The sequence below is a fragment of the Prosopis cineraria genome, unplaced genomic scaffold (genome assembly GCF_029017545.1).
Source record: "Prosopis cineraria cultivar Desert tree isolate PC_DT_omini unplaced genomic scaffold, ASM2901754v1 PC10, whole genome shotgun sequence".
NCBI lineage: Eukaryota > Viridiplantae > Streptophyta > Magnoliopsida > Fabales > Fabaceae > Prosopis > Prosopis cineraria.
Window position 1 is genome coordinate 2,882,713 of NW_026555341.1, and position 72,089 is coordinate 2,954,801.

The 72,089-nt window shown below is 33.3% G+C and overlaps 5 protein-coding genes across 7 annotated transcripts; 1 reads left to right on the forward strand and 4 right to left on the reverse strand.

The window, feature by feature from the left end:
- Positions 1–15,539: 15,539 nt before the first annotated feature.
- On the reverse strand, positions 15,540–15,824 carry LOC129321979 (precursor of CEP3). The gene has a single exon (XM_054968007.1). The coding sequence runs from the start codon at positions 15,822–15,824 to the stop codon at positions 15,540–15,542; it is 285 nt and encodes a 94-aa protein (XP_054823982.1).
- Positions 15,825–18,414: 2,590 nt separating this feature from the next.
- Positions 18,415–22,649, reverse strand: LOC129322755 (uncharacterized). Of its 3 annotated transcripts, XM_054969123.1 has the most exons (7): positions 22,238–22,648; positions 21,845–22,020; positions 21,447–21,679; positions 21,111–21,369; positions 19,549–19,728; positions 19,305–19,460; positions 18,415–18,926 (listed from the first exon to the last, which is right to left on the reverse strand). In XM_054969123.1, the coding sequence occupies exons 2-7, from the start codon at positions 21,845–21,847 to the stop codon at positions 18,759–18,761; spliced, it is 999 nt and encodes a 332-aa protein (XP_054825098.1). In that variant the 5' UTR covers positions 21,848–22,020; positions 22,238–22,648; the 3' UTR covers positions 18,415–18,758. The 3 variants fall into 3 exon arrangements, with proteins under 3 accessions (XP_054825098.1, XP_054825096.1, XP_054825097.1); XM_054969121.1 differs by having other exon boundaries at positions 21,447–22,020; positions 22,238–22,649; XM_054969122.1 differs by lacking the exon at positions 21,845–22,020.
- A 9,364-nt stretch (positions 22,650–32,013) lies between these two features.
- On the reverse strand, positions 32,014–35,337 carry LOC129321813 (pentatricopeptide repeat-containing protein DOT4, chloroplastic-like). The gene is made up of 2 exons (XM_054967725.1): positions 32,860–35,337; positions 32,014–32,434 (listed from the first exon to the last, which is right to left on the reverse strand). The coding sequence occupies exon 1, from the start codon at positions 34,764–34,766 to the stop codon at positions 32,898–32,900; it is 1,869 nt and encodes a 622-aa protein (XP_054823700.1). The 5' UTR covers positions 34,767–35,337; the 3' UTR covers positions 32,014–32,434; positions 32,860–32,897.
- Positions 35,338–51,003: 15,666 nt separating this feature from the next.
- LOC129322817 (methionine aminopeptidase 1D, chloroplastic/mitochondrial) lies at positions 51,004–59,976 on the reverse strand. The gene is made up of 10 exons (XM_054969224.1): positions 59,790–59,976; positions 59,368–59,437; positions 58,595–58,823; positions 53,686–53,847; positions 53,563–53,604; positions 53,351–53,422; positions 52,413–52,492; positions 51,755–51,852; positions 51,564–51,611; positions 51,004–51,439 (listed from the first exon to the last, which is right to left on the reverse strand). Exons 1-10 carry the CDS (start codon positions 59,899–59,901, stop codon positions 51,300–51,302), a joined length of 1,053 nt encoding a protein of 350 aa, XP_054825199.1. The 5' UTR covers positions 59,902–59,976; the 3' UTR covers positions 51,004–51,299.
- Positions 59,977–69,892: 9,916 nt separating this feature from the next.
- On the forward strand, positions 69,893–71,772 carry LOC129321712 (cyclin-dependent kinase inhibitor 7-like). The gene is made up of 4 exons (XM_054967599.1): positions 69,893–70,625; positions 70,797–70,852; positions 71,096–71,290; positions 71,437–71,772. Exons 1-4 carry the CDS (start codon positions 70,266–70,268, stop codon positions 71,504–71,506), a joined length of 681 nt encoding a protein of 226 aa, XP_054823574.1. The 5' UTR covers positions 69,893–70,265; the 3' UTR covers positions 71,507–71,772.
- Positions 71,773–72,089: the final 317 nt, after the last annotated feature.

A 72,089-nucleotide genomic window follows, 5' to 3' on the forward strand; every position in this document is an offset into this window, starting at 1 on the left:
AGAGAATGCCGGTATAACATACATATATCTTTTTAAACATAATATTTATTATTCTTCACTTTTATTTTGCACGATAAAAAGAACCAGAGGGAAGGGAGAGCTAGAGAGAGACCTCTTAAATGACAGTTTCTGTCTTTTTATTTTGCATCACATACAGTCTGAAGATAGTAGATTCTGGGTTGCATGGTGTAAAATGCGATGATACATGCATACATATATTATGTATGTATGTATGTATGTATGATCTATGTATGTCGATATATCAAGTACAGATTGAAAGGTGCTAATTAAAGATTATTTTCAGACGACATGCATACCTGCACCCGTACGTATATAAACGCATGCAGGTGTGGACTCTTGCAGTCTGGGGCCAGACACAAACAAATCATCTACGCCATGAACGATAATTTAGTTTAGTTCCCGGAGATCATCCACTAATTGATCGGAACAAGTACGTCCAGTTGTTGCTCAGCGATCTCCGATTTTGTTTTGATAAGCATGGCCAACACCAGGGCTGTGACCAGGGACTGTAGGTCTGAAATCGTTCTGGTGTCCCTGAGTGGTCACGAAGTACCCGAACTCTGGACTGTGAACCGCCACCTTTGTCTTCATACGTTCATGTTGTCCTGCAAATTTCCGATGACCGAAGCCTGGACTGTTTCCCGGCGTCGTGGATCGATAAGCCTTTGCAGCTGTTGAAGATGCAGCATTTGGGAGAGGTGGAAGCCCAGGAGGACTATTCCGCATCCGGCTCTTTGTGCCGTCTGTGTCCAGCCACGAATACTGCCTTCCATGAGCTAAAACAGCTTCATGGCAAGCAAGCAGTGCCAGAAAGACGGCATAATATTTGTTTATACCCTGAAAGTCACCCATAATTAACTTGATAATTAGGAGTTTTGTGTTTGAGTTTAGAACAAGTATGGGGAAAATGCATGCGAATCTAGATGATATGCCAAGTCCCTGAGTCTCTGGTTATTTATACACTTGTTTGGTTTCCTATTCGTTTGCCTTTTTAATTTCCCACTGCTAAATGCGTCGTGGTCACTTTATATTGACCGAGTTTGTGGGTGGGCATGCACTTCAAAATGTTCATTGCTTAGAGACGACTTTCAACTCAAGTTAAAAACAAATTACACCAATTGGGGTTGGGTCGTATAATGAAAAGGATTAGTTTCTCACAAGTAATGAACCAAAGTTCAAATTTTTGTTGAGACATATACCTACATTTAATGTCCACTCGTATCTCAAATAAGGGCATCAAATTGGAGCGTATTTGTAAGCAATAAAAACAAATTACTGGGCACATTATTTATATTATTAAATGTTGACACGTATTTTTAATTATGCATTTATATTTTGTAAATCTATTCTGATTGATGATGTGTAGTCTTTTTTTTTTTTTTTGGCTACGAAGAAAACAAGATAATCTTAAATTTCTAGGAAGTGTATGGAGTGAAAAATTTCCAAGCGTAAGGAGAGAGAAAAAGTGCATGTTTAGTCTCACATTAAAACCATGATTTTAGTCATTCTCAAAATCGTTCAATGCCCACTTGTGTGTCTACGTACCTATTAGAAGTTGTCCTTGCCGCATGTTCAATTCACACCAAGCTCTCGGCCGGCTCTCATCCTTTTCATTTGAGTTCCTTTTTTTTTTTTGTGTTTTCTACTATATATTTCAGTTCTCTGTTTTTGCAGAAAGGGTTCATTTAGTTATCAGTAGTTGCTGCATTTGCTTCGTGAGCGTGGTGGAATAACTCTTGAGTCGTCTTGAACCAGATTTTCTGTGCCTAATTGCCAACAATTATCCTACACCTTCTCCACTACAGTATTGTATAATTAAGTGAAGTGAGATACATGGTTTCTTTTCAATCTAAAAAATCTTTTAATTCCGCGGACGAGTTCAAGTGAACTACATCTGTCTATGCTTTAATTTCTAGCAATATGTCTATTAAACAGCATCTTCCGTCTATTTGGGATGCTACACACAGCCTCATATATTCAATGCGTTGCATGATCGCACAGCCTCAAGCTCTCGACGCTAATAAAAAAATATTCTACTTTTCTTTACATTTGACTTTTTTTGCCAACTATTATATTTGACTTTAACCAGAGTGTGAGTGCAAATGCATTAATAATGGCCTAGAACAAGCCATACTAGATTATCATGTGCGTATGTTCATTTTCTTAAGTGCTTGATTAATCCCATTTATCCCAATTCCGGCCACAGCAACAACCCCATAGAAGTTTAATTTCATGGATCCCTGAGATTAAAGTCATCTTAACTTTAAATTTGAAAGCTATCAAAGACAAGAGAGAAAAACTAGAGAAGATTAAAAAATATCATATTTATTACTATTGTGAAAAAGTGCAATATATACTAGAAGGAAAAGACAACCTAATAATGACTATTGACAATAATATCATATCAAATAATATCTTTCAATAATGAAAACAGTACCTCTCAATAATGACATAATAAATAGTAAAATTTTCTTAAAATATTTTAGATAACATCCCCCCTCAAAATCAAAATGACTTAACAAAGAGTAAATTAAGTTTGTTTACCAAAAAATGGAAGCGACCTGGATGAAAAGACTTTATAAATAAGTTTTTCAACAAATGCTTGGTTTGAATTGGAACAAGTCAGATTGTGCTCCAAACAACATACTGCCGAGTAAAGAGATAGTCAATCTTAATGTGTTTAGTCAGTTCATGAAATATATCATTATGAGCAATCTTGATCGCAGTTTAACTATCACAATAAATGTCTATGGAGAAGCTATGAAATGCTCCTAGCTCATTAAGTAACCAATATAGCCAAATGTACGTACCTCAATGGTCATGTCTGCTAATGCACAGTATTCCAATTTAACACTGGAGCAAAGGCTAACATTTACATCTTACTTCTCTAAGAGAAAAGGGAGTGACCAAGAAGCTACAGAAACTAATTGTAGATCATTAATCATCATGATCACTGGCCCAATTGACATTAAAGTAAGCCCATAGCATAAGGAAGGAACTAGTAAAGAATGAAGCCCATGATATATTGAATGATCTGAATAATTATTGCATAATAAGTTTTTTGAGGCTTTGACATAAACTAGCTAACAATGTGGATCACATAAGCAATGTTAGAATGGGTCACTGTAAGATAGATGAGGGCCTTAACTAGTTGGCGGTAACGAGTGGGATTATCCAACAAGGTGCCATTAATGGAAGTATAGTGAACATTTGGCTAAATAGGATTATCTTCAACCTCCTTATCAAAAAGGTGAGCACGGGATATTAAAACAGTGGCATAATTGACTTGAGAGAGAGAGATATACCATCATTTCTACGATAGACCTCAAGCTCGAGAAAATAGTTTAGTCTACCAAGATCCTTCTTTTCAAATTGATGGCCTAAGTATATTTTGAGCTCCTGAACTCTTGTATCATCATTGCTTGTGATAATCAGGTCATCAACATATAATAGCAATAGAACAATACTACAAGCATTAGAGCGAACAAAAAGACTCGAGTCATATAACATCCTAACAATTTAACATCTAATTAATTAAGATAAATGAGGGTAATTAAGTAAATTAATATTTATGGTTGTAGCCTTAGGTTTTAGTCCATACCACAGTTAGGCCTTAAAGGGAAAAAAGCATGGAATACATAATTATGTGCCATGTGTCGTGGCCTATTAGAGGTCCGCCGTAGAACAAGGGTCACAATCACAAGGAGTTACTTTTTGTACCTCATGCCACGGTACATGGTCAAAATTTTACATAAATAAGGGCTGTGTTATTTCAAAAAATAAAAAATGAAAAGTGAGAAGGATGAAGGAGTTTTTCATTTTCTCTACTAGGGTTTGGATATTCAAGGCATTTGGAGTACTTTAAAGCTTGTAAACACCAAAGGTAAGTTACACAAGCTCCTCTCTTCCTTCCTCCTTCTCTTTTGAGATTTTTTGAGTTAGCTTTATGGTGGGGAGATGATTTTTGAATTTATAGGGCTATGGGCCCTAACCTATTAACTTGAATGGAATTAATGAAAATTGTCTAAGCTATTTAAACCTAAAATTTATGGTTTTATGCAACTTTAGTAGTTGGCTCTCATAAATGTTCGAAAATAACATTTATTATAGTGGTTGAAGGTTTTGTAATGCCATTGATGATTAATAAAGAGTTTAATGAAGTTAGTTGAGACTAATGGAAATTAATAAACTTAATGGGCACAATTGAATGCAATATATTGAGAACATTAGGGGTTCAAAGTGTTGAAATAGAGAATTTAAGTGGTGATAATGATGATATTTATGATTGTGAATATTTGCTGGTATCATTCGAGCTAGACAAAATTTTTAGAAGTATTTAGTATTAAAGGGTAAACCTTTCTCAGAGGTTCAAGATAATCAAGGGAAATATAATTTTGTGCATTTATTTGTTAATTGATTGTGATTTAAATATCTACGTTTTGAATATATGAATTTAAATTGTATAAGGGTTGTGATGATGTAATATTTAGCAAAATGAGATAGTGGTAGTTGCTTAAAATTACGTAGTAGCGGTAAAATGAATACAACCCCATGTATTATCATAGTAATGTAAAATTCATAAATGCAACATGATAGTTACAGGGAAAATGCTATATGCATGCTCATATGCTTATATGAGTTGAATTGATAAATGAGATATAAGATAATTGAAATATATGTGGTTGTAAATAAGCATAAGGTGATGATATATGAATAAATGTGATGAGATGATGTTTGAGATGTGTGAAATGATGCTTACATGATTACATCTTATTGTATTCTAGTTATCAATTAAGCACATTGAGATGATTTATAATGTGCTATATGTGTAAGCATAAGCCATTATATGACCATATTGGTGAGAGTTCACTTAAAGAGAGGAGTATGTAAATCCACATTGTATGGCTACCTTTCAGTAACTAAAGGCTAGCCCTTATCCAAAGTTTATCGAGGAATTTAAACCTAATTTGTCTCTATCTGTTTGTCGAGAAGACTAGCTTAGGGTTCACAACATCTTAAGAGTTCAAGAATAAGAGAGATCATGGTCAGAGAGTGAGTATAATGACCTTTTGACCAGGTTACTCTTCACAATAAATGAGTTTGGATAATCTATTAACATAAATGGAGCCTTATTTGATTAAATAGCTTATGGTTTTAGTCGAAGGTATTAGGAGGATATAAGATTGGAGTTAATCATACATAGCATTATAATGTCACAAGGCTGCTAAGTTTGTGACAAGTTTTGTTTGTTTGATATTGCCATTGTCGTATGATTGTTAGTATTAAGACAATAAGCATGGTAATAAGATCATGAGAGTTATGATTTCCTGTAATATTGTGACACAAGTTGTATGTGGTTGAGTTATGAATCATATGTTTATACACCCTATACGTGTTTTAATATCATTTGACATGCATTTATATAGAATAGATGCATCTTAGTTATTGAGTGATTGTTCTCACTTCTCTCTATTAACACTTTATAGGCTCCAACTCGGGTGCAAATAAATAGAAAGCTTTTGAGGCTTAGGAATTTATAATTCCTACTATAGAGCATCTTATCTTATTTTGTTTTATGTGTAAATGTAAGGATATTTGCCAATTAGGGATGCATTTTGATTATACTTGCACTATAATGAATTTCATGATTAAATTGTTATATTTTAGACTCTGGAATCTTTGTTATGTAAGTGAATTATTTTCAATAGGACCAAAATATATTAGTGCAAGTATAAGAATAATTATAAGAATGCAAATAATTAATTTTTGGATTAAATGCAATGTTGAACCTCCCTCTTCTATTTTTGTTATTAAGGGGTTGAAGGTTAGAAATAAGATGTTTGTGTTTTATCATGGCTAAGGTTTATTGCACATTTAATCTGAGGTCTATTAAGCATGGTTTAGGTGTTAATTGTAGCTTTTGGCATATAGATTGGGTTTTAGAAAAATGGTTTAAAAAATTTTGGATGTCCAACTTTTTAATGTAAAATTGGTTAAGGTTGAAACTTATGCCATTAACTAGTTCATGTAAAAAACTTTTTGTAAACACCTAAATAACTTTAATTAAAAATTGAATAAAGAAATGTGCAACACGCTGCAACTTGAGGCACAAAAAGGACAGGTTATCACCAAGACATACCCTATGTTTCTTTTGTCCTTTTTGTTTCCAACTAACTTTCAAAAAATTTAACTTTTGAAAGATATCGCATGCTTCTATACTTGATTTTACTCTGATTTAGACTTATTAAAGTTATATTTGAATTATTTCTACAATGATAAACTTGGAATCCTAAATCTTGAAAAATTTATATTTTGATTTTGTAATGTTTTCTAAATGGTCAACCATGTTTGAGTAATCAATTTAGGGTTAGTCCCAAGATTATCACAAAAATTGTGGTTAAGTTTTAGTTTAGTAAGGGAAATCTTACAAGTCATGAAGACTATAAGTGAAACCCATTTGACTGATAGTGTTATTGAATTTAGCAAACCATGCATAAGGAGTCTACTTAAGCCTATATAGAGCTCGATGAAGATGACATGCCTTTTTTTTTTATGTTGATACCCGGTTGGAGGCTTCATATACATTTTTCCTCTATATCTGCATTTAGAAAGGTATCTTTAACATCTATATAATGAAAAAACCAGTGCTTAACAACAATAATGGCTAGAAGACTGTGAGCAGAAATCATATAGGCAACAGGTGTAAAAGTTTGCTCATAATCGTTGGGCCACCAAGCAAGCCTTACATTGCTTCAAAGAGCTATTAGAATGAGTTTTGTGAGTTTTGTTATTATAAACCCATGGACAGCCAACTTAAGTTTTACTAGGAGGAAGATTAACAAGATCCTAAATGTGCATTTTCTCCATGGCCTACAATTCCTGATCCATGGCTTGCTGCCAAAAGGCATCATGAGAGGCTTCCTTAATGTTATGCTTAGTAGGAGAGAAAACTGAAGGGGAAGGAAAAGTGGGGGACAAATAGCATTTTCTCCTACTTGACTATGGAGAGAAAAGTAGGAGAAAAATAATATGTAGGACCCATATGTTTTTACCTCTAACTTTTCCCTCCAAATATGAAGAGATTTTGAAGAGAAAATTTCATTTGCAAATTTATCCACTAATTTTTTCATTACTGCCTCTTGCTTCCCTTTATTTTTATCATGATCGTTTTAGTATAGTTACATTTTGATCATGAACTTTTATTAAACTAGTAGTATATTTAATTTTTAAATTAAGTAGACAAATGCTTATTCTAAATTTTCAAATTAGTTTTCAGTTAAGTACCTTATATTTGTATTTGGTTGTAGTTTCAAATTTTAAAATTATTATATATTTAATAATTTAATAAATAAAATTTTATATTGTATAAAATAATTTTTAATTATGTTTTTTGTCAATAATATATAATAAAACTTATTTTATATAATATGTTAAATATTAAATTTTATTATATAAATATTTTTATAAAGAATAAGGTTATTATTGTCCATATAAAATTAACAACGTTTTTCTCTCCTCCTCATTTTCTCTCGTTTAGCCAAACATAATGAGATAAAATTATATCTCTCTAGTTTTCTCTTCTCTTCATTTTCTCTCATCTCATTTTCTCTCCTTCCTATTTTCCTCTGCAAGCCAAGCACAACATAAAGGATTTGGGTTCCTAAAACTGGAGAATAGTGGAAAAACAATAGTAATCATTTATCTAAGAGGGAGAATGTCTTACACAAATGGGTTGAGGGTTCATAGACAACATGGACTCAGTAGGTATGACTTGTGTGAAAGGAGTAGTAGGTGTAATAGTAGGCCTATCTAGAGAAGGCATAGCATCAATCGTGGAAATGATCTTAATAAAAGAGTCTATACCTGAGTTGCTAAAAAAAGGTTAGCAAAAATATCCATACAAATAAGAGGTGAAGAAAATGAGAGCGATGAGAGATTGGTTAAAGATAAAAACTTGATATTTTCCTAAAAGACAACATGCCTAGAAATGCAAATATGATGGAGAGAGAGGATCCCAATAACAATAACCTCTATGCTCAAAATCATAACTAAGGAAATAATAGACAAGAGCATGAGTTTAAAGTTTATTTGTCTCATGAAACAGAAGAAGAACAAAATAGGCACAAGAAAATACTTTTAAAAGAACTATAATTAAAAGGATAACTATAAAGACACCCAAAAGGATAAATGTTACTAATGATGGAAGATGAGAGTCAATTGATGCAAAAGATAAAGGTTAAGGCTACTTTACCCTAAAAACATTCAAGGCAAGAAGAGGAAATGAGCAATGCTCTAATAAAATCAAAAATATAATAGTGTTTATGCTCAATATAAACATTTTGTTGAGAAGTATAAGGACAAGAATGCTAATAAATAATTCCTTAAGAATTAAGAAAGTTGAGCAATCTAGAGTCACAACATTCTAAAGCATTTTCATGATGAAAATTTTTAATGACTTTAGAATACTGAGTGTAAATCATAATAGCAAATTTGATATAAAGTTCAAGTAACTCATATTGATATTTCATCATATAAATCTAGGTAAAACAAGAGAAGTCATCAACAAAAATCACAAAGTATCGAGATCTCTTATATAAGGAGTATGTACAAGATTATAAATATTAAAATGAATCAAATCAAATGAGAAAGTAGTAATAGAATTATTTTTATGAAAAAACAAAATAAGTTGTTTGGCAATCTAACAAGAAATACATTGCAAAAATTGATTATGAACATGACCTAAAAGACCATTAGAAATTAAAGGTCGTAATTTACTCAAAGAAGTAGGAGCAAGATGACAATGCAGTAAGTCAAGAGAGAAATTAGGAGAAGAGAATGTAGAGGCAACAAATAATGTAGGAGCAGTAACTTTAGGTAGGTGTATTGAGGTAAGCTTGAACATATAACCAATTTTATGCCCAGTCCCAACAACTTGTCTTGTCTAAGAATCCATCACAACACAACCACATTTGTTAAATAATATGTCATAAGCCATATCAACAAATTGTCTAACAAAAAGAAGGTTAAAGCTAATGGTAGGAATAGAATATGTATCATAAATGAATAGGGAAGGTAAGAAGACAATACCAATGTGACTAACAAGCATTTGAGAATTATCAACCGTGTGTATAAGATAAATAGTAGAATTAGGTGTTATATAGGAGAAGAAATTTGCTTGACCTGTCATATGATTGCAACAAGCAGAGTTAAAATATCACATGGATTTACTAATGAGAGTGGAAAAGGCAACAGATGGGCTAGATATATAAGAGATAAGTGTGTATAATAAAGTTTCAAGTTCAACCGAAGAGGATCCTAAGGTAGATTGAGCCTCAAGTACAATAGGAGAAGATCTTAAAGGAGACTAAGCAAGATCACATTTTTCCAACCAAAAATGATAATTGCAACCATTTAAAGTAGCTGAAATTAATTGAGCAACCTCTAACTTTGCCATTTTTAAGGAGAAGAACCAAAAAAACCACCAATAAAAATGCAAATGTCACGAAGTAGCACGAATCAGGGAATCAACTACAAGAGGCTTACAAGGTTGTTACGACAAGGATGAAGAACTAAACAATGGTGAAAAAGGAGGTCAGACGCTTGCTCATGTGCCAGTTAAAGTGGGCTAGATAGTCTGCTGTAGTCTTGCGTGTGAACATGTGGTGCAGAGGATGGTAGCCAAACTCGGGGTTAAAGCCAACCGGAGGGTGGCAAGATAGAGGAGCCAACACATGTCATCAAAAAATGAGGCAAGAGAGGTGGAGTTAAACTAGTGATGGAAGACAACAACACTGATGTTAAGAAATGCTGTTACTCTTCAAAAACTAACTTTTTCCATGGAAGGAAAAAATATTTTATAACTCTAGTGTCATGAAAGCTATTAGAGACAAGAGAGAGAAATTAAAGAAGATTGAAAAATGCCATATTTATTACTATTGTAAAGGGTACAATATTTATAAGGAAGAAGAGACAACTTATAATAACCTTTTATAATAATATCATATCAAATAATATCTCTTAACAATGGCAAATAATATCTTGTAATAATGATATAATAAATAGTAAAATATTTTTAAAATATTCTAGATGACAAATTTTATACATGCAAGGTTTACAATTTAATTCCGATTCATTGTAAATTCTCGATCGCCCATTCAACAGTTTAAAGCTCTGAAGCATTTGCACGTAACTCAATTCATCTCCACTCTATTGTTTCTGTGATTAATGATGGTAATCGACCTTATTTGATGTGAAAGATATAAAAAAGTTAAAAGCACTAACAAATTAAGTGCACGGCTGCAGGAAAGAAAATGGTGGCGTGCATGTATGTGTGATCACAAAAAGAACGTGGTTTCCATGAATGGAGTGTTCGAGTTTGACCCAGTCTTTACCATAATAATGCCGTATTCTTAAGGTATATTCACCTTTCTGTTAAAAAAAAAAAATTGAACCACCTGCAAATGTTTTGAGCCATTCATATATTCCGGATCTTCTTTTCATTCTTTCCCTTCTTTTCTTCTCCTTGTTCCATTTACATTCTTAGATTAAAAATTTAACAGCTAAGATTTAGTCAAATTCATTTACTCATTTTAATAATAGTCTGTGTACAGCGTGAACTTCTAAATCATATTTTTACAGTTTAAATTTATTTATGTTTTATTATAATATTTTAAATATTACATCTTAATTGTTCAATAAAAAGATACCTATGTATGATATAAAAAAATCATCCATTATCTTTATATTTAAAATATACTTTCAATATCAAATTATCTTATAATTTGAGACAAGTTTATGCATATTAGTAAAGTTTAATAATGACACTTCACACATTTATCTTTTAAAAATAAAAAAAAAATTCAAAAAATATTATTTATTTTAATTTTAAATTCATAATTAATAATAAATTCTATTTTTATTAAATTATCTTACATTTTGAAAAAACAAAATTTTTCAAATGTTATCTTGTAATTTAATTTTGGAAGATTTTCGGTTTCACAGTTTCATTGAGCCTGCCCATGTCCGCCGTCCGTGTCAATAGCTTGGCATTTTGTTTCAGAGGTATATCATGCATCAATATTCGCGAAATTACAGGTTAACCAGAAAGAACTCAGATTCAAATCAAGCAAATCAAAGGGAGGATGACACTTAAATCTCAATTAAACCATTTTATCCCAATAAAATCTCAACAAACTTTAAAATGTAAAAGAAGTCTCTTGATTCTTAATTAATCTTTTGACTAAATTTTAAACTTTCAAATGCATAACTTATTTTTTGAAATTTGCAACTCTTTCTACTTTGATTTGTTACTCAATTTTTAATTTAATTAAGAGCATAATTTTTTTAATAAAAAAAAAATTTTTAACATTAAATTTTATAAGATTATTTATTCAGTTCCAGAAATTTGCAACTAATCTCATATTTGCAACTTTATCTACTATAATTTGCAACTCTACATCCCAATTTTATTTATGAACATAATCTTAATATTTACTTTTCTCATAAAAAATTATTTGTTCAATTAAAAGAATTTGTAATCTACTTTACCTCATATGCAATTCCATTTACCTTAGTTTACAACTTGAATTTCAAATATTATTTAAAAATTCATAAATAAAACTTGTTAAATAAAATTAATATTAAAACTTTGTGTTCATGAATTAACTCAGAGTATAAATTGCAAATACGAGAAAGTAAGTTGTAAATACTTATAGCTCACAAAATAACATTATAAATTCAAGGTTGAAATCTTGAATTTTTAAATAAAATTTTGAACTTGAATTGCAAACTAAGGTAAGTAGAATTACAAATCATAGAGAGTATGTTAAAAAATCTTAAAATTGAATAAATAAGTTCTTGTGAGAAAAATAAATATCGAGATTATGTTTATAAATCATAGTAGATAAGGTTGCAAATGCAAGAGAGTAAGCTGCAAATTTTTGGGGCTGAATAAATGATTTTATAAAATTCAATATTAAAATGTTGTTTTTTTATTAAAAAATTGTGTTCTTAAATAAAAATAGGAAATTGTGGTGAAAATCAAAGTAGAAGGAGTTGCAAATTTCAAAAAATAGGTTATAAATTTATAAGTTTAAAATTTTGTCAAAAGATTAATTAAATACTAAGAAATTTTCTTTTGTATTTTGAAATTTGTTCAAACTTTATTGAGATAAAATAATTTTTGAGACTTAACTGTTATTCTTTTCAAATCAAAAAGGAAAAAGTGAAAAATGAATATGTATCTTCATTTTTTAGTCAGCGGATCAATCACCTTGATATTTCCATGCTAAAAGAAATAAAAAGGAAGAATTACTTTATAATCTTATTAAGATATTTAATTACTTTTTAATTTATTATGTTGTCATTCTTTAAATTCAGTTGTCAATAAATTTAAAAAAAATTATTTTTTTAAATAAAATTTGTATGTAATTTTTTCAAAAGTAAATTGAACCTTGACATCGCAAGAGTAAACTAAAGAAATGATTCCGACACCAGTGAGTGGTGCGGCAGGAGGTTACTCCATACAATTAGTAAAAGTAAGCATGAAATAAAACAAAAGTGAAGTCAAAACGCAAAATGGCCGCAGCCTTGGACCTGCTACCACTATAACCTGTCCCGCAACCACAATGGGTGCTTCTTGCTTGTTTACTCGACAATTGATGAGTCAAAAATAAAACGAAAGAGATCATCGATATCATCAAAATACAATGTAATGAACAGTATTATTTATGACATATGAACAATGTATACACGGCTCACTTGTCAAGTCTAATGCAACACCATATACAAGACACACATCAAATTGTACATTTCAAAGCAAAGTAAGTAGTTTTGCTTGTGGAGCCATGGACTTATATTTAGTCGAAATTCAGTTTTAAATTATTAATTTTTAAATGATACTCACATTTGAAAAAACAGAAAGTAGTTAGAAAATTAGTTTTATTCCAGATTATGAATAAAACTATTCAAAGCATATATAAAATAAAACAACATTAGATTAAAGTTGGGAATTTGGGTGAATAAGCCTAACCTGAAAAAGTTCAATTTCAAGATGGCTCGAATTCTAAGAATTTATTTTTAAAATTATTTTTAATAAATTTTTATTTTAAAAATTAATTATTTTATTTTATAAAAAATATAAAATATATTTTTTTATACTTAGACGATGTATGAAACTCAAATATATGATATTTTAATATAAAATAACTTAAAACATAAAAAATTAATTAGTATTTATTATATTTTAAATATTTTAAAAAAAATTATTTGGGCATTTATGATTGGGCTTGGCTTGACTTTTTTTGAACCTACTTAGGCAAACATTAAAAAAAAATCATATTTTTCTTAAGGTTGATTTTAAATTTTTTGAATGGGTTTAGCCTAGCCTGTCAACCTTGACTTGATTTACCAAATTTACGTTAAATACACATAAATTGTTTAATTTTAATCTAAATATAATTTGGGATGGTCTTGGTATGAAATTCACGTCCTGTCACGCAATGCCAAGGTTGGCCTGTGGCCACTTGATCAAGTGCTCCACTTGGAAATTGGAATGTGAAAATGGAGGATCTTGCAAAAAGGTAAGCTCCGTGGTCTGGGGAGGGAATCCTATTGTGACCGTCCGCCCACTCACCTGCTTATTGATTAATTAATTTAAGATTTTCTTAAAGAAAATTTACAACCAAAGTCCATAGATCGTGACTGATTTTTTTAATAAAAAATTAAGCACAAGTTGATTCTATGAAAATTAATTTAATTAATTCGTATATGGACAACTAAGAATATGCAGAGAACTAGAGCTTTGGACGAGAAGTTGAAATCGAAATATGCAGACATAAGAATAATTTGAGTCACTTCATGGAATCCCAAGTGCCAACGCCCCATATTACTTGAAAATCAATTACAGTCGTGCTCATTTATGCTTGTAATAAATGACATCACGTAATTAACGAGCCTGAGCACGGGACAGAATATTCTTACTGCATTTCAGCACGCATCCTCATCTCTTTTCTCATCATCAACCACATATTTCTTCTGATATTATTTATAAGATAGAAAAAAAAATTTTAATTTTATTTATAAATCATGATATTAAATTTTTATTATAAATTTTTTTTATCCTTCATTAAATGTTAAAAAAAATTATGTTATTAAAATGTGTGTATTCAATAGAGATAAAGTTGAGAACTTATTAAATTTTAAAATAGAGTTAATAAATTTTAAATTTTTTTTTTTGATATTGATAAAATAAATTGAAAATAACTTATAAATAAAATAAAAAGAATAACAACAAAGAAAGCATCACATTGATACATGTAGAACAACCGAAGTCGCCTCTTACCCCAAACATGCGCAATGCGACATGAGCGTGCGTATACTTTTGAATTTTAATCTAAAAAAATGTATGATTTACAAGTTATAAATTTCTGAACTCCATGGAATGCGCTACATCATTTAATCAACATGTACACTTTTAATTAGAGCGTTTTGTTTTTTTTGTTTTTAGTCTTTGACGTGGATTAGAGCGTTTTATTTAACATCATGCATCCTCCTTTCTTTTAAACATATGAAATTCACTTGCTGCCTTTGTATTTTTTAAATATTTTAAAACAATTAAATGAAGATTGATGTGCACATTTGCACACGTCAATTAAGTGTTAAGAAAAAATGTAATTCTACGAGGTCATAGATATTGAAAGCATTGAGGAATTAGTTGGGATGCTAACTTTTCTTAATAGAGAGAATGACAATTAAGGTTCTTCTAAGAAAGTTTACGCTAAATCAAACATTTTTTAAGGGATTTTCAGTGCCAAAATGTAGCAAGATGAGTACTGAATTTAAGAACCTAACTACCTAAGGTATAATGAGATCCTAATTTAACATTAATTTTGAGTTCCCTAGTTTCTTCCTTCTTAATAATCAACCGGGAAACATACAAATTCGTTGGTTAACTTCTTGTCAAATGAAACTATAAAATTAAAATCTTAATAACGAGGGAGGAGGCTGTTGATGCGTCCAGTGAGTCATTGTTCGTCTGGTGTTTGGATACGGGGCGGGCCAGGAGTACCAGCGAACCCATACGTCATTACCCGTTCCGGGCCGGATCGTAGCAAACCCAACTCCCGAGTTCGGTAGACCGTTAAAACTGGGCTCCTTAATTTTCACAACACCCATAGCCCGCAGACCCAAAAAGGACAATATTAACATCAAACACGTAATATTTCAAGCAACTGCCTTCGTTATATGGTAATTAATTCAACACATCTACATATTTCCTGATAATCAATTAATTCTAAAATCCACGACTTACAAAATCATAACCTGCTACTTTACTACAACACATGAATCATCACTTTTTTATATCTAATGAAAAGATTAAAAAAGTAATAATAAACAAGAAGTGTCCACAAATGGGTCAGCCGTGCCAGCATGTAATTTATCAAGTCCATACAGCACATTGAACTACCATTCCTTTCGTTACTATATCCCCCTCCGAGGAAAGTCCCATCAGCCTGGCCTTAGTTGTGAACGGAGTGTCCTACGCCGGGGCTGTGACCGGGGTTCGTGGGTCTGAAATCAGAGACGTGACGACCCTCAGAGGGCGGCGACGGTGGAGGCACGTCTATCACGGCGACAGCATTCGCAGTTGACAGTTCTTTTCCATGCCCAAGGTCGTCGACCTCACGCTTGGCAAACTTTTCGCTGCCTTCAGACTTCAAATGTCGTCCCTCAATGGATGAAAATTCTAGGAGCAAGGTCAGTGCAAGGATGACAAAGCACAGGACGAACTTGATTTGGGCCATCAAGACTAGAGAGATAAAGACTGGTTTTGGTCGGGTGGCTCAAGTTCCTATTGAGAAAATAAGAGAGTCGTATAGATGTTGAACCAAACTCAAGGTAATGATTATCTAAGCAATACAGGATGCGTAGATATCGGAGCTTCGAGCTAAGCTGCTTATTAAACCCTCCTTTCTCCTTTTATAGAGCTCAAGGGCCTTGCGTCACGCATGTGCGCGTGGGCCCAAGCCATACTTCCTGAGTAGTGGGAAATGCATAGTTTTTTGATTCTATGAAAACAGTGCAGAAGTGCGGCTGTGCCTACCTAATAATAATCGAAAGTGCAGAGAACAAGTGATTAGACATAGAAGATTTTGTAACCATTCAAACTGTTCGATGTCGATAGCATTACGATTGTCATAGGGGTACAGCTAGGAAACTTACTTTCTACGAACACTACATCGCCAACTTGGAGGGTGTGGCTTAGGTTTTTGAGCCTTTCAATATGTGTAATTATTTACATGATAAAGCGGCAAATTGGAAGACAATCTGACTCCATGTTTAGAACTCTACATTTTGATATGGAGCTGGAACTGGTGGTGGAGGGCAACTTGGTTTGCTTATTATTTAAGCATTAAATCTCCACTCTTGCCCGTTAGTTCATCAGTTGTTAGTTGTCGTTCTTCATCTGCCCCTTGGACAATAGATCTCAGCTTTCCAACTAGATTGCAACTGACCTTGTTGAGCTCTGTCTTTTCCTGCAGTTGGCTACCCGACCAGCTTTCTAGTTTCTACCATCGTCACATGCAACAGTCAAGTGGCCTTCCACAGATTTTAAAGGCTACAATTAAACAATGGTCCCTTTTGTTGATTCTTGAGAAGATGCTCTGCAGATGCTTTTGAAAAGAGTATATTCGTAAAGTTTTTTGTCTAAAAACATCAAAGTAGTTATAAAATTCGGACAAGATTCTTCACTTTCTGTATTCATATTATAAAATATTAATGAAGAGAAGAAAAGAATACAACTAAACAAGAGTACTGTATTGATTTGTAAATGATACTAGTGCAGTGATGGGCAGCCTTTACAGCAATTGACGAGCTCTTCCGTAACAATCTCAGCTAATATTTTAACATGTCGACTTCGAAACTGGGAGCTAGCATATGGGTGTAACTCGTTCAGTGCAGAGGTTATTTACCTTAAGACAATCAATGTTCCAGTTAACAACGACTTTTTCTCATACAATTGGACGAAGTATATAGGGGTTTGACTGGAGGGAAGTACTATCACAATATATGATTTGAGGATTCGTGGGAGTTTCGCCATTGCACCTTACTCTTGTGTTTGGAAGAATTTTTTTTAGGGGAAATGGAATGGAGTAAAATAGCTAAATAGTCTAGGCTATTGTTTGTAAGTTTTTTTTTTTAAGAAAGATGAAATGATAAAAAAAGGCCTTTAAAATCTTACTTTACAATCATTTTTTTTTTTCGTCCATCCTTGCAAAGTTAAGGAAGCATAATATAATTATTTCATTTCATTTACAAAATTACTTGCAACATTCTACACTAATAAAAACAAAAAATTTTATTTATTATTTTTATTATCCAGCCATCTTTCTCGCCTTTCGCCATCTCTCTCCCCCCTATCAACACTACAAGTTTGCTGCATTTTCCTCTTGTACAATAAGTATGTTTGCTTAAGTAGCTCTATTACGTTTTTTTTTATTCTTATTTCTTAAATATCTTATTTGACTGTTAATTTTAATTATTATTATTATTATTATTTTTTGTTGAAAAATTATAATAATTATTTAGCGGACATCATTATTTCCTTTAAATTTGGTCATATGAGTAATATTGAAAGAAAAAAAATTTTAATCCATTTTTTTTTTTTCATTTTATAATAACTCTCAAATAATGGTTACGTAAGCTATTCTTGTCTATCATAAAACTCCCAAAAATAAAAAAAAATTGTTCTATGCCACTTTAATCCACTCCATTCTATTAATAACCATTCCTTTTAATTCAATCCAGAACTCTCAAACACACTATAATTTTTTGGTAATAGAACGGGAGATGATATGTTTTTTTTTTTCTGGCCATTGCTTGTTAGAGTGTTGATGATGGGTTTGGCAGTAACCATTTTGGGTTTGCATAACCCTGACCACTTTGTTTTGGAAATTTGAATTGCATTGCCGAGACTATTTGTGTTTAGCCATTGCCTGTTCAAGACTTCTAGATCAACTTCTTGGAATTCTATCGGTCTCTCTCCTATAGAATCTCTTTTTCAAGCCTTTTACATGTCTTGTATCTCGTTAACACTTGACATAGTACAATCAGACCATCTTAATGATGTAAGTGCCAAGTCCATCATATTCTGCAGAAAGAAGCTCTGCCGGAGCCATGGGTGATCAAGCAGAAAGAAGCAAGTGCATCAACTAATCCTGAGAATTGTGGTTATCTCGTCAAATAATTTTGGCCAACACAGAGTGCTTTTTTAAACACTTGAAAAAATCAATTTGGACGAGTAATTTTCAAATAACACGGCAACGTTAGCCAATATGCCCCGAATATTCCGCTATTTATCCAACACAGCCTTGAGCCAAAGACGCTCCCCGCTCCCAAAACAAAATACTCATATTGACTCGAATAAATAAGCGAGTATATACAGGATCATTCTGATTGTTCAGAACTAATAACCAAAAATACAAAGGAACCGACGTATCTTTGATCAACGGAGTGTTGGCACAGATGGACGCATGGGTGAAAACAAATAGGGTGAGCTGAGGCTCGCAGGGGCAATATCAGTGAAACTATTATTTGACCCTTTTCAACAATTTGCTAGGGTTATCGCCAAAGATATGCCTCACATTATTCACGACTTGTGAATAACGCGACTTTCTATGCTTTTTATATTTTATAATGATAATGGCTAACTGACTGACGATATTGGTTGATTTCCACTAACAATCAGCCTCCAGAAAACTCTCGTATATAGTTCCATTCAGCGTTCTCTTAACATCATCCCAATTCTTAATGTATTCTGACAGCGGTCCTCTATGTATCTTAACCTGCCTGCTTCTTAAATCCATCCGCGGCAATCCTAAAAACTCTAGCACGTCTTTAAGCTTCTGCAACAAACAAAAACTTTAGATGTACCAAAAACTAAGAAAATACCAAATATATCAGCTTAGAGATTTAACCAAATTTAAACTTCAAGAAACATTTACTATCTTCTACATGTTATTTTTGACTGGTTAAAGCTTTGCCATTTATGATTTCAAATGTAATTTTCTTTATAATAGTCAAACACTAAATAAATTAGGGAAAAAAATAACACAACATTTTTCCATAAGAAAATATGCTAACTATGAAGGCAGAGGAAAGAGGAGGAAAGCATATCGCCGTATCAGATACCGTCGTATCAGATAGAAGCTAATATGCGCATTATATCAGGAAGAGGTGACCAAAATAACTTTAAAGGATTCAGAAATTTAAAAGACCCTTACAGTGCGATTACTCATAAGATCCTCATAGTACAGGAGCATGTGGCGAGTGCTATTGAAGTATTCCAAAGCCATTGCAGTTTTCATCTCCATTTCCTTCAAGTCAGCTAGCAGTGATGAAGAATTTAAGGTGGGCTTATACTTCGCAAGAGTATCAGCCTGTAAAAAAAAAAAAAAAAAAAGTTGCCAGTTAAGAGTTTCATTTAACGTATATGAGAGAGTCGAGGGGCAAAATGACTAGACAAACCTCTTCAGGAGAATGTACATGAGACTTGTGAGTTCCATTCAATAACTTCGCATAACGATCATAGGAATTGGCAAGCATTGAAACCATCCTGCGTAGCAAGTTTCTCCGAAATAGAAATATAACAGAGACACTTCTTCTGTTAAAGTAGTCTACTATATCTTTGTGGTGCTCCAATAATCCCTACATAAAAACAGATGTCTTGATTCTTCAATTACTAACCCTACCAAGCATAAATAGTAAGAAAAGACCACTCCAAGTCTTGACTCATAATAGAGCTCAGTTAGATCATATCAAATTATTGAACTGAATATCTATTCTGATAACAATTATAACAAATGCCAGATCCTTCGATGGTTCAAGAGTAAGTGCATCAACAACTAATCTGCCTTCTCATGTTGCATGACGTCATTCACCACAGAGGTAAGTCCAATAATTCGCAATTGGCCACTCACAGAAAATGAGCACTGCAAATAAATGCCCGTAACATTAAGTCCAGGCGAGGGAATTGACAAATTAGTTTCTATGGAACGACTGAGTCAACATCGGTGTGGTAGGTCCAGTAGCATTAAGTTTCATTTAAGATCTAGCATCAACTTAGATGTGTTAGAAGACAAAAGGGAATATAGAAAGAAAAGGGAGGGGGTGACAAGGCTGAGGTGAGGCCATAACTAGATTTTACTGCCCAAGTCTTCCACTGCGGGCGATTGCTTGCGTATCTGTGTCAGCCAAAGTAACTCCAGAAGCATTTCCAACAGATAGTGACTAATGAGTGAAGTAGAGCAAATATGGCGCCTTGAATATTAGCACCTCAGACACAGTTCCAGTAAATCTGTCATGAGAAGTCTCAAAACCAAAGTTCCCTACAATCTGCAGTTCTGACATGACAGAAACTCTCCGGAGGAAGTCATAGACTGATGAAAATGGCGACCATGATAGAATACCAAAGAGGCAGAGTTTCACCCAAAATATATTACAATAGACAATGCTTCTAGAGGCTTTTTCTGATAGAGACATACTTTCTAGAGTATTAAGTAGCCATATAGAGAAACTACAGTCTACAGTTGCCCAATATGCCTGCTAAAGTAAATAACAGAAGATGTATTTGATCGTTTTTCGCAACATTGGTAACAGAATTTTAAGCCCAAGAGAAGTTGATATCCATAATTCACATTCAATGTGTTAATAAAGTAGGACATATTCTAGGATAAGTATGTGTAGCGTATAGATTTCGGATGTGAGGAGGAATGGCTTCTGCACATATTTGTGAATAATCTAGAGGACCCTTCCTAGCACAATACGTCAACACTCATAGACTAAGAATAGACAAATTTCAATATTTGAAAAAGAAAAATGAAATTAAGATAAATTATGAATTCCATAGGCATAATCTGAATTTTGAAGTTTGAACAAAATGCAGTGAATGTGTGGGTAAATAGCATTGAAAGCCACCCCAAAACCACATTTTGGTCGAAGCAACCTGCGTGTTGCTTGCACCGAAACCACAACGTCCTATAAGCATGTTGAGTTGAAAACACTTGGCAGAAGAACAAGGGATATTTTACCTGATTGAACATCCACTTCAAGCCAACTGCAGCAGAGCACTCATTCTTGGAGGCACTACTGAACCAATCCAAATTATAAACTTTATCTAAAGTCTGTACAATCGAAGAAATATTTCTCCTTCTATCATAAACAGAAAATATTTCCCCGTTTGAGCTCACATTAACATGACTGTTCAAAAGAGTCTCAAACCATCCACTGCCTGATCTCTGATTGGACAAAATGACAAAGTACTGTACAGGATTACGAGCACACTCATCCCTGGTAATTTACGAGACAATTAACAAAAATCACAATAAAGAGAAATTGGCAAATTATTTTCGTAAACTTCAAATTACCGGCTAAAAGATACAGGTTTGGGATAATGTAAGCAGGGAACATCCGGTGGCTTTATTCTGTGCTGAGAAGGCTTCTCAATGACATGCATCTCCAGAAACTTAGTCCTTGCACGTGAGGTTATCTGTTTTAGGCAGACCGAACAAATGAAGATACCGCAAACCACTGAAAATATTAGAACTGCCGTCCTTAACAACAACGGAGATTTCTTCGGAGGCTTTATAACGAGAATATCCTGCGAAGTCCGACAAGAGAAATTAATTGTCGAGGAGCAGGGAAATGGGAACATTGCAAGCTCATCAAATGCGCATTCTTGCGACCCCAGTTCCCCAGAAAAGCAGATATCTTGGTCGAATCATACAAATTATCAAGTAGTTGGAGAAAACAAAGTGCGACGGACCATAGGAATTCTAGAAGCATTAATTTCAGCTAAGAACCACGCAACAGTCTATAAATTTGTAATATATATTCAAACAGCAACCCCGATCGAAGCATGCAGAGAAGCTCGAAGCATTCTTCTTAGAGTCCACCTCACAGTTTCTTGCCCTATTCAACTGCAACGGCAAAAGCCCTAACCTAAAACACAAACTCTCACAATCAAATTAAACCCGGATAAGGACAGTCCTATTGTACCCGAAACATGCCTGACAATAGCCCATATTGAGAATTTCAAATATTTGCGAAAAGGAGAAGATAAAAAAGAAACACATGACTTGTCATAGTTAAAAAGGAGCTGATCCTGAGCAGCAAGGACCACGTAGCAAGAATTAAAGAGGGAAGGAATTGGAAGCACCTTGTTGAAGAAACACATATCTTCTACCATAGCTGTTGGAGAAACAGAGGAGAAGAGATCCAAAGAATCGAAAACCAGAGAACCCAGATTGTTCTGTATGCTCCACAGTAACAACTGTTTCTTCTGTACTCAGCTAAAAAAGTTGAGGAAACGGCCGAAGAGAAGTAACCGAGGGGAATGGTGGAGGCATAAACAAACAAAAGAATAGCTCAGCTTTGGCGTTGCTTCGCATCGAAAAACTCAGTAAGGAGACCCCATAAGCCAAGCCAAACGGCACCCCGAGCTGCCCTTCTCCCGGCAGCGCGCTCTCTCTCTCTCTCTCTCTGTGTTTAAAATTTTTTTCTTTGGTTACTATTTTGGGAGTCTCAGAGGCTGCAGAATCGAGTATACGAGTCAGCAGGTAATTTAACTTTAACGTACAAAATTTGGCGCAAATCTAATAAATCCTCGAAGCGACGACCGATGACCCATAACCACATAGCACGGTACCCAAGGCGCGTGACGAGGAGGAAAGGGCCAAAAGCAGCAGAGGGGTACAAGTACAATTTGTACGACCCTTGACTCTTGCTTGATGTCTTTTTTAAAAAAAAAAAAAAACTGATTGTTTGATGTCAATTGTGATCGAAACTTCAGAAACTCCAACGAGACATTAAGAAGAAAGATGTGTAAAATGTTTTCAAGTGCAGATAACACTTTTAAAAGCTTAATTCGTCCCTATTGTAAATTTTGGGTGTAAATTAGTTGATCGTGGATTCTTTTTGAATGCGATGATGGCTGTCAGGTATGGTATGCGCTCTCAGGATTCAAGGCAACATAATAATTATTTTCACAAGTGATAATCTGACTATATCTTTTATGCACACAGAGAGTTTGGATGATGAAATAGAGAAGTAGTTAGGGTTATTTACAGACAGTAAGATGATGTTTTGAAGTGGAGTCTCTTGAAATAATTCAATTTAAAAAAATTATATACGTGGTCATAGAAATTTAAAGTGTTCATTTTTAATTAAATTAAAATATATGAATCTTTTATTTATTATTATTTTATGAGAAAATTCTTCTTATTAATATTATTTAACACTTTAAAATTAATTTATTTTGATTTGATTAGAGAAAAATATTTTAAAATAAGAATCTAGGTGTTTCGCTAATTAAAAAGCTATTGTTTCAGGGTTCATGAGCCTACTTTTACGTGGTTATTTAAAATAATTTTTTCATGAGTAATAACATCTGTTTAATATGAAAGTATCATTAAATTGGTATTTCTATCAAAACTAAGTGATGTTTACCCTGCCTTTTGATTTTATGACATTTCAAAAGTACTTTTAGGTATCTTTTTTAAGAAGCTAGTTTGTTTATTTTAAAAATATTCCAACATTTTATATTTAAGAAAATAATTTCTTTTATTTTGAATAATATATATGTACGTATGTAATGTGTTACTGATGTTGTTTTTCATTTTATTTTCTATTTAAGACTAAAATAATTGCTACTTTCTTGAATTTTATTTAAGCCTACGCACATAACCTCTTTAATATTTAAAAGTTTAAAATTAAAACCCTAATGTTTTATGATTTGACAGTCAAACACCTTACTGTTGAAGTTGCCATTAAATTTAACGGTTTTTGTCATATCTCTATTTTTTTTTTTTTCAAATCTCATTCCATATATCTATAATTAAAAAAACACTTAGCTTGTGATATGAAATTTTGAATATTTTAAGTATTTCATTTATCAACTTCAAAAATTATTTCATTTAGACCTTAAAAACCATTTGGGTCATTTCGTTATTTTTTATCTGAATATTTCTTCATCCTCAACGCTCCTTAACCAAGCAATGGCGGAAAAGGTTTTGTGCCCTCGTGCTTCAGAAAGCTTACCCCTCCTTTTGCTATTGAGTGGTAAAAGCTTTTATAATATCCCTATTTGGTTTTTAATCAAATTGTGTGAGCAAAATTAATCGGCTCTTATGTCCAGAAATTAATCGCGAATCCACGCTTGGGTTAATGACGAGAGCTCATTACCATAGTCATCTTGACTTCGAAAGCACCCTTTATCCTTCTGATTGCTTGCAGACAGTGGGACCCTTTAATGCGTAATTAATTAGCGTCCGATCATGCTTCCTGAAATTAAAAGCCCGATTTTATAAGATTTTCTTAGTAACTTAATGTTCCATAATTTAAGAAATTTAAAAAAAATAGTAATTCCTTAACAAGATTTACCTCAAAACAACAATCATTATTTTATTCTTTAAATATTTTTCTCTTATTCCCCTTGATAAATTAAATATATTTCAAAATATGTTTAACTTACTTTAGCTATATTCATAACTTTACTAAAAAGGCACATTATAAAATAGATTGAAGGAAGTATAGTGTATAATATTGCCTCGGTCTCAAGTTAAAAGAAATTTTTTAATAAAATTATATATATTAATAAAGTTTATTAAATATATTTTATAACTTTATTTTAAAAAAAATATAAACTTTTAAAAATATAATTTATTTAATATTTCAATTGTAATTAAATGAATATTAAAAAAATATATGAAAGGAATAATATTAATAAAATATTATTAATAAAATTGTATTTTTACTAAAGTATGTTATATATTTTGGCACGATTTTTTAAAAAAAATATTTTATAATTTATGATAGAGATAATAAATAAAAACGCTCAGACATGTTAATACAAGGGAAAATTGCATTCACGCCCCCGCAAGCAAGAAATTTGTAGATGAAAATCAATGGAATCTAATATTACTTCAAAGGTCCAAACTCTAAAGGATTTATTTGCAATTATCTTTCTCGGTGAAACTATCCATTTATCCCATCCAAAATCAACTGTACTTCGATCTTTTCTTCTTCCTCTCTCTTCCTCTTCCTCTTCATTCTTCTTCTTTCTCACTCTTCAGGAAAACAATGGCCTCCTATCATGGTGGATAATACTCTAACCCTACATCCTAAGGATCATATCCATAATTGTCCTCATTGCCAAACACAATGGCTCTTGCCTCCTTCATAGTTTCCCAATGTTTTAGAATTGTGGGAATACAACACTTATTTCACGAACTATGGCCATTGTTTCAACTTCACTGCCTTGAGACATTATGGTCGGAGCTTCAACCAGATCTGATGCTAAAGAAGCGCAAGGCGACAATTATGGACAGAAACTGGAGGTGGGCTCATATGCAAGGGTAGCTAGTGTCAGAGGGTCATGAGGCCAGAATATGGTCAATGATGATTATCGATCTATGTTCCAATTCGTGAATTAAGGTTTTGACCCTTTTATTGGTGTCTTTTGATAATTGGGTTTGCCCTTCACAATCCTTTTCATAGCATTTAATTTTAATATAAATGAGACAAGGAAGGGGGTGGAATAAGAGGACTGAAGAAGGGGCAGAGAGAAAAGGGTGAGAGAGAAGAAGAGGACGGAGTTAATGTTAGTTGATTTTGAGAGTGGTAAATGTTTCATTTGACTAAGAAAGATAATTTGCAAATGAGATTTTTGAGCATTTAAAGTAATATTATTTGGCTTTATATGCAAATTCCTTATTTTTGATAGCCCAGAATGCGATCTCCTTTGACACCGCATGAAAAGTCTAACCTATCTACATTCTTATCTTTTTTTTCCCTGTCGCTCAACTAGAAAATTTAGGGTGTCACCATATCTTATTTAGATTAATCAAAACTCCTGCTAGGCAGAGTCATTATTATCAATGGCCAGTCTTAGGACTAACATGAGATAACACGATAACATACCAAACGAAATATTAAACAATACCAATATTATTTTTGGGCCTATTTATACAAAATAATTTATAGTTGAGAGACATTGCTATCATTTTACTTTGTTTTCATTTTGTTCTCTTTTGATTTCTTAATAACATATTTCAGCATAAAATACGACGTTAAAACAAAATATTATCACAGATCTATACAAACAAATCTTACAAAATTTCATATGAAAATGATGGCATGTGCAGAAATTTCAATGCGTCTTGAAATATATGCAGAATGTAAAAATTATTTTTATTTTTTATTTTTTATTTTCCTCCATCGTTTAATATCACAATATTTTAAATTTTAAATTGTTTCAAAACTTTTTAGAAATATTATTAGAAACAAGTCATTATTATACTTAAAGATTTGAGATAAGAAAAACATTTAAAAATAAAAAAATCAGAATAAATAAATAAGAAGAACATGCAATTTAAAACAAGATTAAGCATATTAATAAAACATAATAACACCATTTTACAAATTTTTTAAACAAAATTATAAAATTTTAAAAATGTTTGTTTATACTTAATTGGTAAGTTACAATACAATTTCAATTCTCTTTTTACGTGAAGAGTGACATTAAAAATATTATTAATAATTTTTTGATTAAATTATTTTGTATTTTAATGTGACAAACTTTGTTAAAATTATTTTATAATTTAAAACGAAATGAATATAATAATATTTCCACTTCCTAGCGGCAGAGTTTGGTTTTGGAGTCCAAGGCACGCGGGCGAGATGCGTTGACGATATTTCAAGAGGTTTAATTTATTAAGTTAAATCCCTTTAACAACGATGGCCTGCGTACGATCTACGATGCCAATTTTCTTTCTTTATTTTATTTGGTCCACAGAACGACGCGGTGTTTAAAATTACTGTCCTTTATTTATAAAAAATATAATCTTTCTATCTCAAATTATAAAATATTTTTAAAAAAAATTTATGAGTTCAAAATACGATACATTTAAAAAAATTAAAATTTTGTTAAATAAATTTATTTTAATATTGTTATTTCTTTCTCTCTCTTTAATATTAAGTAAGTATAGATTTAAAGTTATTAAATAAAAAATATTTTTAAAAATTATATTTTTGTTTTTAAAAAATAATATTATTCAGTGTATTTAATGAGGTTTATTTATATGTGAGATTTCATTTAAAAGTGTCATATAATTTAAAACAGAATGAGTATTGTATTATAAACATCTAGTTTGATGGGCGTAAAATATAATTAACACAACAGTCTCATCCAAGATGTATCATAATTCGGTAGGTATTTTTTTATGAAAATAGAGGTATAAATTTAATTACAAACTATCTTTTAATAATTATTGAATAGCTTATAATATGAAATAATTTAAAATAAATTACAAACTATTTAAATGCCTATCATCCTTTATCAAATGTAAACTAATAGTTGTTTATTTCAGATTGTGGATCTCAAATAATTTGACATGTGCCACCTTCATCAAACCCTCTCTTTGGTATCTTCATCAATCTCTCTCTCTCCTCCCTCTCTCCATACTTTGATCTTTCCATCCATGGTGATGAAAGTTTTCTCTCCAAACAGGAGTGAAATCAATAACTTTTTTTAAAAAAGTTGAGATAATAAAATATATATAATAATTAAAATATATATATATATATATATCATCGACATAATATAAATATTTTGACATATATATATATTTATATTTAATTTTATAAATGTATAATATATATATATATATATATTAAATTTTGCTCATAAATTTTTCGTGATATGAAAATCATTAGTTATTATATCTACTATAAATATTTTAGCAATTTCTTTTGTAATATGAGTTACATTAAACTGATAAAAATTTTATTACCCGTATGATAATTAAATGATTTAAATACATTATTAAAATTTAAAGTTTTATTCAATGTAATAAGCTATATTACTTGCTAGTTAAATTTACTATTTGATTTTTTAATTGATAATTGTAGTAAACAAATATATCAACACATTAATAATACTCGATTGTCATAAAATCTTTATGTCCATGAGATCAAATTATATTAGAGTAAAAACCATTCATGTCATAGATTTTAATAGTTTCATTATTTTTTAAAAAGTAATTTTTTTAGAAGAATATTTTCAGCAAACCTCTTAACTCTTGAATAAGTAATCTTTGATTGATATCAAGCACATAGCATTCAATATATCTTGAAATTTTTGTTGCAATGCTTAACGAAGTTTGTTAATAATAATTATAAAATGAAAGAAAAATATGATGTCATCAATACTTCAAGATCATATAAATCATTATTTTGTTGAAAATGGGTAAATCCTATGATATTTATATTTTTAAACGACTGAAATAGTTGCTCTACACATATCTAAAAGGCGACATATATAATTAAAATGAGAATTGTATTTAATATTTTATGACTTCAATAATGTACCAATTTAATGAAGTTAAAAATATATAACTCCTATATTTTACTAAAAAAAAATTAAAAAATTAGGGAGGCCATGACTCCTGCCAGTCTCCCTTCTCCCCACTCCTATCCCTATAATTTCTTACATCTATTTGGGTAACAAAGCAAGACAATCTAATATGTGAATACCTAATGTAATTTTTTTAGAAAACCATATTCATAAGTTCAAAATTAACTTGAAAACTATGGAGGGTGTTTGCTTAATTTCTACCTCTCTCTTAAAACTTGAAATCTCAATCGGTAAAAACAATGACAAAAGCAAAGAAGGTGAAGATTAAAAAAAAAATTGAGGGTGCAAAAATGAAAAGGAAAAGAGGGATATTTGTAATAGGATATACAATCATTTATTACTTATTATTATTATTGTTGTTGTTGTTGTTATTCAAAGTTCAAACTAAGGGAACAACAAAAGTCCCAACTACTTTTTGGTGGGTTTGACTCTCTCTCTCTCTCTCCTCCCCTCAGTCTAAATTTAATCCATGTTTAAACGTTTAAATAGGTAATTGACTTCAATTAACCTTGAATACAAATTTATCCATTCTAAACCTTAAAATAATATGAATTTTTAATTTTGAATCACCAATAAAAATCTAATTTTTATAATTTATTTATTATATAAAGATTAGAATATTACATTGCAATCGTGAGGAGTGAGATTAGTAATGAGGAGCGAAACCAATGAGGTGAGTCACCGAGAATGAAGAAGCGAAGCTAATGATGAAGGTGAGGCAAGACTCACAATTAAAAGGTGGGGACAGAGAAGGTGGAGGTGGGTTTTAGACTCTTATTGGTGGTGATGAAGGGCGAGTAAGGAGCAATGAAGGTAAAGAAGAGGTCATTGAAATGGAAGAGATAGGAGGTATGAGTAAGATTGCTGGTAGAAAGGTCAGATTTGGCGATAAAAGGTATGCTGATGAGTGTTTTATTAGTGAAGAAGAATAAGATAGGGATGGTGAGGAGAGAGAGTGAAAGAGTAAATGAAAAAACTTTTGTTAATCACAAATTAACGGTTGGCGCTGGGTGTTATAATTTAATTAGTTGATTTTTTTTTTAGAATTGACAAAACGAGCCTAGCTTGTTTAAGCTCTAAAATAACTAAGGCTAGGTAACCTAATTAGAGGGTATACATAAATTTTGAGCTTAAAAAGGCCAATCTTAACGAGCCTAGAAATAAAAGGGTTGCGCCTTTACGGCTAAAGGTTAGCTTTTTTAGACTAGATTATTTTTAAAAAAATTCAAGTAAAAAATAAAAAAACATCAACTATTTATCATACTTCAAGTCTCTTATTAATAACAACAATTATTTTTTATGATGCATTTTATGTACATTGTAAATACTTCATCAATTAAATTTGTTATTTTTTACTCTTATTTTATTTTATTAGTATTTAAGTGATATTTTTTCAATCCTTTACAAATCACATTAGTGTGTATGATTTTTTTATGGACAAGTCTAAATTATAGAATTGTTTAGGTAAACTAATACAAAATCTCATAATTTGAAAAAATTAAATATTGAATTGGTGAAAAAATAATCAACATCAATTTTCAATTCTTTTAAAAATAATTGTTGATATTCTTAATATTTTAATTACTACTATTTCTTTTAGAGTTGGCTCTAATTATTAATTTTATTTTTTTTACAATACCTCATAATATACTATATTCAGTGACCTTTAAAAATTAGTACGTCATTAAATTTATACCTTTATCTATTTTATAATAATCCAGCAGTTATTATATTTAAAAGAGGAGTTTGTTAGTCCACTATTCCAATTCCTTTTTGGCCTTTGCCGTACTTGCGGGGATAATTCACTGACCCTCTCTTTCTCTCTCTACGCGCGCGCGTGTGGAGGAGGTCAATGGAGGATGATGAATGAATAAAATACTCCCCCCAACTTTTATTTATAAAATATCTTATACAACTAATTTTGGTTCATAATATAAAATATGTTTTAATAATTACATTATTTTTTCAATTCCATTGATTATAGCAAAAATGTTTGATATAGTTGTATTATAATTTAAAATTAAAGATAAAAATATAAGTATATTTTATTTTTTTATGATATAAAAAAAACTTTTTTTCAAATACGTGGAGTGATTGAAAGTTTGCTAAAATCAAAACCGAAACAACGCATCTACAACGTTGTAGTTCTAACTGAAAAGCAAATATTTTATTTTTTATTTTTTAAAAGGTGTTTTTTTGTTGGGGGGGTTTTTTGAGAGGTTGGCCATGAATGCAGATGGAGGAGGAGGGCGGAATGGCATAATCGTGAGACAGACTGAGACGTGCCTTTGGATTGAGAATGAATCGTGATAAGGAAAGCCTGGTTTACATGTTGACCGAGCCCATCGCATGAATTAACCACACCAACTTTCAACTTTTCCGTTTGACTCGAGCGTTTGCTAATTACCGCAGAGGAAAAGTAAAGCCGTGTAATGAGTTATTACTAAAATATGAACAAAGTTTGACTTGGGGATTGGGAGGATCATCGTCTAAAGAGAATGACGTGCATTTGCTGATTGAAGAACGTGGAGGGCTTGGGATGAGGCTTCCTGGAAATTTTCGTAGAATGATGGAATCAGTAGAATGATAAATTGCCCACTTGTGTTCCAAATCCAATCTACTTCCACTTGAGTTCATGATTGAGGGCAATAAATGAACACTGTTTAATAATTTTGTTCAGAAAAATTAAAGGACAGTAAATAAAGTTTTCTTGAGGTACCACTTTTTCTAAAAGATCACTCAATGCTGTTGCTTTTGATTTTTTTTTTCAAGAGAAATTATATTAAGAGAACCCAGCCTTCTGAAAAAAAAAAAAAAGCATTTACCTGCCAGGTTGTCAAGAGGACATTAGTATTTTAGTTATCGTCATTTCAGTTTTATTCATGCTTAAATCTCAAGGTCCTGACAGATATCCTTGGATTTAGTGAGATTTTTGAATATATGGAATAGTTGTAAGGGATTTTGTCGTAATTTTCCCAGAAAAATGCTACAACTAATTTATATCGGTCTGGTAGAAAATAATTTTAATTAAACTTGTTTGTAATTTTAAAAAAATATAATTTAACAAAAAAAGAAAACTGACCACAGATGTAATAAAATTAACATTTTTAGAATTTACTATATCATTATACTGCATTTTTTAATTATGCGTATTTTAATTTAATATCATCATGCAATGCTTCACTTAGATTGTTTTCCCAACTTTAAATAAAGTTTTGAAAAATTTATATAACTGCTTCTTTAACGTTGTTAATCATAATGAAAAAAAAAAAGTCTAATATAAGGATGGTTGCTATAACTTTGACAAAACGCAATGTCGTGCAAACCATTTTTCCGCTGCTGCTTGTAGTGCCACTTTGAATAATTTGCTTTCGTATTGCCGGATATCATATTCGTGTTTATTTGGAGTTTGAAAATTTGAAGTACAAAAAAAAAAAACTAAAATTTATCACTCAGATGCATTTGAAATAAATGAATGAATGAACGCCTAAAATTCAAAACGCCAGAAATTGTTGTCAGGATTCAGGACTGAGCAGCAGAGCCACTGAAAACAAGTAAACGTGCAAAAGGATGGTGGACTTTACATGGTGCGACAGCCTGGATTATTGCCCACCCTGATTTAAGTTCTCATAGATCAGAAGCAATACCACATGGGAGTAAAAAAAAAAAAAAAAAAACAAAACAAAACAAAAACAAAAACAAAAAACCAACGAAGACACATGAATATCCTAAAATTTTGTTTCTTTCTTAATTTAATATTGGCCTTGTGAAAATCTACATAACATGATAAGCCTCCCGTATAATATCAATATGTCATGTACTTGTAGTATAACTGCTCACTCTTTATGGTTCCGTTTGTCTCGTTTCAGGGTCCTAAGCTGTAAGCTCGTGAATGCCTCGTTTTTTACTTCGTGGAGTCTATCAACGTGCAGTTGGTTCGACCTGCACGTGTTGATGATTAACATGCTTAGTTCTCAGGGTAATTGACAGAAAAAGCCAGAAAGCACGAAACAAGACTGTTTATGCAATGATGCAGCATGTAATTATCATAAGGCCTTGGAGTATATTTTCTGGATCCACCTTCGGCAAGATAGCAAGCCCATCACAAGGGTCCATTTTGGGCCAACTATCCACACCACGGCTCTCTCTTACACCCGTACGAGTTGCTTTTGTCTTCTTCAGAGTCAAAATGAAGGGCTAAAATTGAGTGGCAAACTACATCTAATTTCAAAGGCATGCAAATTCTTATCTTGCTAGCTGCTATCGTTGTCCAAAGATTACAAACATTTCCCAAATATAAGTGTGAAACATTTATATCTTGGCTAATACGAGTGCACTGTTATACTTAGAAATAATTACAAACTTACCAGCTTTCAACTTCTTGTTAGGCCTTTCTGCTTTAACTTCACGCGGCAATCACACTATTTCCTGATGGCTTCAGTGATCCATGGTCTTCCATCAGCTTTCGCATTCTTGCGGCATCATCCCACCTTCCAGCTCTTGCATATATGTTTGACAGCGTCACATAATGACCAGCATCGTAAGGTTCCAAACGGATCAAATGTTCTGCAGCCAGCTCACCAACAGTAACATTATGGTGATCTTGGCATGCAGCTAGTAAAGCGCCCCAAATATGCTTGTCAGGTTTGAGGCGCATTTCGTTAATGAAATTACAGGCATCTTCAAGCCGACCAGCACGTGCTAGCATGTCAACAACACAAGAATAATGTGCACTTACGGGGGTTAATCCAAAATCTTTTGTCATTCTGTAGAAGAATTCGATCCCTTGATCCACGAGTCCTGAGTGACTGCAAGCTGAAAGTGCAGAAGACAAAGTCACTGAATTGGGTCTAAGGCCTGAACATTCCATCTGTTTTAAGAGCTTTAGAGAAGTCCGGCCCAGCCCATGCATTCCAAAGCCTCTAATAATTGTGTTCCATGAAATCATGTCCCTAGTTTCCATGGTAGAAAACACAGAATATGCATATGCAATGCATCCACGCATTGAGTACATATGAATTACAGCATTATAAACAGGAATTACAGAATGGAAACTGCTTTTCATGAAGTAGGCGTGAATCTCTTTTCCAGATCTCAAATCAGAAATAGACAACATGGTTGATATAGTTGTGTGATCATTCTTTATTCCTCTCCTTTGCATCTCTCTAAAACAGTCAAGTGCCAAATGTCCACGACCCAGTTCAATGAAACCAAAAATCATGGCATTCCATGTCACAACATCAGATTTATCCATTATATGAAATACCTTTTCAGCATCTTGAAGTCTACAGCAACTGGCATACATGGTCAACAAGGCAGCACCAGCAGACTTGTAAAATGCGTCCCATGCTTTCATTTTTATTCCATAACCATGGATTTCTTTCCCCCTTTCCAAGGCCCTTGAATACCGGCAAGATACAAGGATACTGGAAAGAGAATCCACATCAGGGAAAACAGTCCAACTATTCACCATATCTCTGAAAATCTCCAATGCAATTGCATGCTTCCCAATATTAGCGTAGCCTGAGATTATTATTGTCCATGAGATGACGTTAGGATTTTTAATTTGTTTGAAAATTTTTGAGGCCTCATTGCAGAGTCCCATCCTACAATAGGCATCCATTATAGTGTTCCAAGTTACAATATCCGGCTCGCAGCCCTCCAGTTTCATATAGCCCAACAGTTCCACAGCCTGCTCAAAGAACCAGTTAGCCACGTAACCTGAGATAATTGAATTCCAAGATAAAATGTCTCTTTCAGACATTTCATCAAAAACCTGTCTAGCACTCCTAGCTTCCCCACATTTGGAATACATATCTATAATGGAATTACAAACTTGTGTATTAAACTGAGACCCAAATATAACGGCATCTTTGTGCACAAGAGTACCCATAACCAAGCATGATGATTGAGCACACGCCCGGAGAACTTTAGGAAACACATAACCATCAGGCACAATACCCATCAATCTCAATTGGCCATAAGTTCTGATGCATTCTTCTGTCAAATGGTGTCTCGAGTAGAATCCGAGGAAGGCCGTTAATGCAAACACATTAGGCTGCAAAAGTTTGTGGATCAAAAGCTGAGCAGAATACAAATCATCGCAATCAGCATACATTTGGATTAACTTGGTTCTAAGGAAGGGGTTTTGGTGTAACCCACTGAGAACCATTTGTTGGTGAACCTGCTTTCCTTGAATGAGAGCTTTTGAAGCAGAGCATGCTTGCAGTAGATGGATGAGTTGGAAGGGAGATGGAAGGGCTTTTCCGGTCATAGCACATAGGAATAAGATGGCACTCTATGAGCTCAGCCATTAACTCATTACTCATCTAATGTCGAACGTTTTTATACCTGCCAAGTGCCGTCCATGGAAAATACCAAGCAAATGAAGCTACTGCAAACCACTGAAAATATTAGAACTGCCGTCCTTAACAAACACGGAGATTTCTTCGGAGGCTTTATAACGAGAATATCCTGCGAAGTCCGACGAAAGCAGTTAAGTATCAACGAGGGGGAAAATGGGAACATTGCAAGCTCATCAAATGCGAAATCTCACGACCCCACTTCCCCGGAAAAGCAGATATCTTGGTCGAAAACAAAGTGCCGACGGACCAGAGGAATTCTAGATGCATTAATTTCAGCTAAGAACCACGGAACAGTCGATAAATTTTGTAAAAAAGCAAATAAAAATAAACAATCCAGATCGAAACAAGCAGAGAAGGTCAAAACATTCTTATTAGAGTACCCTTCGCAATTTCCTGCCCTATTCAACTCAAAACGAAAAAGCGCTAACCCAGGACACAAACTCTCACAATCAAACCCGGCTAAGGAAAGTCCCACTATTGTACCCGAAACATGCCTGACATTACTTGCGAATTCAAATATTTGCGAAAAGGGGGAAGATAAAAAAAGAAGCACATTACTTGTCATCACGGCAGAGTCTGAAATTTTTATTAAGGAAGCGCAAGATAAAAAAATAAATATAATAATTAAAAAAAGTTATATATATATATATATATATATCACTGACATAATTTAAATATTTTAATATATATATTTATATCTAATTTTATACATATATAACAATATATATATATATTAAGTTTTTTTCATTGATTTCTTATGGTATAAAAATTATTAGTTATTATATTTATTATAAATGTTTTAACAATTTTTTTTAATATGAATTATCATCAAGTTGGTATAAATTTTATAATCTCTATAAGTATTAAATGATTTGAGTACATCATTAAAAGTTAAAGTTGTATTCAATGTAATAAGTTATATTACTTGTTTGTTAAATTTATTATTTAATTTTTTTAATTGATAATTGTAGTAAATAAACATATCAACACATTAATAATGCTCTATTGTCATAAAATATTTATGCCAATGAGATCAAATTATATCAGAGTAAAATTCATTCATATCATAAATTTTAATAATTTGATTATTTTTTAGAAAAATATTTTCACCAAACCTTTTAACTTTTGCATAAGTGATTTTATGATATATATATCAAGCAAATATCATTCAACATATCTTGAGATTTTTGTTCTAATGCTTAACAAAGTTTGTTAATAATAGTTCTCACAATTTCTTTCATTAAATAGAAAAAGAAAGCAAAATAAAAGGACATCAATATTTTAAGAACATGTATAGTATTATCTTATTGAAAATAAATAGATTTTATGACAACAATATCTTCAAGTTACTAAAATAGTTATTCTATACACATGTAAAAGACTATGTATAAAATTAAAATGAGAATTAAATTTAATATTTCATAATTTTTATAATATACCAACTTAAAGGAGTCAAAAGTATATAACCTCAACATTTTATTAAAAAAAATGAAAAAGTTAAGGAGCCGTGGCCCCTGTTAGTTTCCCTTCCCTCCACCCCTGCTTGTCATAGTTAAAATGGAGCTGATCTTGAGCGGCAAAGACCACATAGCAAGTAAGAATTAAAGGGGGAAGGAATTAGGAGCACCTTGTTGAAGAAACACGTGTCTTCTACCACAGTTGTTGGAGGAACAGAGGGGAAGAGATCCAAAGAAGCAAGAAGCAGATAGCCCAGATTGCTCTAGATGCTCCACAGTAACACCAGTTTCTTCTATACGACAGCTAAAAGAGTTGAGAAATGGTCGAAGAGAAGTATCCGAGGGGAATGGTGGAGGCATAAACAAACAAAAGAATGGCCTCGCTTTAGAGTTGGCTTTGCATTGAAAAACTTAGTAAGGAGAGCCCGTAAGCTTAGCCAAAAGGCACCCCGAGCTGCCCTGCTTCTTGGTGCTCTATCTGTTTCAAATTTTTTTGCTTTGGTTACTATTTATGTAGTCTCAGACGCTGCAGAATCAGAGTATATGAGCCGGTGAGTGATTTAACTTCAACGTATAAAATTTGGCATTGCCTCGCAAATGTAATAAATCCTCGAAGCGATAATGGATGACCCACAACCACAAAGCAAGGACCCGAGGGTGTGTTTAGAAGTGTAAGATGGGATGAAAAGAAACTGTCATTAATAAAATAGAATTTGATTGGAGTGGGACTGAGTGAAATAGAATGAAATATTTCATTATTTGAGAGTTTCACTAAAAGAATAAATAATTTTATTTAATTATTATTTATGAATAATTATAAAATTAATAAATTTGAATAAGATATAATTATATTTTTTTTTAATTTTAAGGTAAGGGGGAGTGAAAGAGTGAGAGGAGGTGAGAAAGATCAAGGTAATTTTATAAAAATATTATTTATATCATATAATTTCATCCTTCAAATTAGGGGGTAAAGAAAAATAAACTTAGGATGGCAAGGAATGGTTTGGAAAGTCACTCTAAATCATTCCACTCTCTTTTAAAATTTTCTCTCAGACAATGATATAAAATTTCTAGCCATCACATTCTATCACTAAAAAAAACTCCTCAACATTACCTAAGGCACGTGATGGTGAGGAAAGAACCAAAAGCAGCACAGGGATACAACTCCTATGACCCTTGTCTTTCGCTTGATTTCTTTTTTTTTGGGTAAATCTCATTAAAATTTTAGGAATACACTTATTGTATCCATCCTAAATTATAAAATAATTTTAAATAAAATCATGCATGTTAAAAAAATTATTAAATGAATTTTATAATTTTATTTTGAAAAAATATAATTTTTTTTAAAATATCATACATGTAATAATTTATTTACAAAAAATATTAAAAAATAATATACAAAAATTATAATATTAGAAAAACATGATTAATAAAATTTTATTTTTATCAAAGTATCTTATATTTTTAAAATTTAAATTTTTTTAAAGGTATCTTATAATTTAAAATGAAGATAGTGATATAAAAATTAGTCGAAATTTATGTTGGTGGCAATGGATTTAGGAAGAGTGGCAGAACAAGACATTTAAGAATTAAGAAGAAAGATGTGTAAAATGTCTTCAAGGGTAGGTAACACTTTTTTAAAATTTAATTCGCTCCTATTGTAAAATTTGGGTGTAAATTAATTAGTTGATCATGGATTTATTTTGAATGCCATGAAGGATGTTGGGCATGATGTGCGCTTTCAAGATTCAAGGCAAGGTATCAATTATTTTCACAATTGATAATCAGACTTTATCTTCCATGCACACGCAAAGAGCTTAGATGATGAAATAGAGTAACGGTTAGGATTGTTTATAGACAGTGCAAATTTTGTTTTGAAGTGGTGTCTTTTGAACTGATTTAATTAAAAAAATTATATACTGTGCTTTAGATATTTAAAGTATTTTTAATTAAATTAAGACACGCCAACCTTTTATGTATTATTTATTTTATCAGAAAATTCTTGTTATTAATATTATTTAACATTATAAAATTGATTTATTTTGATTTGGTTTGAGAAAAGTATCTTAAGATGAGTATTTAGGTGTTTCACTAATTAAAAAGCCACTGTTTCATGAGCCTATTTTTACGTGGTTATTTAAAACAATTTTTTCATGAATCATAACATCTTTTTAATATCAAAGTCTCATTAAACTGGCACCTCTTTATCAATAGGTGCTTGTCTGAATGGTTAGGGGTTTAGACAACTTAATTTAAGATTTTATATTTGAATCCTAGAGTACAAAGATGTGCAACTGAGCACATAAAATATTTCTCGTTAGTGATACCCATACATCACATTAAGGGCCCAATTTACATGAAAATTTGGATTAATTTAGAATGGGGTGTGTGGGTAATGAATTGAAGGAGGATACCTACACTCTTCAGGATGAGTGGAAAACTGAAAAAAAAAAAAAAAAAACTGGTACCTCTTTCAACCAAGTGATGTTTACCACACCTTTTTGACTCTATAACAGTTCAAAAATATTTTTTGACGTTTTTTTTTTCCAAGAGACTAGTTTGTTTGTTTTAAAGATATTCCATCTTTTTATTTTTAAGAAAATAATTTCTTTTATTTTAAATAATATATATGTATGTTGCTAATGTTGTTTTGCATTTTATTTTCTACGGCCATTATTTATTTTTTGGACGGACTGAGATTTTCTTGGGTGGTCCAACCGACAGACACGTTGACGAAGATCTCTAGAAGTGTACTAATTAATTTAAGCTAAACTAATCTAAGTTTAACGGCAATGGATTTGGAACCAAACCATGGTTTTGGTTATAGTTGAAAATTAGGGTTAGATTTAGAGACTTTATTTAAATAAAAATTTAGGCTTGAAAAATTGATAGTTTTTATGAAAAACTAGGCTCTTAAGCCCAACCTTAAAAAAGGGACTTGGGAGGCTTTCTAAATCCTATTTCCCAAAGGATCAATAATTTTTTAAATACTATGTTGTCAAAATAATTGAGGTGGGTTATTTTTTCATTTATTTTAACATGACATTGATAGATTTTTTATTAATTTCTTAAATATGATTACTTTGTAAAGTCTATTTTTTAGTCTTGATTAATGTTGTACTTTATGATATATAAGTTTTTGCATTTATTGAATTTGATAAAATTGACCTGGATTGAAGCACATTTTAAAAGTTTAGGTTCAAATAGTCCCTGTATCTATAATTCAGGTTTTAAATTACATATTATTCCGTGGATCATATTGCCTGAAAATTCCAATTTTATAAGATGTGTTTTTTGTAATTTGATATTCCATAATTTAACAAATTTTTAAAAAATAATAATACTTCATTAACAAAATTTACTTCAAAATTACCAATAATTGTTTTATTCTTTAAATATCGTTCTTCTCTTCCCCTTATTAAATTAAATATATTTTTTAAAAAATTAAAATTTCAAAATAATTTTAACTGACTTTTTTTATATTCACAATTTTACTAAAAACATACTATGATAAAATAGATCAGGGGAAGTACAGGTTTTAACAATGAATGAGAATGACGTACACACATTAATAAAATTTGAAAAGTCAAACCTTTCTATCATTTTATTTTCTTTTTTCCCTGCCATTCCGTTAGAATATTTGAGGTGTCACCATCTTTTACCCAGATGAAACCAAATTCATGTTATATGGGATTGTTGTTATTGATGGACAATCTGAGTAAATATGAGATAACATATTTATTGTGATTCATACCATGTCAAACAAAATATCAGATAATAGCAATATTATCTTTGGGCCTATTTATGCAAAAAAAAATTTGTAGTTGGGGCACATTACCATCATTGTACTTTGTTTTCATTTTGTTCTCTTTCGATTTCTTAATAATTTATTTCAACATGAAAAACAACGTTAAAATAAAGTACTATCCCAGATCTATATAAACAAGTCTTAAACATTTTGCAATGAAAATGATGGCTTATGTAGAATTAAGTGTTGAAATATACATGCAGAATATAAAAATTATTTTTTATTTTCTCCCATTGTTTAATATCGCAATATTTTAAGTTTTAATTTCTTGCAAAACCTTTTGGCAATACTGTTAGAAACAAGTCATTATTATACTTAAAGATATGAGAAAAGACAAATATTTAAAAATAAAAAATAAACCAGAATAAATAAATGAGGACGAAAAAGTATACAGTCGGAGAACATGTGAGACGGGGTCTTCGATGTTTTTCTTTTCTTTTTCTCTCTACCATGTCGTCCGTTAAAATTATACTCATATTAGTGCTCTGACGTTGGAGTGGAAGAGTTTGATTTTGGGGCCGGCACATTGGTGCTCGTTGTCAATCATAGAGCCAGTTTGGTATGAAGCATTGGAAGGGTGAGATTGGGCTTGGCATTGGTTAGTACTAGCTTTTTGTGTTTGGTACAGAGCATTGGGAAATTTAATCCCAATCCCAATGCCATCTACATGAGATTACCCAATGCCACCACCCCCCTTGGTGTTGGGAAATCAATCCTGGAATTAATTTTTTTGACCAAATTACCCCCATTCTCATCAACCACCACTTGTTTTTGTTGGTTTATGGCCTTAGGCTCTGCTATTGTTGCTGTCGCCTGCCTCCCTCTTGTTCTTGTTTCTTCACTGCTACTTGGCCCTTGCGCACTCCACCACGCAATACCGGCATTGTTCATCCCACAAATCTCATCTTCCTCTCGGGAACATCTTGAAAAACGTTAAAAATTATAAATTTTGCACCATACGAACACAGTTCTCTTTGGATTAGAACCAATTGAACCCAAAACATGCAAAACTGACAGAAATCAAATGAACGACTTCAGACGAAAGTTCATACCAGACCATGAATTTGGGCGAAAATTGCAACAGAAAATGTAGGTAAAACAGATCAAAGTAACTAACACAATCAAAAATCCAAATTGTGATGTTATCTTCCTGAATATCTAGAACTCTATGAATCTTTGAGTAGTTGATCGTGGATACTGAATTAGGGTTTAAAAAGAAATCGAACACTACAGAAGAGAAGTGATCGACGTGGAGGAGAGAGTGGCGGAATGCTGGTGTGCTTTGTTTGAGTCTTCTCTCTTTGTCTTCCTCCCTTCTCCCTCCATCTACCTCTGCTGTCCTCCACCACTATACATCTAGTCACTTTCTTGCCTTTGAATTTGCTTGCCTTCATATTAAATTTAGGGAGGATGAATGATGGGTTTTAGGAAAATTATTTTTTATTAATTATAAGGGGCATAATAGTCATTTTATAATTTATGTTTAATTATAAAATGAAATGAAGGAAAGTATTCCCTACAATTATTACTTCATACCAAACATAATTTTAAAGCCTCAATCCCACTCCCAAATCCAAACCCAAACCCAAACCCAATCCTAATCTCAATCCCAATCCCTTTAAATTCAGGCCTGCATACCAAAACACGGCATTGTTCCCTTTAAATCCCTTTTTCTCTTTACTATGTCGTCCGTTAAAATTATACTCATATTAGTGCTCCTACGTTGGAGTGGAAGAGTTTGATTTTGGGGCCGACACATTGGTGCTCGTTGTCAATCATAGAGTTTGGTTTTGGGTCCAAGGCACGCATGTGAGATCCATTGATGAATATTTTGAGAGGTTTAATTTGTTAAGCTAAATCTACGATGCCGATTTTCTTTCTTTATTTTTATTTCTAGGTCTACGGAACAATGCTGTGTTTGAAATTACTATACTTTATTCATAAAAAATTACTATACTTTAAACATCTGGTTTGATAAGCGTTGAATATAATTGGGTCTAAGGTCTGAACATTCCATCTGTTTTAAGAGCTTTAGAGAAGTCTGGCCAAGCCCTTGCATTCCAAGGCCTCTAATAATTGTGTTCCATGAAACCACGTCCCTAATTTCCATCGTAGAAAAATAAAACATAGAATGTGCATATGCAATGCATCCACGTATTGAGTACATATGAATTATAGCATTATAAACAAGAATTACAGAATGGAAACTGCTTTTCATCAAGTAGGCGTGAATCTGTTTTCCAGATCTCAAAGTAGATATAGACAACATGGTTGATATAGTTGTGTGATCATTCTCTATTCCTCTCCTTTGCATCTCTCAAACATTCAAGTGCCAAATGTCCAAGGCCCAATTCAACGAAACTAAAAAACATGGCACTCCATGTCACAACATCAAATTTATCCATTATATGAAATTCCTTTTCAGCATCTTGAAGTCTACAGCAATTGGCATACATGGTCAACAAGGCAGCACAAGCAGCCTTGTCAAATGCATCCCATGCTATCATTTTGATTCCATAACCATGGATTTCTTTTCCCTTTCCAAGGCCCCTGAATACCGACAAGATACAAGGATACTGAAAATAGAATCCACATAAGGAAAACCGTCCAACTATTTACCGCATCTCTAAAAATATTTGAAATTGGCAAAGAACTTATACAAGTCCTTTTTATATACTTTATAGGTATGTGTGTTAGGGATATTTGGCGCATAGATGTCAGAAGCTTTTTGGGGAATGAGGATGTAGAATTAACTGGATCAGGTTTCACTACCTTGCAAAAAATTAAATTTGATATCAATATAAATAGTTCATCCAGTACTTTAGGAAAGAATTACAGAGGTATCTTGAGAAATGCACTTGTCTGGAGAAAGGGGAAATCAGACTTGATCTTGATGGGTCGATTTAAGAGGGGTTTGGAAAATGTGGTGGAGTCATTAGAGATTATAGGGTTTCAATGCTTGTGTTAGAAGTAGAATGCTCCAAGCGGCTTTAATAGAATTGACTGGGATTGTTTATGGTTTACATTTGTGTTAGAGTATTTTTAAAAAAAATAAAAAATGAAAACTTCATTCAATCCGGAAAAAATAGATACAAAGAGAGGAACACAAATTAGAAAAAAAAACCTACTATGGGCCTTTTTCATCATATTCCATCTTTTAAGAAAGATGGTATATGATTAAAGATACAAAACTCATCTAAAATATTATGCCCAATCCTAGCTAATCTATCAGCAACAACATTAAAGTCTCTATACAGAAAGTTTATAGTTACATGCCAATCCTTACTAAGCATATCAATAATGCATTAAACGATGTCTTTGAAAGGGTCATAATTGTTTTGAAATTTGGTAAGGAGGTTGATGGCCTCCACACAATCACAGTAAACCTTAATATCTCGTAAACTATTGAATCAGCACAATCCTAAGCCTCTTAAGATGCCCATAACTTTGGCAATAATATCAGGTCGAGATCCCAATTTAAAACTGAAACCCAAAACCCAATCCCTGTTAGCATTCCTCAAGACCCCTACATGAAGCTTTTCCATTACCGAGAGCAGAACCATCCGTTTCTAACTAAAATTTGCTTGGACTTCGCTAAGCCCCACCTTGGTTGTTTGAAACACTGTAACTCTGAATCATGTTACTCTTTAAGTATCTTTTATTGCTTGAAGCTTTCATAATGCACTTAGAAGTCCCAATATCAGGTATCACATCCCCTTTGTCAAAAAGACGTCTGCACCTTAAGGTCCGTAACTGTCAACAAACATAAGTAAAAATATTTGGCCATGGGACCTTATTGTAGCAAAGATTTGTAGGAGAAGTTTTAAAATTCCATTTCAAACAATCAATACAGTCACGACCATTAAAATTAACCCAGAAATCAAATTTAATAATTTCTTACCAGACTTCCTAATTTCACAACCACGAACAATGTGCATACCAGTCTCCAGAACGTTGCAACCAAAAGGGCAAAGATCATTTACCAAAAAAACAAAAGGGAAAAGATCAGAATCCAGCAAACATCTTCTTGCTCTGAGTTGAGTGGTGTAGAGTTTATCCTTTCCTAAGAGCCACAGAAACATCTTCATCTTCTTTGGTATGGGCCATGTCCAAATGATTTTCCAACAGCTATCCATATGTTCGTTAGTACCTGTAAAGAGGAAAGTATAGGTATATTTTACAGTAAATGAAACATCCGTGGATGGTTTCCAAATGAAAATATCCTCTCCCTCTCTTTCTCTTAGTAAGCAAGTGCTAGCAATCTAGTTAATAATGTTCGGATGGAGCCAAATCAACATTTTCTGTGTATCCCAAGCTCCTATCTCATTAACGGACTCACTCGTAGTGGCACTTTCTTATATGGATTGGTTCATGATGTGCACATGCCAAACGAGAAAGATCCCCAGGTTAGACCACCTCTCATACCAAAAGTTAGTGTGTTGACCCAAGACCAAGTGTCTTCCCAGCCCTTCCAAGAACATTTCCCAAACTCTTGAGATACTCCTCCATGCCTTAGAAGCTATTGTTTTGGGTGTCACTTAAGGAATATCAGTATTCCCACAAATATGTTGTATGTGTGTCAAAAGTGTGTGTGTGTCAAAGTCCCACATTGACTAAAAGAATAAATCTCCTAATGTATATATACTAAGGAATGAAATGAGCTAATAAAATGGTCTTGGAGAAGAAGTGGTACTGTGCATACGAGATAGGCCAACTCAAGGCAATTGCAGTTGAAATTAGCGGATTCACCCTCCCTATGCACGGGTTCAAGTGGCAATGGTTTTTTTTACCGAGTTATTTTTACAAAAATAATTAACCTCTTCTAAAAACCGATTCTGTGAGTTAATGTTTTGTTTGCCAATGTCTCCAGATAAACCAATTTTGTTAAGTTAATATTTTAAAAGTTTTATCTGCTAACGTTTTCAGACAGAGGTTTAACTGAGATTTACGTCTGCGTAACCCCCAGACAAGTGCTTAAACGTGATATATGAGAATGTAACCAAAGCTTTAATCTGATAATTATGAGCCAACATTCATGTCTCCTTCCTGGGGCTATATATAGCCATGGGTGTGGACAGAATAAGGCACCAGCCTCTTGAGTTTTCGAGGCAATTCTCTCCTCCCTCCGCCTTTTGTTTGTCTATTCATCTGTGTTTACTTTTAGTCTCTGTTGTTTTGTTCCCTTGCTCCGCCGTAGGAAGTGCTTGTTTAATTCTGGGGAACTGCCGGTCCGTCGTCTAGGTGTGTCGAAATAATTCTTAAGGACAGTGTCCTTCCAGGCACGACTCAAGTAGTTTGAAGTTCGCTATTCACATCTACCGCTGGTGCCGCCAACAATGTATACTTGGATCACAGTACTTTAACCCACAAAGACTCTTGGTGACTAAATTTCAACAAAGCTTCATCATGAAAGTTGTATTTTGAACTCTTAGGTCTTACACTCCCAATCTACCTCTACTCTTATCTTCTTGAATGTTTTTCCATGAAACAAGGTGAATTTTCCTGTTATCTTATAACCCTTACCACAAGAAGTTGTGACTAGTTTTTTCAATCTCTCGAAAAACTTTTTTAAGGGTCAGAGTAGTTTGCATATGGTAGCTAGGTAAGGAAGTAGTTACTGATTTAACAAGAGTAGTTCTCCCAGCAAGGTTCAAGAGCTTACCTTTCCACCCCAAGAGACATTTCCCAACCTTTTTAATGATAAGTTGATAGTAGGGACTATTTGATAATATGGAGTATATATATTCAATTATCTTTGCACTGATGCGGTTTAGAATTAAATAAATGGGCATAATTTGAAAAATTTTAAAAATATTTCTCTTAATCTTATACTACGATATTTTCTTTAACTTTTATTGTACTCATGTATCGCAAAGAAAAAGATATCTAATAATGAATATTTTGATCGCTGCCCATTAATTGATAATTACGCACATTTTTAATGACTACTAGTTATTAATATTATATATATAATTAGGATTAGGAATATATTTTTTATTATATGTTTTTAATTTCATTATATTCTTTCTGTGTAACCAAGCTGTCTTCTTGAGGTGGAAAAAAGAGAGAGAGAGAAAGAAAGCTGTCTCCTTCATCTTGATTTGCATGTGTGTGTATATATAAAGTATAGATAATGAAAACTAAGAATGGTTACATGGTTGTATTGGCTTTCTCTAACTGCCAATAACTATTCTCTACCTCCCTACAGCAACTTGGAGGATCATCTAGAAAATTTTAGCATTGTCATATGCTCATGCTTTAGAGTTCTGAGTAGAAGAGAAGGTGGAAAGGAGTCAAGGACAAGGAAATAACTTTTGATTAGTTAGAACGGGAGTTTAGAGAAAGAAAAAAATTCAAGTAAAGCTTTAATCGGCAGCCAAAAAGAAAATAAAGCTGAAAATCGACATGGCTTAATTTGCAACATGAAAGCACTATCATTTAATGGAGCGTCTAGTTGATAAGGTCAAGAATGAGAAGACAAACCTATCTAAAAACATAGCCCTTCCAAAGAGGTACAAAACTAGTAAACTCTCTTTCCTCAAGGCTCTTAGTGCAAAGTACAAACTATACACATGCATGGCTGTCTGTAATATCCCTATTTTCAATTGAAATTAAATAGTAAAAATTGAGATTTATTGTAGAAATTAGTTGAGAATCAATATTATTGTTATTATTATTGAGATTGGATTGATAGGAAGTAAATTAACAATTCCATTATTGTGAGGAATGGTGGTGAAATGAATTGGAATTGAGGTTGATTGAGATTGATCTTGTAATTACACTATAAACGATGACTAAAGTTGGGCCTAGGTTGATATACTAGGTTTAAATATAGTCCATCATATGTATTGGGTCAAATTAGACCCAATATTGTGGGCTAAATGAGGGAGGCAACCACTGCATCATGCGCCGCGATGTAGGATGGGCCCGTTGTGGCACACGACATGTAAACAGGCTTAATTGTCTATTTAATAGACAAAAAAACAAAAGAGGAGGGGGAGTGAGTTAGGTGTGAAATTATTTTCCTTTATTAAAGTTTGGTGAAGCCATTATTTAAGAGGCTCAAACCACTAAGGTAAACTTGTCTAAACTCGCTCTTACCTTATACTCCTCTATTATAGCTAGTTTTTTGTGGTTTTGATGCTAGGGATTTCCATAGGTAAGGTTTCTAGCCTTAGGGTTTGAATTACATGAGTGTCTTAGGTCAAATAAGCTTAGTGAAGTTATTTTGAGGCCTGAAAACCCTAGAATGTTTGGGTGGGTTAATGATGATTTAAGTTATCTAAAGGTGAAATAAGTGTTTAGGAAGAATTTGGGTGAGTTTAAGGGTTTAAAAGGTTCTGACAAATTTGGGTTAGTTAGATTAATTAACCTACCCTTAAGATTGGAGTGTGATTAGTGTGCTAACACTTTAATTAGTATTAATTAACACTTTATTAACCATAGTTAGCATTTTAATGCACGTAAAATGTGGTAAAAACACCGAAGAAGGTGATGGTGCTCTTGTGTTGGGAGCTCTAATTGCAAGAAAATAAGGTAACCATTATTAATGTGTGATTGTGTGTCTCTTGTGACTTGTTATGTTTGTCTTGTTTGAAAGTAAATATATTGAGATAAGCGTGTTTTTATTGTTTGAAAAATAATTGCCAAGTGGAATAATTATTTATATGTAAATATATACACTTTTTATTTGAAAATGATTATTGTTTGAAAGTATATAATTGTTCAGTTATTTGAAAGCATGAAATATTAGTTTATTTGAAAAATATGTGTTGTCTGATTATTTTATTTGGATTTGTTATTTTACCACATGGTAAGATCTCATTAAATTCAATGAGTGGCTATTTGCTAGGACTAACCCACCTTTGACTAGGTGATTTGGTCCTAAGCATAAAGGTAGGAGGGATATAAAATGTTTTGTGTTAAAAATATAAATTATTTGTTTTTTGTCTGGATATCTATTATTTATAAATCATCTTCCATGCTTCACTTAGCAATTGCATGATAAGTTGCATTGCATGTATAGTTGCATATTAATCTTGATTACTGAGTCTTCTAAGTCTCACTTTCCATGGTTAATGTTTTATAAGAAATAGTTCGGCTGAAGAAGCATTAGAAGCCTAGTTTGGTGTGAGTAAACACCAATAGGTCATGTTGACCTCTTTTTTTTGGAATATTTATGTAAATTACCAACCTTAAGGCATTTGAATTGTTAATGAGCATGTGACTCTCCTATTTTGGGACAAACTCGTAATTAAATGCTTGAAGTGATTTTTGTGACAATCATGGCTTTTATATTGTGATTAAGGGCCTGTTTGGATTTTAGTTGGGTATAATTGATTATAAAAATAATTAATTAATATGATTAATTTTGATTATAATTGATTATGTTATAATACAATCTGTTTGAATAATATTTTTTTGAAAATGATTTTAGCTGTACAAGTTATCGAAAAAGAAATTACTTTTCAAAATTAAATTATTGATAAAATTATATTTAATATTATTAAATTTGTTAAATTTTATTTAAGAAGTAAAATATATTATTTAACAGTAAAATTAAATTTATAAGTAACCTCTTATAGCTTATTTCTAAATGTGATTCTGGTTCAATAATCATTTATCAAATTTTTTGGCTGTTTGGGTAATTTTTACAAAGATCAATTATTTTTCCTTAAAAATTGATTATACCATCCATCCAAACAAGCTGTAACTAGAATCAAGTTTCAAAAAGTATAGATATTGAAGTTTTTACCTAAAGCATTGCATGGTACACTTATAATTGTATTGGATAGCTGTAACCTAACTATGAGAATTTCACATGCATGTGTCAAGTTGTAATTTTGAAATTGTTGTTTGGAGTGAGTTTGAATTGGTCAAGAGTTCTACATAATGGGCTAAAGCTTTGGTTATAGCTTGGAGGTGTTTGGAAAAAGTGGTATTTTGTCTCATCATGTGTTTTAGTGGAAAAAATCCTCAAATGGAGGAGTTTTAATATCAACTAAAGCCAATAACTAGATTTTTTTCACGTTGACACTTGAATCATTCAAATCAAAATTTTATATGAAAATTTATGCATTTTTGAAGTTTAAAATTTTTGACAATTTGCACAATGACATCAACATTATGTGCCATAATGCACGTCACAGAGGAAAAAGTGCCTTTTTTGTGCCATATGTTATGATACATGACAGCAAGACATGACATGGCTCAATTTTTCTAGAAATGCCCTTTTTCAAAAATTTATTACTAGAATGATCCCTCTTGACCCTTTTACCCTTTTCTAAGTTATTTTTGGACAAATTAGTCCTTGGGAACCATGCTTTGCTTTTGTTTTAGAGACTTTTGCAAATTTAGCTCATATCATATGACCAAATAAAAATAATAGCCCAACCTTTCTTAAATTTAAACAATGGCCTTTTAATATTTATCTGAAATTTAATTAACAAAACTTTTCTTTTAAAATTATAGTGCTTTAGTTTTTTAAAATGCCTAAAGATCCTAAATATAATAGAATAGAGCAAATGAATGAAGACTTAAATTGTTCATGATTTTTTATTTTATTAGTTTAGATATTTGATTGTCTGTGATAAGCTAAAGGTTCAAAATTTTTTGCAAACTATGTTTGATCCATTTTGAAAAAATGATTCTGTATTTTTTGTATTATTAATATGGCTTATATATCAGTGATATATAATAATATATCATTGATGTACTATCATAAATTAATATAACTAAACAATCAGATATAAACTTGTTTATTATTGTATATCAATAATGTTGTATCGTAGATCTGTAACATGAAAAACACATAATTATTTGCTCAAAACAAATCAAACACAATTTGCAAAAAATTTTGGACTCTTAGTTTGTCACAAAGAATCAAATACTTAAACTAATAAAATAAAAAATCATGAACAATAAGAGAACAATCTATGTTTTCTGATAATAATTCAAACAAAGTTTCATAATCAATGACAACAAATCACATATTACGAACAAATGAACAACTATTTGATAAAAATATTATTGAGAAATATGACGATGGTGAATGATAAATAATAAATCCCAACCTACTATTCAACTTCCAAAAACCAAAATCTGATGATCAGTCTTATAAGTACTGGATAATGTTATTAAGAAATATTTGATGGTGATCCTCATGGGGCAAAAAAGGAAAGGAATAATTGTGAAAGGGAAAGAAATAAGATGGTCATGTGTGCAAGGAATCGATTCAATTAGCTAAAGGTTAAAGAATTTAGCTGAACATTAAAATCATTCAATTACACAAGATATATTCCTAACTTAGTTCATGCGGAAGTTATTGCCACATGTTTTATATATTTGTTCTGTGGATTAAAAAGAAAAATTACCTCCAACTAATTTTGTAAATGAGCCACGTTCCAAAATATATGAAAACCTCATTTGTAATTTCTAGAAACTTTATTTTTCATGACCATTTGGCTAATATTCTCTTTGATTTATTTGCAAAATATTTTATTAGTAAATTATCACTTTTGTTTAATAGGAACCCTTAATTCATCTTAATATACATAGTTTTTCTCCAAATTTCAACATTAGTAATTTGTTTTAGTAATTTAACTCTTTTATCCTAGTAAATCTTTTTCTATCATGATAACCAGTTTGAGAGATATTATATTATAAGAAAAGCTCATTTTATCATAAACTTTATAAAAATACTTTTGACTTTTAATTATCATGTTAGCCCCTTTCAATTGTAGTAGAGTTTGAAAATATGACTTAAAATCTTCTCTACCACAATAAACCTATATTTACTATGATAGTATTTTGAAAAGTAAGGGTTACTCTTTATTGCCATGATAGACTCTCTCCTACATATGTATTTAATGGACAAAGCAATTGTTGAACTTTATAATTTGTGAAAAATCAGTTTAAAATTTTAGAATGTTACACTGTCTCTCAGCCTCTCGATAAATACGGGTCACTTTTTACTAGAGAACGGAAGAAACATTGAAACAGGCATGGGGGAAAAAATTCTAGCAAGAGGGCATCGGCCAAAAAAATGAGGATAAACGCAACACCTCCTGACCTCCAGCATGTATTCCTTGCTCTGGAAGTCACTAAAACAATGACCGGTGGAATATGCCTTCAGGCAAGGATCTGTTGGCAAGTATTAAGCGTTGGATCTGTCAGCATTAAGTAAGAATCTCAGCCCCGTCTGAGGTGACTAGGATGGTGTGTTCAAACTGCGCCGAGAGACTTCCATCTTCAGTTACAACGGTCCAATTGTCATTCCACATAATGGGATTGATGCTGCCAACAGTCAGCATTGGTTCTGCACAAATTAACCGTATGTGACTATGTGCAGCCAAAACAAAAAATAATAACAACAACAATAATAATATTGCTGATACGACAAAGTCATGCATAATCTCGATTTCACTAACTCAACCCATTACCAATTGTGAATGTTTGGTTCAACATCATCCTTCCATCATCATTGTTTCCTGAAAACATCAATAAATTTATTATGCAGTAATAGTTGAAAATTCCAAGAAAACATAGCCTTTGATCCCCTTCAAAAGGTAATGAACTAAAGAACTGAAATGAAGCCGCATAATGACACGAGCATGAAGTTGAGAATAGTAACTGTAATGAAGAATAACTGGATCAGCATGAAAGACATGTCCAACTCCATGACCAACAAACTGTCGGACAACACCATAATGAAATTTATCTGCATGATCACTGTCAATAGATTAAAAAAAGGGGGGGGGATCAATTTTGAATCATTATATGATCAAGAATCATAATTGACAAAGTTGGCAAAAAAAATAATAATAATTCATGAAATTCTTGCGCCTAATAGGGTCTTCAACTACTTTATTAATCAGTAACACAAGCATAAGGCGATTCTTGTAAACCGCTTTCAATAAAGAAACAGCAGGAGGGAGAAGCAGTAATGAATATTATGAGAAATATTTTAAGAAAAACATTGTATTGGGTTTTTTTCTTTCCATTCTGAATTCAAATTTCTCCATCCTCCCAAACAAAGCTGAAGCATCAAGGTAGAAGAATTTTAGTACGCCTTAAAAGGATGCAGCAGTAGAAAAAACAAATGACTCTCCTATGAAGTTTGAGGCCTAAAACTGTTCACGGCTGGCTAAGATGTAGACAAGTTAATCGTGATGGACATAAAGCAATGCAATTTCTATGAATAAAAAAATAAAGGAAAATAAAATAAGCAAAGTGTGACAGCTTTTGTAACTGCAGAGTTCTGCATTATGAGGTAAATACAAACTTCTTACTGAATTGTTTTGCCAATTTTCATGAACTCCACCCCCGGTGCACATATAGATATTGCTTTGTCCAGACATTCTTTAGTTACCTATGTCAACATCAAACAATCATCAAGCCCATTATGATCTATGGAAAAGGTTAGCCATGCAAAATATGTTTCTGCTATCATGCTCTACTATAATATTAAATCACCAATAATAATTTGCGCAGGCTAATGCCATATATCCCTTATGACAAGAAATAGCAGTAATGTTGAAGTACCTACAAGTAAACTTTAAATTCTTTCCATGCATATAATCGAGCATGTTGCAAATTATCAGTTAAATTTGAAGTTAAAAAGCCACTCCGGTATGTAATACCTTCCCCATGTTAAAGGCTTGTTCAGTATGTCATATGGTCATAGACATGAATAGACCTCTAAAACTAATCAAATCCCAGCTTGTATAGGTCCCAACGTGTAGTAATCGTGCTTCAATTGGGTTCTAAATTGGGTGCTCATCCATGGCAATGGGCAACATACTTGTATAGGCCCCCACATCCAGACCAATCAGATTTTATTTGAACGATTTGGGTTTTAAATTTTAAATTAAAATTATCAATATCATTGAGTCAACTGATGGAAGATTATTGATTTTGTATTCCACTTATATTAAGATAAATTAAATATCAAAATTTGAAGGGGGGTAAAATCTTGGTTATCTAAATTTAATCTGTAGGGTACATATGAGCAATGAGCACTGATAAGCTTCAAATCTATGATCATACCAGTAGTTCAGTCAAATTCTATGGAATAATTTACCTTTGCAAACAAACCAGTCACTAAAATGGTTGTGAGATAAAAAAGAAGAAGAAGAAGAAGAAGAAGAAGCCACTGATATAAAACTTCACTGCTATGACAGTGAGGAACAAACGGATATCAGCACATATTAATGTTCCGTATTGGCACCTGAACTAGATTTCTTGCCTCATCATCAACATCTCCACAAAGGAAAGTTGCTGATGTATCACCATGATAACCCTACAGCTCAACCAACCAATATGAAGTCACCAAAATAAAGTCTTAAAAGTCATTAAAGATGCCAACAGAAAACAGATAAGGAAGTATCTACTTTCAAATTTCAATGAAATTACTATCAAAGAAAAAGATAAAAACCTTACATTTAGATAAACTGTAACATCAATATTGATTATATCACCATCCTGTACATTAAAGAATGTTCAGCAATTAATTTTCTCACACTAGATTAAATTCAAAGAACTTGTATACCTGTAAAGACGGACCTCAAGTGGTCGGGAATCTGGTATTCCATGGCAGATGCATTCATTTACAGATGTGCAGACACTTTTTGGAAAATTGCCGTAGCCAAGAGGAGATGGGTAGGCACCATTATCAATTATCATTTGATGAACTGCTTCATCAATTTCATCTGTCATTATGCCCGGCTGCCAACAGAAGTTAAAACTAAGTAAAAACAATCATGACAACAGATGCATCATGCAAGTTCTTTCACATTTCACATCAAATTATATATCCTATTATTATAAAAAAAGAACTATGGCTGCCATGCCTTGCACTAACCTACAAGCAAGGCAGATAATCCTAAGAATTTTAGCCATCTTCAGAATTTAGTTCATTGCTTATTTTATTGTATAACAAGAAGTCAAGCTGATAAGAAATATGGAAAATACTACTTTAGAAGAAGATGATTATAGCTGTGTTACTTTTCAATTACTTTTGTTTGTCAGTTTCCTTTTCAGCAATTAGGAATATTTTATAATTTTGTCTTCAGCAAGTGGATAGAGGTTTCCTCATGGAGAAGGAAATCTCATGCCTATAAAAAGGATGCAGAAATGTATTTGAGGGCAGATTGGATGAATGAACTTATTTGACGTACTCTGATTGCTCTCTCCCTCTAGTCTGTATGCTCTCCCTCTCAGTTCTTCATCCCTCTTTGTTCTGCTTCCTCCTCTCGTCCCTATCCCGGTATTTTGTCTCTCTCTCCCTCCCTATCTCGATCTCTCACCCTGTTTCTGCTGTATCTTCCTTTTTCAATTCTGTTCAAATCAGTATGAGCATGTGCGTGTGTGTGTGATGTACAGCATTTGTATAGGAGCTAAGAAGCACATACACTAGCCTTTTCCAACTACCATATCACGCGTCTGTGCATTTGTGGCATTCTTGCTACTATGTCCTGTCTTCTCTTTTATAAATTATTTTGGCAGAAGTGTTTCAAGTAATGCCAAAATGAGTTGGAAATGAGTTGAAGCTTCTCCAACCCATTTTGAAATGCAAAAAGACTGTTTTGAAACCATATTGAAAGTTTGATACATGTTATATTAAGTAACATCATTGAAATGCTTGAAACTTAACAGAGTGCAGGTAAAGTACATCTTACTATCTTGTGATTTTGCACAAAATAATTTATCCCCTTGTAGTTTAAAATTTATCATGCAACCCCCTTGTAGTTAGCTTAGTTAACACCTAAATCATCTAATGATAATTTTGCCTTAAATTTACTAAGACAGTCACGTGAAAACTAAAACAAGGGTTCTCATAGTTTGAAATATGATCAAATTAGATCATGAAAAAAATTTAAGCCTACTACTTGTATGAGGCTAGTGGTCCTCTTAATCCAAAAATGGTCTTAGAACACTTTGAAACTATTCTAATTATAGGAGAAACTAACATTTAACAATAAAACTCCGCCTATGTTTATAGCCGGTCCCAAGCCCGGGTAAAGGAGGAGGGTTGTGTTAGGCCATCAACAGCCAATGTAAAAATTTGTTGAATCTATCATGAACATGGACAATAGACGTTATAATGTTAATGCTAGGTCGTTGCCCGTAAGTAACGCGCTGCATGGCTCGAGTACAGTGATAAGTGAGTTAGAGCCGCTGCATCGGCGCCCGGATGTAGTGTTAAATGAGCAAGGGCTACCGCGTCATTCTGGACGCACGCGGCTAAAGAAGTTAGTCCATAAGAGCAAAATTAGATTTGGTACTTGGAATGTTGGGACATTAAATTGTAAATCTGTAGAGGTTGTAGGGGTTATGATTCAAAGGAAAATCAATATCCTTTGCTTGCAAGAAACAAAATGGCGTGGAGAAGAAGCTAAGGATATTCAAGGTTTCAAACTTTGGTATACAGGAAAAGTAAGTGCACGCAATGGAGTAGGCATCATTATAGATAAGGAGTGGAAGAAGAACGTTGTAGAAGTTAGCAGAATTGGAGACAGAATTATTTCTTTAAAAATGATAATTGGACGTGAGACTGTTAATATTGTTAGCGCTTATGCGCCGCAAGTCGGGACAGAAGCCAGTCTTAAGGAATTATTTTGGGAGGATCTGGAGGGGTTGATTCGACACATACCACAGAGTGAAAAGATTTTTATTGGAGGAGACTTTAATGGGCATGTCGGGAGGGAAGCTGGCAGTATGCGAGGGTGCATGGTGGTTTTGGTTTTGGAGAGCTAAACAATGAAGGGCAAACTCTTCTTGATTTCTCATTGGCGTATGATTTTAAGATTGCCAATACTTGTTTCAAGAAGAGAGATGAGCATCTCATCACCTACAAAAGTGGAGCCTCAAGGTCGCAGATTGATTTTCTTTTGGTTAGGAACACAGATAGAAAACTTTGTAAAAATTGTAAGGTGATCCCTGGAGATGCTGTAACGACACAACATAGGGTCCTAGTCCTTGATGTGTGTATTATGAGTAAAATCCAAAAACGTCGACAAGTAGTAACACCAAGGATTAGGTGGTGGCAATTAAAAGGTGAGAAGCAAGATATTTTCAAGCGAAATCTTTTGGATAAAGGAATTTGGGATTCTCAGGGAAGTGCTAACATCATATGGGAGGATATGGCTAAAAAGATACGGGAGGTTGCAAAAGTAGTTTTGGGAGAATCGAAAGGTCCTGGTCCGAGAGATAAGGAGTCTTGGTGGTGGAATAATAGTGTACAGGACAAAATCAAGTATAAGAAGAACTGTTTTAAAGCCATACATTTGTGTAACAATGAGGAAAATTGGGAGAGGTACCGTATGGCTAAGAAGGAAACTAAGAGAGCTGTGGGTGAAGCTCGTTCTAAAGCTTTTGAAGAATTTTATAAGAACCTTGAGACGAAGGAAGGAGAGCAAAATATTTATAAGATTGCCAAGAGTAGGGAAAGAAAATCAAGAGATCTAGAACAGGTAAGGTGTATTAAGGATGAAGAGGGAAGAATTTTAGTTACAGATGATGAAATTAAAAATAGATGGGAGACTTATTTTTCTAAACTTTTCAATGATGGAGAGGATTCATCTAGTAACTTGGAGGATTTAGTAACTGGTGAAGGAGAACAAAATTTGTCATTCTATCGAAACATACGTGATAAGGAGGTAAAGGAAGCTCTTAAGAAAATGGCAAATGGTAGAGCTAACGGACCTGATTGTATATCTATCGAAGCGTGGAAATGTTTAGGTGAAGAAGGGGTGAGATGGTTAACTAAGTTATTTAATGTGATTTTACGGTCCAAGAAAATGCCTGATGAGTGGAGGAGAAGTACATTAATTCCTATTTATAAAAATAAAGGAGATATTCAGAATTGTACTAACTATAGAGGGATTAAACTCATGAGCCACACAATGAAATTGTGGGAGAAAGTAATTGAGCACAGGTTGAGATTGGAGACAAGTATTTCTGAGAATCAATTTGGTTTTATGCCAGGTAGATCAACTACAGAGGCGATTTATCTACTAAGGGGATTAATGGAAAAGTATCGTTGTAAAGATAAAGATCTACACATGGTTTTTATTGATTTGGAAAAAGCTTATGACCGTATACCAAGAGAAGTGCTTTGGAAAGCGTTGGAAAAAAAGGGAGTACGGATTGCTTATATTAAAGCCATACAAGATATGTATGAGGGGGTAAAAACTAGTATAAGAACGCCTAGTGGTCAAACAAAGGATTTTCCTATAAAGATTGGGCTACATCAGGGATCATCTCTGAGTCCTTATTTGTTCAACTTGATTTTAAATGTTTTGACGGAACATATTCAAGAGGAAATCCCGAAATGTATGCTCTTCGCGGATGATATAGTTCTTATAGCAGAGACAAGAGAAGAGGTTAATTGCAAACTTGAGTTATGGAGGAGGACATTGGAGTCGAAAGGTTTTCGTCTGAGTAGAAGTAAGACGGAATATTTATATTGTAAATTTGATAAAGGACTATTCGAAAATAATTTGGAAGTAAAATTGGGAGATCAAATTATACCTCAAGTGGAAAAGTTTAGATATTTGGGAGCCATTATCCAAAATGATGGCGAAATCAGTGGAGATATTTCACATAGAATTCAAGCTGGGTGGTTTAATTGGAGAAAAGCTAAAGGAGTTATTTGTGACCGTAAGGTGCCTAATAAACTTAAAGGAAAGTTTTATCGTACTGCTATCAGACCGGCAATGTTATATAGTAGTGAATGCTGGGCTCTAACGGGACAGCAAGAGCATAAAGTTGGAGTAGCAGAGATGAGAATGTTACGATGGATGTGCGGACATACACGTAAAGATAAAATTCGAAATGAGCACATACGTGAAAAAGTGAGGGTGGCACCTATTGAGGAAAAAATGGTAGAAAATCGGTTGAGATGGTTTGGGCATGTACAAAGAAGACCAAGGGAGGCACCAGTGAGAAGAGTGGAACATATAACTTTGAGTCCGATTAAGAGAGGTAGAGGAAGGCCTAAGAGAACACTCTTGGAAGTTGTTGAACGTGATCTCTTAATTAATAATATTTCTAAAAGCTTAATAAATGATAGAGCACAATGGCGTCTTGCAATCCATGTAGCCGACCTCACCTAGTGGGATAAAGGCTTGTTGTTGTTGTTGTAACATTTAACAATAAAATTGTTCATATTTGTAACATTCATGTGACTATTTTTGTGTAAAATTTTGATGTAAAATACAAAATGTGGTTAATTGGTAACTAAACAAACCAAAAGAACTGTTAATTAACACACTTGTAAACCACAAGAAGAAAACTAATTTTGGGTCAAACCATAGGAGGATAGACGATAATTTACCAAAACAAAAATATGGCATATTTCCATATCACATTGCTTCAAGTAAGATACCCTTGCGCATATCTGCGCATCATAGCATTGGAGATATGCAACATGCATATAAATGGTTGACTAGCAAAAAAGATGAAAATTCACCTTGACTAAGGTGCCAGCAAATTGAAGAACCTGCGCTGCAAGCCTTCCAGAAGCTCTCATGTGTTCTATCCCCTGCTCATCATGAACTTCAGGTCCACTCGCTATCCCAGGCAGCATCTTAGATTTAACATATGGAGGCCTTGGTATGTGCTTAGGCACTGGTCGAGGTGGAGAAACTTTTCCTGGCTTCAAACGCTTACGCTTACTATTTGACAAATCATCTAGCCTTCTGCAGATATCATCATAAGTCATCACCCGAACATAAATTAGAAAGGCGTGCATGCATGGTGGTTTTGATTGCAGTCTATCACAGAAAGATACAAATATTGAAATAGTCAGTATTCTGAAATTCAGAGATAACCAAGATCATCCCAGAACTTTGATCCCTTCAGCACTACGTGAGTTCACTTTGTATTTCAAGCGACAAACTTTTCGTTGACCATCAGATTTGTGAATTGGCAACAGCAATAATTATACAGCGTCAACCTACTTCCATAATCTGAGTAAGCCAATATGACTTCCACTACTTATTTCCAGGAAAGAACTTAGTGACAATCATTCTTCCACATATAGTATCCACTTAATATTTGTGCAATAGCAATATCATTAGAATGTGAGATTAACGCCACAGAATGAATAACTGACAACAAAGTAACATGTCTGTTACAGGATAGACGATGGACAATCTAAATTATTTATATGGAAGGAATGCTACTAACATCATGCAATCTTGTACATAAAGGTTTTACAAATGCAGAATATGGCGTAAGCACCTGCTATTGAACAAGAGATTGGTCAAGCCGGAAAGAGTTCTGGATAACTGCATTGAAACACGGGTGCATCCTGCCAGAAAATGAAAATAAGTAAAGTGAGGCAATTAGAAAAGAAACAAAGAAAATATAATCACCACTAATGAATATGTAAAATGAAATGTATTGGAAGTTGCACTCTTCATAAGGCATAAATAGTACAACTTATCTCAAACTCCGTGTAAAGCATAAGGTCATCAAGTCTAGTTGATATAAAATTGACTGCAAATACATGTATATATTGACTTTGGAGACAAATGCATGTTTGATTGTAGTTCCATTAAGCTAATGAGACAACGATAACGAAATAGCCGCGATATGTTTTTGGCTTGAACAAGTAATCTAAAATTGTACACAGAGGAGGAAGCAGAAGAAGATGAAAGAACCTGGCTTATAACGGAACAGTTGAGGGAGGGGCTGCGTTGAGCGTGAGAGGAGATCTCCAACAAAAGAAGACATCAATCTGGGTTGCACAGAGATGGCGCGGGCGCTTCCCATTTTTGCTTTTATTATCTTCCAATCTTTCCCCCCCTGACCTCCTTTGTTATCCGTTAATGCTCATTTCGCCGTTCCCACGGCGTGAGCGATGGAGGTTTTCTTTTATTTTTTTTATTATTATTATTATTATTATTTTGCTTGACTGAGGCCCGCCGCTATCCCTTCATGGATCTGAGACCGTGGTGGCCCGAAGGCTTGGCTTCTCTCAACTCTTTTCCGCCATTGACCCAATAGAAAAAAAAAAAAAAAACCGATCATTGTGACGATGATCCAGTTTTTATCATGTTTTAAAATTATCTAAATTATATACTGCGAATATTATAATTTTGTGTGGATGTCCACAGCATTCAAGAATACCACTTTTTTAAATATGTAATACATTATATTTTTAAAAAATAATAATAAATCTCTTTAAAATATATAAATGATAATTTAATTTTTTAAAATATTATAATTTTTATGAAGTCTCAAGAGACATTTCTGTCAATAATAAATTTATATAAATTATTAAATTATTCTTATTGAAAATAAATAATTTATAAGCTTTCTTTAAATATTCAAAATTTTTTTCTTATCTTCATAACAATGCAATAACAAATAAAAAATTTAATATGTAAAATTATTATTTATTGTTACATTATTGCAAATATAAAAAGAAAAGTTATGAATATTCAAATAAAAATTATGAATTATATATTTTCTACAAAGGCAATTTAATAATTTATATGAATTCATTAATGACAGAAAAATCTCTTAGGATTTTAGGAGAATTATGGTATTTGAGAGATCAAATTATCATTTGTATATTTTAGAATAATTTTATCATTATTTTTTCTTATATTTTTTAGTAAGGAATAAAATTATCCTTTTATATAAAAAAAAAAGAATGAAGCTTTTAATACTCCATCTCTTATTGAATGGTATCATATTCCACAGTCCTCAAATTGAAGGATCTCTGGTATTTATTTTCTATAACCTTCAGTTATAGAATTTTATTGCTTAATTTTTTTTATTCACTAATAATTCTTGAAGTCTGCTGCCAATATAGAGGTCATATAAAAAGAGATAATATTCACACTCTCGAGATAATGAAGTGAATAAAAAGTCCTCTTATCTTTTCTCTCATTTCTCTCTTGTCAATAACATGATTATTTTCAGTTAAATGATCATCAAAGTTGCACGCCCATGATATCAATTATTAAATTAAATTTATTTTTAAATGTTTTTTTGGAATAAAATATACTCCCTTGGGTCAATCCTTTTTATTAAACATATTTTAAAATATTCTCTTGGTCATTTACATAAGTCAGTTTTCTTGTTCTTTTTTTGTTTATTTGATGCACAATTTCAAAAATTTTAAAAGGAAGAATGATAGATAAATCCTTCTGAAATAAAAAAAAATAATAATTTAGTCTCGCAAAATGTGATTTAATAATATTGAGGTCCCAAGATAATTCTTTAAAATTAAATTTCAATGTGAAATGTATATGGTTCACAATCAAATTTATATAGTTTACAAGTTTGATATAAATATTCACAAGTTTGATTATATTAATGAATAAGAAGATTTAAGAAATTATAACTTCTATCAATAATTTTTTTTCAATCAGTAAAATCCAAATAATTTTATATGATTCATAAGTTTGATTCCACCATTATTAAAATAATTTAGAAAAAGTATGACTTTATATTAACAAAGTCCAACTAATTTTACATTACTAACAAGTTTAATTCCACATATAATTAAAACAATTTTAAAGATCAAAACTTTCTACATCATAAAGGGATACTAAAATAATTTCATACATAAATTTAATCTAAAAAAAGTTCTTTGAGACTTCATAATCACTATTACACTTTGCAAGACCAAATTATCATTTAGAGGGATTTATATGTCATTCTTCCATTTTAAAAAGAAGTGCACTATTTCAATTTCTAAAAAAAAATTTCTCATATATCAAACCACTGTTTTTTAAAATCTAAGAACACAATTGAAAAATGATTTAGCTTTAAAAAATTTTTATTATTCTAATTGTGAGTTAGAAACGAGTTAAGAAAAGCACGAATATTTCTTAGACATTCATCTTGGGTTAAAAATTATAAATTTAATTTATCTGGAGCTAAAAAAACAAAATGTTAACAGGGGCGAAGGAGAATTATTAGCCATCCACTCTACCGCGATTAATCTTTTAAGCAGTCCGCCTGATTGTTAGAAACTGGAGAATATTTTTCCGGTCGATATAAGCGGACGGCAAAGGGCTATTTTTAGCAAGGAGACTCCCCTGCTAATTTTGCAAAAATCGTCACGGTTCCTCTGAACCAGAACCACATTTCTGATTTCTCATCTCATTTCACCGTTTCCTAATTGATTCTGACACGTCCTGTAGAATGTGCATCGCATTCTGTACTGTTGAATAATAACGGTTCAGAGATAACGTACAATTGAGGGAATGTCTTACAGTCATGCAAGCAGCAGAGCTGTAATGCGGTGTCATGTCACTATGCAAACAGTAAAGAGATTAAATTTGCAGTCGTGGTGGTGAGCCCCCAAGGAAGAATTTCAGAACCAGGAAGGGAATGATGATGTGAACGGGAGAGCTAGTTGATTGATAAAGAAGTGATGAGAGGATGTCGTACGCAAGAGGGGAGCATTGGAGACACTAAACACCAAAGCTCAGCCTTTGGAAGCGCCAAGACCAAATTCCCAGAAAATTAACGAAATGAAACGGTACCATTCTAGGCATCGCATCTCCCATTCTTTGATTCTACCCTACTACAGATCGCCGGAAACTGAATGCACTAAGCGACAATTTGGAGGCTCTAATCAGAGCTCATGATTTTGGGTTTCGGTTGAGATTTTATTAGCCCCGCCCCCATAAAATGCGGGCCATCACCTCCGGCTTGGAATCCGACGCAGCCTCACGCTTCCCCTTTCCTAATCATCACCCGCCCGTTTTGTCTACATTCAACCATTCCCTTCTCTCTATTTATTAAAAAAAATGAAAAATGAAAAAAGAAGGAGGGTTCATTTGATTCTCTTTAAAATGGAGTCAACCAGAATGCAGCTTTGCCTTCTGCACAACTGGAAGGTCCACACCACGTGGAGGAAGGTGAGAGCCTCGCTCCAAATGGGGGCAGCGCTTACGGTTTTCGTCGGGTTGACGGTGACACTCCATCTGAGAGCACGTTAACGTGTCCCTGTGAACCCTTTTCTGATCATGCCACTGTCTCCGCAGAACATCTCCATTATGTATCAATTGCTCTATGTCACATCCTCTTTTACCTATCCTCTTCTACACATGCACGCGCCTCACTCACAACGGGGTGCGTGTATGTCATTGCCATTAACAGATGATCACACTCGCGGCCCAAACTCATTAATCCATGGTCCGAATGAGTTACTAGCAGGATTCAGCGACTCCAGAGCTTAGGAGTACAAGTTCTGTCTTTAGAAGTTTCGTCAGCGTCTAGGTTCCTTAGTCTCAAAATCAAGGGCCAGGGGCCTCTAATATATCCTTCTTTAATATTTCTTATAATGTTCTAATTTCTCAATTTATTTTTTATTTTTCTTTAGATCATTGGCTTCTACATACAATAAGAGACATTTGAATATTTTGATGTTCCAAAATGATAAAAATTTGTATTTTTTTAATTTTTTAAAGAAAAATATCACAAATACACCCTTTTATTTTTGAAAAATCATAAAAAATATAAATATTCACCATTTTGGGACATCAAGATATACAAATGTCTCTTATTTTATGTAGAAGCCAATGATTTAAAGAAAAAAAAATGAAATTGAAAAGTTGGGACATTACAAGAGACATTAGAGAAGGACACATTAGAGACCCTTAACCCCAAAATCAGGAGCCAGGTTGGGCCATCACATTCGTCATTATGAATTGAGTTCACAAAAGTCCAATGCATCCTATCTGGCTGCTCCACCTCCTACAATTTTTGGCCCTCCCGCGGAGTGGAGCTATGGATTTGTGTGCTTTCTGGTCAGGTTTTCCACTTTTCTTTGTTTCTTCTTTCCCTGTCTCTGCATTGTGGCCAGTTTGGACACTGACTGAAAAGCCGGTAGGTAATGTGTTATTGCTTCCAAACAATCAAGGGATATCCCCCACTACCGCACCTCTTATCTGTAAATGGACCACAGATTTTTCTTTTTTCTTTTTTTTTAAAAAAAGAGTAACTTGAGGCTTCTTGGTCTTATCTCCCGTGGGGTTAATTACTTACCTCCTTCACCTTCTTCTATTCTTCCATTTTTTGTCTCGGTTAATATCATTTATGAAGCTATAACGCACTGCCTCGGCCTTTTCTCTCCTCTTTCCTTCATTATCATTAGGACCACCCATTAAGATGCCCATTTTGGAAATGACGCTGCATGTGCCATTATGACGCTTGGCTATTTTCTAGGAGTTATCTCCTGCAACAAGCTCGAGTAGACGGTGAAAGTTATAGGCTTAGCTTATAGCTTTCATCTTGAATCCTTCTCATCAGCTGGTTGCCTGCCACTGTCATAGCTTGCCTTTGCTTAGATTTATATAGTCAAACCGCTTTTCAAGAGCCCCATCATTTAGTTGCAGGTCTATTAAATTATTTACCTTAATTTCATCTCGAACTGGGTACTGAACTCCAATCTTGTATTTTGGTTCTGCCCTTGCACGGAGCATTAGTACATATTTAGTCATTTACAGATCCCTCCAATGAAAAATCGTCCACTTCCCGCATGTTGATGAAGACGTGGAGAACGCGGACACAATATTGCAGTACTGTATATATATAGGATAACACCCACACTCGAAGCTTGGTCACCCCCATCTTTTGTCATTTTTCCTTTTTCTATCTTAACAGATAATTTTAATTTGCATGATACCAAACGGACAACAAGGCAGCATATAGATTTTTACCGGACATAAATCATTGAGAACATATCATGTTTTAATTTGAAAGAGAAAATCATGAAAAGCGAGCTACTATTGAAAATGAGATGAGAATAGTTAATGGTCGTGTTGATAAAAGGCAAGAGAAGGACAAGGCTACGGGAAAAGGTTCCTTCAATTGAACAAAAGTAAAGATGACCCAATCATGCATTCCCTGTTTTCTTTGTACCTTTATCTTTCTTTTCTTTCATGCTACTTTTCACATCTTCTCCGGGCCCCGTCTCTCGCCCCTCTTTACATAAGGATATACCTTACAAAATTCAAAAGGAACAAAGTTCACATAATAATAGAATATGTATCCATAAAACAAATGGTCTCGACACCAAATATTATAATTATTTTGATTTGAAGGGAATGTCAGGGACAGCTTCGATATCTTGGATTAGCAATCACTCGGGCGCTAAATTTTGGACGTCGGCGAGTCGCTAGAATATCCCAATCAGCTAGCTACACATTGGCGTGGAAAGCATTACAGAGATATATATATGACTACGAAACTGTCATGATTATTGTTGAATATAAATCAGACATCAGTGTCGGTTTCAATATCCCCATGTTTAAACATTTAAACAAGAGCCTGAAATTGGATTCAGACATATGCCAAAGAAAGGCTTTAGATACCCGAATTTCAATACTTAATATTTTCTCCCATAGTTGATGTTCGGTATATTTAGGATAATATTTCCCTTTTTTCCATTCCAATTCTCGCAAGAAGATAATTAAAATTCAAGAGAATAAGATATATATTTCATATAGAATTTGACATTTATGAGTGTGTTTGGTGATTATTGGGTGAATGAAAGATGCGCGCGGCATCACCTGAATGATTTTTTTTTTTTTGGAGAAATAGGATTAAGTAAAGTTATTAATGTATAGGAATCTGAGAAAAGTATCGATCATTTCCGTGCATGCAATCAAAAATTGCCTATGAGTGCATGACTTTAAAAAGAAGCAAAATGAGTAAGCCGCAAAAGCCAAAAGTCATCACCTTTCAAAGTGGCGAGGGGCCTGTGTGGCAGGAAAAAAAAAGACAGTCCCAGATGATGAGTGAGTCCTGTTATCTCCATTACCAATGGAAAAGTTGAAGACCAGTGCTTTTGGGAGGAAAAAACTTGAAGAGATCAGAGGACCACTTCAGCACTCTCAGATGCTAGGAAACATGTATTGGCAATGAAAGAAGTCTCCCTTCTCAGAAATATATTCACAGCCTAGAGCTCTGATCTCCTCTCGCTTCTGAAATTTATGAATGACCCTTTTCACTTGCACACACTGCTCTAACCCTTCTTGAGATATTCTTCTTCGTTTTGCTTTTTCCTTCACTTTTCTTCTTCTTCTTTCCATCTTCCCCTCGATCTCTTTTAGCTTCTCTCTCTCCTCCTTCTATGTGTCAACTCTATAGCATCACCAAAAAAATCAAAGGCGTATATCATGCATGATTTAAAGCTCCTTGGCCTTTCAAGATCGCGATTGACCATGATAAATCAACTATGCCCCCCCCCCCTTTTCCTTCAATGCTGGGTTTTTCTTCCAGTCAGTTTCTTTTCCGTGACATTGGATCCACCACCACCAGCCCTTTGTTTGCAGGTTTGGCCCTACAATCATGAGTCGTCATTATCATCAGTCACTTAATCGGTGGTTAATTGTTGGTTGGTATTGTTCGACAGATTGATCTTGTTAACCACCATTGACCGCGCCACACATAGAACTGTATATCGTCTGGTATTACTCTTGACCAGATTATAAATAAAATAAATAAATAATAATTTGAAAATACACTTAATAAATAAACGTACTGGTTTGCACTCGCTCCTTCTTGCTAACAAATTTACGATGTCATCTATACTAGTGAAGTATATCCAATTTTTGAACTTGATAACTGGCTAACTTCAGCATTATTGTGACCATTACATTTTACTTAATTTATTTATTTCATTCAACAAATACTGTAAAAAAAAAATTAAATGCGTTTTTTATTCTTGTAAGAATCTCATGGTATAGATCTTAATTATGACCTGTTTTGTTTCCGAAGAGGTGGATGAAAAAATTAGTGGAGGCGTAAACTAAAAAGCAATGGAGGCGAGATCAGAAACTGCGGCGGGTAATATAGGATAGTTGCCGTATTTAGGAATCCGTAACGGAAGAGAAGAACAAGTAAAGGGGGTGAAGTTTGAGAGGAACAAACAAGAAAGTTTAGGAAGCAGAAAGGTAACGAGTGGCGATTGTGGTGCAGGGTCTGAAAATTCCAAGGGTTGGGGCCATGGCTGCCTTTAATCAATCATTCAGCTTTTGTAATTATAGGCGAAAAATTTGAAGTAAAGGAATAGCAAAAGCACTTTCAGATTAAAGGTTTTCAGTGGTAGCCACGATGGAGAAGAAGAACCCAACCCTAAGAAACGACCCAATATAGAGCTCCCTTCTAGCTTTCTGTGCCCACTCTCTTTAACTGAGGTTAGATACCATGTGCATGTGCCTTTTTCCATTCACTTTTATTAATCCTCGCGGGAATCTTCCACTTTATTCACCCCCGCTCCTTGTTTTCAAGGCTTGCATTATCATGCTAGGTCGCCTTTTAGTTGAACCCAAACGTACCAACATTCGCTCAACTTGCCACTGCTAGTACACATGATTAAGTTTTTCACTTGTCTCTTGCTTCCCACCAAATCAAAGTTTAATTTCATCTTCCCTTTGGCTCCATTTGCAGCCCTTTTACGTAATTCATATGTGTTTATCATGAAAATTTCTTCTTCCTGTATCTGTACTACATGTATCATATAAAATTTCTTTTTTGTAGCACCTTTCTCTGTGAAGCATGTAATTTTTTTTTTTGTATTTGCCACTTTCAAGACCCTGTGTCCCACTAATCGAATATTTGAGGAGATACAAGTCCGCGTTCATTTTCCAGTAACTTTGTCTGTGACCTTTGAAGATATTTTCAAATCCATGAAATTGATGGAACCGATATTTTATTTATTTTTCCTGCACAACTGAAAATTCGTGTTCAATAATTAGATTGAGCGGAATGAATTTTATACCTTTTAAATAAAGTTAAATGATTCAAACCTTGTAACACATGTTTGATTTTAATATGCACAAGTGATATCAAATATCAAATGGCTGTGTAGAAAAAAATATGTTCATAGATACAGTTTCTTATATAAGCGTTTGCCAGCAGATTGAGCAAGTACTATATATACCCCGTTTCAAATTATTGTCCAGTAATTTTTTTACAGGTCAAATATAATTCTTTTTATTTGTGGAAATTTGTCGTTTTACACTTTTGTTTCGCATCCCGCATCCATATCGATCATGGTACTTGGGATCTGTCCACACTCTACACATGAGAATGCATGAAAACGCACACCCCATACAACTGACATGCAATAAATAAACGTGTACAAGCCTAAGCCTTCCAAACTAGTATTTAGCACCTTTAAAGTGGATTGTCTTTTTCTTGTTCTCTATTTTCTTATAGTGGAAGGAAAATTAAAGGATGGCTTTGATTATTTTGTGAGAAATGCTACATCAAATTATATTGTTAACGTTCCTCGCTCCACGCGAAGTAATTATTGATTATTGTCTGTGTCTTCAATGTTCGCACCCCATCCCCAACATCTAACAGAATGCTGTAAGAATAGCTTCAGTATAAAGGTTGGAGTTTGAATTTGAATTGAAATTGAAATTAATAATATATAGCGAATATACAGCTCAAGGGATGCACGGAGAGGAAAGTTAAAAAAAGAAAAAAAAGGAAAGGGGAAGAGGAGGATGAGTGAGTTGCATGAGAAAGTACGTCCGTAGAGGGAGGAGCGAGGTGGCAACAACCAAGACCATAATGAAAGTGGTCCATAATTGTCTGCCGATGGATCTACCCGATCCACGTGTAAATCCTACATCTACATGTGCCTCATGCGTATATTCACCGTATGGGGCTTCCCCATATCCCACATTTAATTTCCCCTCTTACCTAACTGTTAAGCCGTTATGGCCCTTGATTAAATGACCATGTGTGCCCTGTTCACTCCCTTTTTCCCACATCACTGCTAACTCCATATGTGAATCATAAAACTATCATTTTTGTTTGAATATTTTGAAAACGAAGACATGCCTTTTGAAAAAGTCACATCCTTTTAAAAAGTTATATTCTTACAACTTAAGAATATCTTTATGAAATGTTATGTAAAGAGTTATAGTTACTAACTTCATATCTCTTGAAATTCTACAAGCACATTTGAAGGGTTATAAAATTAAAAGATGTCACTTAGTAAAATGAAATGTATTTTAAAAAAACTCTACATGTTTTTTTTTTCATGGAAAGCTATTAAACTATGTAAGTTTATGAATCAATATAAGGATATTCATAAATTAATATAAGGTTGTTCGTGAATTAATATGGAGGTTATGAGCCAATATTGCCTATAACTTTTAAAGATGCTTTATCACTTCAAGACATCAAGTATTCATAAATACTCTTCATTATCATTCATTTGAAACATTTGAAAAAAAAAATTATGAGTGAAATTCAATAACGTTATTCTTTGAGTGTACTAGAAATAAAATTAAATTATCACTTTATAACAATTATGCTACTAATAAGACTGTTGGAGTACATACATAGAAATGTTCACCCATATAAATAGGTGCTTAATCATTGAACCATAGATACTGGTAGACACTAAAATACAAACAACTGCATCTGTTTTAGGAGTGGTACAGAAACAAATAGAGAATCATCATTAACTTAAAAGAGTGGTCAAACTTTCTGAAGGTGAAGCCTGAAGGCGAAACAAATTAAATTGAGAAAGGGCGATAAATTGAGGGCAGCGGAGAGTTAAAATAAAATACGGGCCGGGGCGATAAACGTCAAATAGTCGTGTGCTGATTCGGCGGTGCGATGCACGAATTGGAAGAGAGGCGCCGGTAGCATGGAAGGTGGCAAATTGGGGCTTCCGTGGTCACACGAAGGATATATCAGTAATTCCGTTCTGTACACAATTATTTTGCTTAAGACCGGCTCTTTAGTCTTTACCGAACGGGACTCCAACCCAAATAAATGATTCCCTCTCTCCCACATCCCTCGCCCGCATTGACTAAGCTAGGCTGAGCTTGAAGCTCGTTTCTTGTTTCATTTCTCTCCCATTAATTCCAACGTCAGCGTCCTTACATGGCCCTCTTCTATTCGCTTCTTCTTAATAACGGCGCCGTCAAATTCCCCGTTTCGACCCTCCCCCGTCTCTGTTAGCAGAGTCTGGACCACCACCGCCACTAACAAAAACCTACTGCACAATCCAAACCCTCCCTTCATGATCACAATTTCCTAGTCTCGCCACACGACCCCGCACGCATATTCATCTTGATCTCCCCTCGTCTCATCCCCTATTTTACACCAGCCAGATCACGAAAGCGTAACCATTCAAAGACATGACGAGGAAGTGCCCAAAAGTTGCCCACCTTAACGCTGTAATGGAGATGGCTCGAGTGGGTATGATCACTGGCTCTCGGGCTGCGTTAGCTGTTGGAGCTGCAGCTTCGTCTGCAATGACGCGCAAGAGGAGGAAGCTTAGCAGCGACGAACAGCTCAAATTTTCTGCAGGATCGTCCTTTCTTCAGCCCAACAGTAGGGGACCGGTCGTTACTCCATCAGAAACAACGCTATTGCCGCCGGCGGAGTCAGAGGCACGATGCAGCAGCCTCCACACCAATGAATTCCAGGACTCTTGTTGTTCCAGCAACGGATCCACTGAGCAAGACGAAGGGAGCATCAGTTTCTTAGATCTGGAGGTAGAGAGCTTCCGTTACCTCGTGAACCATTTGACAGTTATTCTTTTTTTTTTTTTTCGCTCTCAATGTTTTTTTATTGGACATCCATTTGTTGCGCTCTATAATTGCTTGTCTTTTTCAGTCTTTCTTCTTTCACCAAAATTGAATGCATCGTGTTGAACGTGTTTGCAGGTAGAGAGCGCTCAAGTTGAAACGTCGACGTGTAATTGCAGCGGCGGCGACGAAAGGTTTTAAAACGTCGATATATATTTAAATTTTAACTGCTTCCGTTTGTTCAAATTTTCAACAGTTATTTATTTGAATTGAAAAGGCATGAAATAAACGGGATCTAATAATTCTTTCCGTTTAAAATCTGGTCATTCTTCCACCAAAAGTTTATTCAAAACTCAATTTCAAATCCTACAAATTCTACCAACAGCTGTTATTCCTATGCACTCTGTATAATTGTCTCCGTCGCTTGTGTTAAGCAGGAGAGACATGAGCCTTACGAGCGAGCTCCGAACCCAATCGGAAGGCATGGAGTCGGCGGCGAAACCGAAGGAGAAGCTCATAACGGAGGTGAATTCCCATCGTAAATCCACGGGGAAAAAAAGACCAACAGAATTGGAGCTGGAAGAATTCTTCGGTGCCGCCGAGAAAGATATTCAAAAACAGTTTGCGGAGAAGTAAGTTGATTAAACCAAAATTGGTCGCTCATTCGCGTTTCAATGGCATTTCATTTCATATAATGAACGGCTTAATTTTCTTTCATCTGGATGAATAGTCCCCAGCAACAGTAACATAAATCTGTATCCCCCAATATTCGGAGCAGGTATAATTATGATGTCGTGAACGACGTGCCCCTGGAAGGACGCTACGAGTGGGTTAAGTTAAAGCCATAAACAATCTCTTCTCCCCAGCCATCAACAAAGAAGATAACGATCCAATCATGCCACTATCTGACATTATTCTTACGTTTAGTTTAGGTATTTCAATTCCTCTTTTGTTTGATGTACAGATTGCTTTATCGTCAGGGACTAGTAGAATTCTCCTACTTTTGCTCTTTGTACGGGTTATACGGAGAAGCAAGGTTGCTTAGAATTGTAAATTCCCATGGTGAAGAACAGAGGGTTTGAATAACAGAATTCTAGCGTTCATTTTTCCTTAACCTCCCAAATATTCGATTCTGTTTCTCTGCGATATGTTTTGCAGGTCGTTCCTCTACAACCTGCAAGGCACAAGTGAAGTCAGTGACAGTATCTCCTTTTTCTTTTTCTTTTATTTTTTTAACTATATTTGTTATCTCGTGACGTTAATATCCTCCATCAATTTGTCTTTTCTTTTCCTTCCGTTCTATTTAATTCAGTGCTGAATTGTCTTTTCCTCACATAGCTGTCAAATTTTTATTTTTTTATTTTTTGCCTCTTCTCATTTTTTTCATTTCATAATTGAGACATCTATCGATTGATGGTGTGGGATTTTATT

Bases quoted from the DNA above. Each gene is read 5' to 3' on its own strand.
- LOC129321979 (XM_054968007.1), bottom strand. From the start codon at position 15,824: ATGGCCCAAATCAAGTTCGTCCTGTGCTTTGTCATCCTTGCACTGACC.
- LOC129322755 (XM_054969121.1), bottom strand. From the start codon at position 21,733: ATGTTCCCATTTCCCTGCTCCTCGACAATTAATTTCTCTTGTCGGACT. The intron at 19,729-21,110 runs GTAAAATATCCC...GTTTTTATGTAG, and splicing joins TGAAGTGGATGTTCAATCAG to GGATTATTGGAGCACCACAA. The intron at 18,927-19,304 runs GTAAGGGTCTTT...TGTTTGTTGCAG, and splicing joins ATCTTATGAGTAATCGCACT to AAGCTTAAAGACGTGCTAGA.
- LOC129321813 (XM_054967725.1), bottom strand. From the start codon at position 34,766: ATGACCGGAAAAGCCCTTCCATCTCCCTTCCAACTCATCCATCTACTG.
- LOC129322817 (XM_054969224.1), bottom strand. From the start codon at position 59,901: ATGGGAAGCGCCCGCGCCATCTCTGTGCAACCCAGATTGATGTCTTCT. The intron at 53,605-53,685 runs GTCCGTCTTTAC...TTTAATGTACAG, and splicing joins CAGATTCCCGACCACTTGAG to GATGGTGATATAATCAATAT. The intron at 51,440-51,563 runs GTAATGGGTTGA...TAATTTGTGCAG, and splicing joins GAACCAAACATTCACAATTG to AACCAATGCTGACTGTTGGC.
- LOC129321712 (XM_054967599.1), top strand. From the start codon at position 70,266: ATGACGAGGAAGTGCCCAAAAGTTGCCCACCTTAACGCTGTAATGGAG. The intron at 70,626-70,796 runs GTAGAGAGCTTC...ACGTGTTTGCAG, and splicing joins TCAGTTTCTTAGATCTGGAG to GTAGAGAGCGCTCAAGTTGA. The intron at 70,853-71,095 runs GTTTTAAAACGT...TGTGTTAAGCAG, and splicing joins TGCAGCGGCGGCGACGAAAG to GAGAGACATGAGCCTTACGA.